General features: G+C 40.6%; 1 protein-coding gene across 4 annotated transcripts; it reads left to right on the top strand.

Annotated features, from left to right (window-relative positions):
- Nucleotides 1–46,810: 46,810 nt before the first annotated feature.
- Nucleotides 46,811–71,124, top strand: API5 (apoptosis inhibitor 5; the record flags this gene model as incomplete). 4 transcript variants are annotated; one of them, XM_084237064.1, is made up of 14 exons in its annotated part: nt 46,811–46,879; nt 51,760–51,921; nt 52,830–52,923; nt 53,405–53,470; nt 56,783–56,934; nt 58,154–58,360; nt 59,031–59,135; nt 60,213–60,302; nt 61,240–61,421; nt 62,721–62,814; nt 63,852–63,908; nt 66,829–66,905; nt 67,424–67,560; nt 71,042–71,124. In XM_084237064.1, 14 exons carry the CDS (start codon nt 46,811–46,813, stop codon nt 71,122–71,124), a joined length of 1,575 nt encoding a protein of 524 aa, XP_084093190.1. The 4 variants fall into 4 exon arrangements, with proteins under 4 accessions (XP_084093190.1, XP_084093191.1, XP_084093192.1 ...); XM_084237065.1 differs by having other exon boundaries at nt 71,047–71,069; XM_084237066.1 differs by lacking the exon at nt 51,760–51,921 and having other exon boundaries at nt 71,047–71,069.
- Between the last annotated feature and the right edge of the window lie 965 nt (nt 71,125–72,089).

Raw genomic sequence — 72,089 nt, 5'->3', positions numbered from 1 at the left:
TGCTTCATTTTTTTATGTGTGTGTGTTTTTTTAAGATTGCCATGTTATACAATGTGATTTTATTACACTTGAGAGTCATGTAGTTTCCCATCGGTACCCCAGATCCAAGTTTGGCTTTCTTCTCCCTATTACACTAGAGAGAGTCCCAATGTATTAGAAAAAACATATACTAAAATTAAAGACCACCACAGCAGTTTCTAGGAGCTGAGAGAGAGAGGAAACTGTGCAGTTAGTAAACAACATGCATAAAATTTCAGTTGAATAAGCTCTAGAAATATGCTGACTAACATGTACATAGAGTAAATTATAATGTATCAAATACTTAAAATTTCATGAGGATAGATTTCCTATTAAGTGCTCCTATCACCGTAAAACTGTTCAAAGGAAAATATCTATATGTGACACTTCTCTAGTGTTTCTCTCTAAATCTGGTCTTCCCATCCCGAGTGCTGTCTCTGGTGAGTCCTCCCATCCCTCGCACCTCTGGCCTACACTTCAGTTCTTCTACATAAAAATTATAAGATAACAGAATAAAAGAATTTTAAAAAGAATTCCACTGTATGGCCTATGGCAGGGGACTATGGGTGCTCTGGTGGTGGGAGAGGTAGGGTGATCACACCTAAGGGGGGAAATTCCATACTGTCAAAATATTAACAAGGATGGAAAACAGTGGCACTTCATTTTTTAAAAAAATAAATAAATTTATTAGTTTTGTGATGCTAAGTGATATCACTTAGTCTCTCAAAGCCTCCTCAGTCTTGTCATTGATTTGAAGATGAGAAACTATCTATAGGCTCCTAAGAAGGAAAATAGAAGAATCCCAATTACAGTGTAAAGAGAACTGACTCTGGAGTCAGGCTGATCTTGGTTCCCAGTTTGATTGGACATGGTGATTCTGTGCTCTTCTAAGTAATTTACTTAACTGCTATGAGCCTTATCTTCCTCATATATGAAATAAGGATGACCAATGAGGGGCTACAATGAGAATTATTTATTTATGTATTCATGTATCTCAAGTGCTGAAGCAATACCTGTCTCATTATTAGAGTTGATTAACTCAAGCCCCAAGATATATTTTTAAGGCTTTGCCATTTAATACTTCATTTTGGGTCCTATAGGAATCTGCTTCCAAAAAGAAGAAAAGATTTATATTCTGAATAGATCACAGTTTCATAAAACACAATGAAGCATGCAAGAGGCCCTTATCTAAAACCATAAATAAGCTACCACACATGAATGACACAGTCAACCCTCAATTATTCATCTAGGGAAGGAAAGCAGATGCAGATAGTTCACAAGAGTGAAAAATAAAAAAAAAAATCTCAGACTTGTCATGACCTTTGCATTGACTTCAGACATAGGGGATGTTCAGGGAAAGGGATTTTAATGTATTTCCCATAGGAAACCTGACTCAGGACAATCCTGCCCATGCATCTTACCTACATCTCCTCCTACACAAAACCTAAGCAGATCCTCAATAAGTCTGATTCAAAGAGAATGGTGTAAGCCAGGCTGCATTTACCCACAGCAGTAATAGTTTCATTCCTTGAATAAAATCTGCATGCATGATAAGTACAAATGAAGTGATACAGAAATGTCAACAGAGCAAGTTAAGTGAATCACCACAGATAAATCAAAATATATGGAATCAAGACACAGACAACGCAGATCTGGGTGTAATGTCCTCTGACAACAGTTCATATTAGAGGTATGAGGACAGAACCATACAACAGAGTTTATGTGAGTGTGGTCTCCAGCCAGAAGACTGTCTGCAGGAATGCAGCCTCATAAAACACTTGTGTAGGACAATGAATGGAAATTAAAACACAGAAGCTACTTTGCTCAGCTGCACAGACATGCTAAACTCTAGACCTTTCTTTTGAAATTCCTAATTTCAGTCTAGTGTTTTCCTCACATTTGCAAAGACAAGACTCTATCAGCTTAAAAAAAAAAAAAACACCCCAAGTGAAACACAGTCTCCTCCAGGCTGTGAAATACAGTTTGAAAAACATATCTCAGAAAGACATCCCCTGCTCATGGATTAGAAGAATAAACATTATTAAAATGGCCATCCTACCAAAAGCAATATACAGATTCAATGCTATTCCAATAAAAATTTCAGTGTCTTTCTTCAAAGAAATAGAACAATTATTGATGAAATTCATATGGAATCACCAAAAACCCCGAATAGCCAAAACTCTCCTGAAAAAAAAAAGAAGGGAATGGAGGCATCACACTCCCAGACTTCAAACTATACTACAAAGCCATAATCATCAAAACTGCATAGTTTTGGAACAAGAACAGACACACAGACCAATGGAATTAAATAGAAAATCCAGAAATAAACTCACAGATTTATGGTCAACTAATCTTTGACAAAGGAGCAAAGAATATGCATTGGAGCAAAGAAAGTTTGTTCAATAAATGGTGCTGGGAAAACTGGGTCACTACATGCAAAAGAATGAAGCTTGACTACTACCTCACACCATGCACAAAAACCAACTCAAAATGGATTAAAGAACTAGACATAAGACCTGAAACTATAAAATACATAGAAGGAAATATAGGCGAAACACTACGTGATATGCACATCAAAGATATCTTTACAGACACATCACCCAAAGCAGTGATAGTGAAGGCAAAGATAAACAGCTGGGACTACATCAAATTAAAGAGCTTCTGCACAGCAAAAGAGACAATAACAAAAACAAAGAGAAACCCCACCAACCGGGAGAACATTTTTGCACCCAACACTAATGATAAAGGACTGATCACAAAAATCTGCAAAGAGCTGATGAGACTCAACAACAACAAAGAAAATAATCCCGTCAAAAAATGGGCAGAAGAGCTAAAAAGAAACTTCTTTGAAGAGGAAATGCAAATGGCCAACAGGCATATGAAAAAATGTTCAACATCACTTGTAATCAGGGAAATGCAAATCAAAACTACCATGAGATACCATCTTACACCAGTAAGAATGGCACATATTAAAAAAACTAGCAACAACAAATGTTGGTGAGGATCTGGAGAAAAAGGAACTCTTCTGCACTGTTGGTGGGAGTGCAAACTGGTCCAACCACTATGGAGAGCTGTGTGGAGTTTTCTGGACCTACTAAACATAGAGCTTCCATATGATCCAGCAATTCCACTCCTAGGTATTTACCCAAAGGACACAGAAACATCAATTCCAAAGAGCACCTGCACCCCTATGTTTATAGCAGCACTGTTTACAATAGCTAAGCTTTGGAAACAGCCCAAATGCCCAAAAATAGATGACTGGATCAAGAAGATGTGGTACATATACACCATGGAATATTACTCAGCAATCAAAAAAGATAAACTCATGCCATTTGCAGCAACATGGATGGCGCTGGAGGTGATCATGCTCAGCAAAATAAGCCAGAAAGAAAAAGAAAAATACTGGATGGTCTCACTCATAGCAGGAATCTGGAAAACTTAAATAAGGGACCAGGAAAATGAATAACTATAAGAAAGTGAAAATCAAAATCAACAAAAAACTATGAACCAGAGACACTCTATTGGGAGTGGGGGTGGGGAGGGGAGGGATTGGGGTCAAAATAAGTGGGTTGCAATTGTATGGGGAATATAAAAATAAAATTTATTTAAAAAAAAAAAAAGAAAAACATATCTCAATTGTTCCCTTCCCTCGATCCATTCTCCTTGCAATGTGCTCCTTACAAGGTAGAATTTCTTTCCCTATCCCACCCATCAGGACTGACCAATGACTTGCTTTGATCAACAGAGTGCAGAAGAGACTATGTACAAGTTCCAGAGTCTAAGCCTTAATAAGGTTTGCAGCTGCTCTGCTCGCTCAGAGCCTTGCCCAGTGGCCACACGAACAACTCTGGGTAACCTGAGGTAGGGTGACAGTCCATACTGAGCAGAGATAAGTTTTCCCCATCCAATTTACCAGCCATAAGACTGGCCAACAATTGATGAAGACAAATGAGTCTGCCCAGCAGAGAACAGAAAAGCCATGTAGGAAGGTCCAGACCAAATTCCCGACCAACAGAACTGTAAGGTAAATAAGTGGTGGTTGTTTTATGTCACAATGTTTTGGGGTGATTTGCTCCCCGGCAAGAGCTGACTGATATGCCACCTCAGGAAGAGATGCTTGAAAAACAAATTCCAGTTTGCAACTTGGATGACCCTGAGTCTGGCAGGAGGATTTCTGGGTGAAGGGCTGACTTTTGAAATTAGAGTAAGCACCTTCTGAAGGTGGGTGAATAATACCAAGACATGGCAGTACTTCCGGAGCAAAGGGTATCATTTCACATCACAATACAGTGGCTGTCACAGGGGGCTAGATTCTTATGTTCTTTTTTATATTCATTAAATGGCTATGAGAACAACTAAGGTGCTTTTTCTAAGAGATCAATTACAAGTTCTCCAGCAAAGTGACTTATCCCAGTTCAATAATACTTCACATGCTTGTAGAACTTGCCCAGAGAAAGCCTGACTGCAGGCTTCTGGGGGGTCTCATGTCAACACACTTTTTCAGTTTGATGGTGCCAACCATCGGGAAATTCTGAGAGCCCAGAATGCCTTTGAGAACTGGGCTAAAATGACCACCTTTTTTTATTTCTACTTACAGCTTCATCTGTTGATTCCCTAAAGAGAACAAGATAATTCTGACAGCAGCAACACTTGCCAAAAGCATTTGTCAAAGCAATTTATTTCAGTCTTATAAATTATAATTTAAACAGAACCATCAGAAGTCAACATAAACCTTCAAAACTTTTATAGGCAGCAGACCACACAAAATTACATTTTATCTGTTCCTTTAAAAAGCAAATCTAGAACCATAGAGAATTCTGGGCTTTGGTAACAGGGGACATGGACAAAAACTAGACCAGGAGATACCTGCAAAGTAAGTACCCATTAGACACCTGAGAGGGAAGAGAGAGATTCATTTTATTTAGTAGTAATTTTAAAGGATTGGGGGTGAACAGAGTTTAGGAGAAAGTTTTGAATCTAGAGAATGCCCAAGAGGATCAGTTTAGGGAAGGCAAAGAGAAGTCAGGAATATGTAGAAGACGACACAATTCTTGGAGCAAAATCCAGTTCCGACAGAAGCTCTGAACTGGTCGTTTCTGCTTTAAAGATTCATTAGAGGAAAGAGAGAGAACTGAGCAGCTGAAGGGAAAGGTAACACTCTCACTCCATTAGTCCTGAAAAAGGGGGCCAGGTCCCTTTTCCCTCACCTGTGACAGTGCTGTTGTTTTGACAGAGTTGATGATAGAACTGTGCTCCCCTCTTTTTAGTCCTCATACTCCAGAGGCAATAGATTGACAAAAGCCTCTATTTCCAAAGGTACCTGCACTCTCATCCTGGCCTGCCAAGAAAGGAAGAGCTTGGGGCTAATGGCTCTTGGATAAAAGCAGTTTGATGGAAAGGACCGAAAAATGAGAGAGCTGTGTAGTCAATATCAGTCTCTCCGAGATACAAAGACAATGAGCAGTTGACCTTTTGGGTGACAGCCTCACAGCTTAGCTCTCATCTGAACATCAGGTCTCACCTGCTTTCTCGGAGTTAATGTATCATAAGAGCTCTCTGTTCAGGCAGACAGAATAAAAACAGTCATCTCTTCCTGACAGTCTTCTCTTTACCTTGTGCTCTTCCATCAGTGCTCTCCCTCCTGTTGCAGCTAATGCTCCAAAGAAAATGTGTAGGGCCTGGCTTTGTCCCTATTTCAGGTTACCAATAACTAATGTTATGACTGGACCCATGATTGCAGTTCTTATTAGGATTCCAAGATGCTCTTCAGCAATAACCATCAGGTTTGAAAAGATAAAGGTCTATTACTACACGACCTGTGTATTACACAGTCACCAAAGGAGATAGGAGAGAGACAGAGAATAGGGCTGGGTTCTGTTTTTATTGGGGTTGAAGAAAGGAGCCTAGAGTTTCAAAGACTTTATCTTTATTGGTGAAATTAAAACGTAAGATATAACGGTTGGGATGTAAAATGCAGAAAGAAAATGGAAAGCAGGGAGTGAGGGAGAGAAAAAAATGACAAGGGATGCCCCAATGGACAGTTATCTAAATCAACCAGAATCTGAAAAACACGTGTCTCCAAGACATGTGGCTGGCAAACTGTTTATTTAAATGAAGCCTCTTTGAACTGGATGCCTGGACTCCAAAGCTTAAGTCAGGCATTTGTACTGTGAAGAAGAAATGCCAACTATCAGGGTTAACACTGTGGGTCTGAATAGAAAAGTTTCCATTTTATGGAAATATCCACACAGAACCGCAAGGCAACACAATAAGCACCATGGTCACTTAATTCTGTTGGATGTCATAGCTCTGTGATTTGATCCCAGGAATAATCAGGCCAAGAGACAGAGGGCTGTTCCCCAGACAGGCTGTCATACTCCATCACAACTACGCCCACCTTGGCAGTGTTGGATTCAACCCAACAATGAGAAAACCAATCAGCCATCAGAAGTATTATCCACTTAAAACAAAGGACAGTTCGATGTTATAAGGATCATGTTTCTTTTTTCCCATTCAAAAGTCATACACTTCTCCACCCACAATTAAGCTGTAAGATGTTACCCAGTTAGAGTTCTAGTTTCCTTCTGCTCGCTACTTTCTGAAAATTTCTCCTAAAAGACTTGAGACTGTGCAACTACAAAGGGTACGCCTTCAAAACAGCCCAAGAGAGACGGATCTCGCTTGCAAGTTTTTCTGAATTCACCTCTAAAGTCTTGACCCTCTCTGGCTGCATCTAGAACTACATGAACATCATCCCTTCATGGTTCATTAACTTCTAGGAAACAGTGAAAGGTCTGGCAACTGTCTTTCACTTACTCTTTTCTTCCCTTAAAGGAAAGAAAGTGCTTTTAGGCTGAGCTCTAATGGAACCAGAATCTGTCTCCACTTTAATTACTTGAGTTAATACCCTTAACCCTCCAAAATCCAGCCACTGCCTGAGTTCTGGACTCAGCATTCCTAGTGAGGACTCAGCAACAGCAAGGGACAATGAGGGGTCCAGAGTTACTTCTTCCTGCACTATACAGTCCATGTCTCGGATTCCCCAAGTCTCAGGGTTAAATTTAAATGGCCAGTTTGTTGGGGTCTTTTGCTCACAGTGTATTTATTAGTTAGGGCCAGACCTAAAAGCTAAATGTTCTGGTGGACGTATCATGACAGAATCAGGAAAAAAAAAAGCAAATATTAACCTACATTTTGCGTCTTAGGCCTCATGGCAAGGGAAAACAATGAAACTAAGTGAGGTTCAATTTTACTTCCATAAAAGGAGCACTGGAGGATATGATCACCCAACCTATTTCAATTTAAAAGCTCCACTTTGGAGGATTTTCCTCCTTTATTTCTGCTTCATTAATAGTGGCACAGGGCCTCCCCGGTGGCATGGTGGGTTGAGCACAGTGCTATGAAGACCTCTCCTGCCCCGCCCGCTACTCCCCTCAGCAATGTCTTCAGTGTGCCTGCCTGTTCTGCACCCCACTCTGTCTCTGGTGAATCCTCTCACACTCCCGCACCTCTGGCCTGTACCCCAGCTATTGTATAAATAAAAAAAATAAATCTTAAAAAAAGTAGTGGCATAGCCCAGTTAAGAGAAAAAGACAACCCACTCCATGCCAAGAATATAATTCAATTTAACAAATCTATCCTCAATATTAGCTGATGCCATCTGTAAATAAACCAATGCCTTTTTCTCTTTAATTGCTGAAAGTCAACCTCAATCCTCCCAGGAGTGAGCTCCAACACAGTTTGTTTATAAAGCTGAACATGAAGTAAGCACTTAGAAATTGTTTTTCAGTTTTTGAATCTTGTATTAGGATAATTAACAACACTGAAACTTCACTGGTGTTAGCACTAAACATTCCTAAGGTGGAAAACATGAAACCTTTTAAATATTCACAGAAAACTTCCCAATCTACCTTTGACTTTCTCCACTGTGAAGTGGGTGGGAGAAGCTCAAATTAGACAATTTGCACAGTAGACTATGCATGCGCCTAGAGTTAATATTTGGGGGCAATACAGGGCCAGCGTAGAATAACTCTTAAAACCATTCAGCAGGAATTTGTATCATGTGTCGCAAAACGGGTGTTCTGGACCGGGTCATTTAGTGAGTGAGCTTAATTGATCATCTTACCTCTGCATCTCCAGGCCACCGCTTGTTTTGTGTATTCAGTGACTCTCACGGAGTCATAAAAGGAAAATATTGCTTGGTGACAAAAAAGCCAACTACTAGTGCTGATACTGGGAAAAGGTCTAGAAAGCAATGACTCTGTCAGAAAATATAACTTGTGGGTACATTAAAGAATGGGAATACATAGAGAAAGCTAGCTCGTATCAACTGTAAACCAGAAATTCAGGTCTGCTAGTAATGTGAACTTTAACTTAATTTCTATTTCAATCCCCTATTCCAACTAGTGGTAAAAACTTAATTTCTTAATATGTTGGATATGTTAGGTTAAATAAAAATATATTATTAAAATCGATTCCACCTGTCTCATTTTACATTTTTTTAATATGACTACTAGCAAACTTAAAATCACTAATGCATAGAAATACACATTGTATTTCTATTGGAGAGTGCCAGTCTATATTATTTGGGATATTTTGTTGCTGGAGAACTCAAAAATAATAAAAAACTGATGAATTATAAGATGCTTTAGTAAATGCCAAAGTTGTTTCTTATTCTTACATTGTTGTTTGTTTTTGTAAAGTTTTTTTTTAAGACAGCCAATTTGGGGTCGGCTTCTCACCTCTCTCATTTCACACACACACACACACACACACACATACACACACACACTCATCATCATCATCTTTTCTAGGCATCTTTTCACAGTGCTGAGCTATGTCTAGATTCCAGAAGACCTTCATGGTGCCAAGATTTGGCATCAAGAAAGCAACTAGCCTTTTGCTGCCTTACTCTTATGTGGGCCTGGTCTGTGAGCACCTGTTGTTCCATGTGTCTCTCAGTCTTTAATCCTATGACTCCTTAGTAGGCTATAGTTATTCAATGTCCCCTTCCAGCCTGGCTCTTTGTGTTATATTTATGCCATGGCCAACATCCCAGGAAATAATCCTACGAGATATAGACAGATTGTAAGACTACTTGCAGGTCAGCTATCTTCCGAACAAATAGTAGAAGTATTTGCTCCCATGACAGGCTGAGGTCTTGCTGTCTTTCTGGGTTCCACACAGAAAAGAGAAGTATGGGAAACTGCATAATTGGCCCAAATCTTCAAATCCTATACTCAGACCTTTTGCCATGTGAGTTTGCAGTTCCTCCTTCTAAAGGGACAGGTTATACTTCTCTAGTCCCTGATTTGGATTTGCCCACACACTTGACTGGGATAACTGCGTAATATGAAAAGGACAGTCCAATAATTCCTGGCAGAAGCTTTAAGAGATTTTGCATGTTTCCACTCACTCTCATACACCACTGTTATAGTTCTGAGAAGAATATATTCAGGCTAGACCACTAACCTGAGGAAGATGAGAAACATATGAGCAGAACCAAGCTTCTCTAGGGAGTCCAGGCAAAATCATCCAATCCCTAGCCCAGACACCTGGTCAGGAAAACCATCAAGCGAAGACCAGTCCATTTCAGCCAGGTCTCAGCCTACCCACCAATGTATGAGTTAAGTACATGCTCATTGTTTGGGATATTTTGTAATGCAGCAATGGTTCACCAATACGTCATCCAGTTCCTCTCTCCTGACAGAGATCCAACACTATCTATGGGCTATTTCTGCTCCAGAGCTCAGGAAAGGGTAGATAAAGTAGCGAGCCCAAAGAAAATCCCATTTTCTAAATTTCCTGTTTCCTCTCCAATTCTCTTCCTCACCTTACTCCAAAGGTCTTATCGAGGCTATGGTTGGAAGTTTTGGCCTCACTCATTTAGGCCCGAGACCAAGATTATTTACTTTAATAGGATTCTGTTGTGTCTGCCCATCACCAAGGTGGTAGGCCTGAAATGCCTTATCTGAGCGAATGGGGTGGGGAGAGAGGATCCATGGAAGGGGGAGAAGTGTAGGAATGGGAGATAAAGAGAGAAATCTTCAAAATAGTGTCCAATCATGTTTGTTTGCTATGGCAGAATTTGCCAATATGGGACTTTGATAATGACTTAGAACACTCATAGTGACAGCACGTACTGAACTTCTGGAAAGACGGTCTCTCTTTCCCATCAGGCAGATTTGGATGCTTCCCCACAACAAAGATTTCTCCCCAGGCAGAACAGGAGATATTGGACAGAACTTCACTCGAGAGATCCTCAGTCCAGAAATGTCTTTCCTGCTTGCCTGTGTGTGGAACATGACATTTCTTGATTAGACTTTCATCCTTTTGAATCTCCTTATATTTGTTTTCTTCAGAGTCTCAGGGTGATGACAATGTCTCAAGCATTGAGCAGGTATTAATTCCCACTTGAGGACTAGACAGAGCATTGTATGATGTTGGGACCCAATACTGGGTCTATGACTGACTGGGCCAGTCCATTTGGGGCCCCAGATTCCCAATCTATAAATGAAGTCTGGACTGATGCCCCTTATCATTCTAAAACACCATCAATCCTAAAATACTGTGAAGCTTAAGACAACTGATGTAACAATGCCTTTGAGGGGAAAAAAGGACAGATTGAAATGGGGTAGGAGATGGAGTGAATATTGGAGCAAGAGAAGGTGGAATTCAGGAAGAATTTTTAAAAAGAGGCCAGAAGACTCCACATGCAAGCTTGGTCTTTTTTCTGGTATCATCTCTCGTTGTTCCATCTCTCCCTGCTCTATCCCCTGTCTCCAGCTGCAAAAACAGGTGTGCAACCAAAAAACCCAGATGTAACTGTCTCCACATGCCACCTATTGCGATGGCAGCTCCAACTCCCCTGCCCCCACCCTTTCCCTGCACTCTGGGCTACTCTGTGCCCGCTGTGGCCGTAGATCATCTTTATAGGCTCAGGTACTAAAAACCAGGAAGTTATTAAAGCCCAGGTCTGGCAATTCCACTGAACTTGACAGATCATTAAGAAGATTCATTCTGAATACATTCAGATTAGCTCTGGCACCTTCCCCAGGCCTGAAAGATAGGAGCCCATCTCATTGGGCAGAGGAGAGCTAGCTTTTTCATATCAGCCCCTCTTTGCCTCTAAGACTACCAAGGATTCTTGTTGGGTTTCTTTGGAAAACAATTCCCAGAGCAAGCACTGGAATAATAAATCCTGGTAGCCATTTCTCATCATAGGGCACCTCTTCTGCAGAAGATAGTTTGGAGGAGTTGTATGTATTTGCCTGTGGCTTGCTTATTTTTTGCACATAATTGATACTAATTTGCTGTCACTTCTTTATCACTTCTCAAATTGATATTTTAATACTAGTTTTTGCACATAATTGATACTAATTTGCTTTCAGTTCTTTATCACCTCTCAAATTGATACTTGAATACTAGTTTTCCTTTGAGAGAGTGTGTCGTGATTTTATTTCTCATAGTCTATAAAGTATAAATGATCGTAAACCCTTTCATATCAAAGAATAGTCAGAAAGATAAGCAAAGCCAGTAGACTTTTAAAACTATTTATGCCAGAGGTATTCTGTATATAGTAGGAGACTCAATATTTTTTGAATAAATGAATTAATGAATGATGAATGAACCCTCAATCCAAATGGGATCTTAACTAGAAGTTTGTATCAATCAGTTGCTACTGCATTAAAGACAACTACAAATATATGGGTATCATTAATAAAGTGTTTATTATTAATATGTGCCTGGTTCTGCCTCCTGTTCCAGTCTGCCTGGGGCAGCAATAGCTACCTGGGCATATTCTTCTCATGGCTGAGTTTATAAATTCCCAGTGTTGTGAGTAGAACGAGCAAAGATTCTTTAAGGCAAAGGCTCAGAAATGGTACCTTGTCTCTTCTATTTGCATTCCACTGGCCAAAACAAAACTTATACAAGCCAAACATCAGTATGTGGGTACATCTAATCCCATGGAGGCAGAGGAGGGAAAGTAAGAAATACCTGCCTCCCCCTAAAAAAAAATCTACTCTCTCAGAGACTCCAAATATACAACAGGAACAACCATAGCTCCCCTGGTTGATGGTTGGGATGAACGAGACCAGAATCTTCTTTCACAACCAAATTCCTCTCCCCAAACTTCTGTGTGACTCCTGGGGCACTTGATCAGAAACCAGGACCCTACAACACAATTTTAAAACAAAATCAAGTGATTTTGCCTTTGGAAATATCAAAGTACTAGGTTCACAAGTGGGGAGGAAAGTCTAAGCTAGAGAATCTGATAAACAAAAGATGGGGTGAATATTTTCTCCCTAGCACCAAGAAGCAAACTTAGCACATTGTAGGTGCTCATTAATCAATGTTTGAAGAAATAAATAAATATCACAGTGAAGACACCACTCACCCTAACTGAACAGAGCAATGCATAAAATTTACAGCTGGGTCCACAATTTCAATTGAGCTTCAAACACCCTTAGTCCTTCACCCCAATGAGTCAACATAACAAAGCCTCTTAAAAGGCAGGTAGAGGGCCTCCCTGGTGGTACAGCGGTTGAGCGCTGGGTTGCAAAGCTGCCCACAGCCTCTACAGCACCGGTTCGATCCCCGGCCACCAGGAGAGGGTCCCACATGGCGCGCAGACCTCTCCTGCCGCCTGCTGCTCCCCTCAACAGTGTACTTCATCAGTCTGCCTGCTCTCCTCTCCCCTCTGGCTCTGGTGAGTTCCCTCACCCTCCTGAGCTTCTGACTGTACCCAGTGCTTGTATAAACAAATTTTAAAAAAAAAAATTTAAAAAAAAAAAGGCAGGTAGACTGAGTCTTGCCCAGCAACCATGACCTTAAGGCAAGGGCTTCACCCAGGTTTATTTAGGAAGAGCAGAGATGATTTGCAGGATCCTGAAATTACCTGAGAAATTACTAAAGAGAAGTTGAGGCACAGGTGATAGACACAAACATACCCTTTTATGTGTTTCATCCTTATGGAATAACTGACCCAGATCCAAAACCTTAGTCCAACTACTCAGTCATACCAGACTGCCTTTAGGGAAAAAGAGCCCCTAGTTTGGCTGACACATTTTCCAAACTATTTAGCAACTGCTCAGAAAAGTGTTTGTGCAAGCAAACCAAAGAGCCATAAACTTTATGACCAGCCCACTCTTCGTAGGGATGATCATTGATAGCAATGAGGCTGGCTACAATTATTACTATTGAGATGGTTTTTAGGTAACAGAAGCCACAACTGTAGAATTCCCCACCCTGTTGCACCCATGCAGCTTTAAAGTCTGGACTATTTCCCTGCCTCCAAATGGGGCCACTTATAGTTTATCATCTGCTGATAGGAAAAGTTATCTGCACAGCTGTGGATCCACATTAGTTATGCTCTGAGCAGGACAACACTGTAAATTATTTGCAATATGCTGGAACTCAACAAGGACTGAGTTTATAAATATGATATTAAACTCTTAAGAGGGAATTGCAGACCTTTTATAAAGCCATTAATTTTTAAAGTGGTTTAGAAGTCCAAATTAACAAGCAAGTGTGGGTGCCAGCTTCCAAAAACAGATGGTATTAGCATTTCTAAAAGGAACAAGATCCTAAAGCAAATGGCAAGATCAGAACTGGGTGCCTTTTGGAAATAAATTTCAAGGTCCTGAATAATAAGTAAAATTCAAAAGTCTGCTCCTGGAATCATCCCTGACTACCCCTGTCCATTGTCTGAAGTTCTGAACTGTTTTGCTTATTGCATTTTAAAACTTATCACACACAACTTTGCACCATCCACAGTATTTCACTCCTCATACTTTCCATAATTACATACTGAACTGCTAAATAGCTAAAACACTTTGGCTTGCTTTTAGGATTACATTACACAAAAAAGAAAAATTCTCCCTGCCCCCAACTAGTTGATCTCACAAATGTAACCACTGTTAACCATTTTTGCACAGTTCTTCAGATTGTTTGTGCCCAACTACTGACACACACACACACACACACACACACACACACATATCCCTTAACAGAAATTATACCATTCATACTATTTTACAACTTTTGTGTTTGTTTCCCCAATGTACACTGCTAATTCCTTGAAGAGAAGGGCTTTAGCTCAATAAATTGCTTATTCTGTGCTTATTAAATGTCTGCCTTGTGTTAATTGCTGCTGGATATAACAATGAATAAACCACCTTTGTAAACTATTGGTGGGAATATAGACAGGCCCATCCTCTCTACATTCTGGAAAACAGTATGCAGATTTCTTGAAATATTAAAAGTAGATCTACCATAGGATCCAGCAATTCCACTCCTAGGTATCTACCCAAAGGATATAAAAACAGTCATTCAAAGGGATATATGCACTCCACTTTTTCAGGACTATTTACAAAAGCCAGGCTATAGAGACAAACTAAGTGCTCAAAGACAGACAAGCAGATTAGGAAGAGGTGGTGTACATACACAATGGGGTACTACTCAGCTATATATATTTAATAAAAAGATAAACTCTTGCCATTTGCAACAACGTGGATGGAACTGGAGGGAATTCTGCTAAGCAAAATAATTCAGAAGAAGAAAGACAAATACTGGATGGTTTCACTTCTACATGGAATATAGAGTAACAAAACAAAGGGCCAGATAAAGCCAAACCAATAACAAACCCTACAAATCTAACTGCAGAATTGAGGCTACCAAAGATGGAGGGGCAGGAGGGAGAACAGAGTAGGAAGAAATCACAGTGGATTATGGTGGAGGCGCTGGGCATTTGGGTGATGGGTATGGTGTGGCAACAGTACCGAACAGAGGAGATACTATAACCTCTAAATCTTATACAACTTTGTAAGCCAATGTTACTTCAATAAAAAACAAAATAACAAAAAACAGTAATTAAAAAAAATGTGCATACCAATGTTCACTTCAATATTATTTAATGTAGCCAAAATATGGAAACTATCTGTTTCCACCAATGAATGAATGCATAAAGAAGTTGTGGTTTATTTGTACATGGAGTACCACCTGGCCATAAGAAAGAATGAAATCCTGCCACTTATGACACCATGGATGGGCAATCTGCTAAGTGAAAGAAGTCAAAGGCAGACCCCTACGTTCTCATTTATATGTGGAATCTAGAAAACAAACCAACAACAACAACAAAACTAAGCAAGCTGTAGATCAGAGAATAGACAGGTGGCTGCTGGAGGTGGGAGATAAGGGCTGGGCAAGATGGGTTATGGGAGTCAAAATTTGCAAACTTCCACTTAGAAGGGAAATGAGTCATGGGTGTGTAATGTATAAAAGGGTGACTATGGTTAATAACACTGTACTGCATATTTGAAAGTTGCTAAGGGAGCAGATCCTAAAAGTCCTTGTCACACCAAAAACGTATTTTCTCTATCTATCAGGATGGATGTTAACTAAATGTATTGTGGTGATCATCGCACAATGCATTGAAGTGTTACATTACACACCTGAAATTAAGATAATGTTATATGTCCATTAGACCACAATAAAAATTGAATAAAGCAAAAGCTTTAGATTGAAGGAATGTGCCCATCTGGCAAGGAAAAATTCATGAAAATTAATTATTATGAAAAAATATAATATGGCTGTAAACATATCATATGTGAAGTGCTGTAAAAAATCACCTACAGGGCCTCCCCTGGTGGCACAGGCAGTTGAGCGCCACACTGTGAAGCTGTCCACAGCCTCTGCAGCACCGGTTGGATTCCGGCCGGCCAGCGAGGGTCCCACATGGTGCAGCAGACCTCTCCTGTCTCACCCACTGCTCCCCTCAGCAGTGTATTTTGTCAGTCTACTTGTTCTATTCCCTGCTCTGTCTCTGGTGAATCCTCTCGCCTCCCCCCCACCCCCCGCGCATCTGGCCTGTACCCTGGTTCTTGTATAAATAAATAAATAAATCTTTTTTAAAAAAAAAAAATCACCTGCAGAGAGGGGACACACATATGTCTGACTCTCTCAGCCACCACAGAGATTCAGTTACTCCCTCTGAACACACTGACATGGAAATGTAATATACCACTACAGTCCTGAATCTCACTTTACCCCTGCAATGTCCATAGGATTCTGTTCTATAGAATCCTGTCCCATAGACTCTATTCTGCCCCATAGAATCACTGTCTAGGATTCTGCAAATGACTCTTTCAACAAGACAAACATCAATGAAATTACCTCCTGCACTTCCCTCCCACAAGCACCACCACCTTCCTTGAAGTACAATTTGGTCAAGTTCCTTCACGCCTCTAATATAATTAAGGTGAGAATAATCTTTCAGCTTCAAACATTAAGAGAAACTTATATATGCCTTCCTCAATTCTGGTGATTAAATGTAGTCACATATATGACAGGTTCCAACTTGAAGAGTGACTTTTCAGTCACTGTTAATGGTAATAGGTAAATAAACAGGACCCAGGGAATGTAATTAGCAACTTTATTTTACTTTGCAAACCAGTATCCCTTTAGAATGCTCTGGATACAATTTGAAGTAGATCCCAAGACATTCCTGCTCATTTCAGGGAATCTTAGGTTTAATTAAGCTGTAAACACGGTCTCCGCTCAGTAATTCTAGTCTCCTGTCCTGTGTAATATTCCAGACTCCAAACCCAGGTTAACAATAAATCTCCCCATCCTTGGCTGGAACCTGCTGTAAACTAGACTTTTTCAGTAAAAGGGGGGTTATATAGTCATTCATATGGAAGCTTGTATTTTTTTTCTTAGCTAATGGATCCACATCATGAATCTTTAGCCTTTGCTGAAGTGCTTTTGATTACGATTGCTGGGACTACATCACACTGAAGCGTTAAAATTCACAAGTCACAAGTCACGGATGGAGAGTCTGTCACTTGCTGTTCTTCCCTTCTAGCTGGAGTCTCTGAAAACATTAAGGGTTGGGGGTGACTGATTTTAGGAGGGATCAAACAGAGCTTCAGATTAAGAGGTGTATCATTATTGAAACTTAGAGGAGCCTGGTGACTGACGAGTAGGGTCATATTGCTCCTTCACTTTTAAAATCTTTAGAGAATTCCTAATCGGTAACCTTGAACAAGAACAACAAGCCTTGAGGGATCTGGCCTCTGCTGCCACACAGCCTCATGTCATTCACCTTTGCTTACTTCCTTTCCTTCTGCCTCACTGGCATCTTCCCTGTTTCTCTACTGTACCACATGTCCTTCTGGATTTTCTCTGCCCAAATAGCTTTCACTACATGCTCTGCCTATGTCCTTTGCAAAAGCTGCAATGTGAATTCTTCAATGAAATTTTCCTTACACCCCAGAGTAGGAGAGAGACTGGTTTTACAGTCTCTTAGGCTTCTTCAAGCTACCACAATTATAACTGAACACAGATTTCTTTAACATTGAATGCCAGACCAGCAGTTCCTCGAGGACAGGATCATTTCTGTGTGCTATATCCCAGCACCTAACACAGCACTGTGGGTGCCCATAAATACTGAATGGATGGGCCTTCCCTGTGGCGCAGAGGTTGAGTGCTGGGCTGCGAAGCTGCCCACAGTCTCTGCAGCGCCGGTTCGATCCCCGGCCACCTGTGAGGGTCCCACATGGCGCACAGACCTCTCCTGCCACGCTGCTGCTCCCCTCAGCAGTGTATTTCATCAGTCTGCCTGTTCTGTTCCCCTCTCTGGTTCTGGTGAATTCTCTCGCCCTCCCATGCTTCTGAATGTACCCAGTGTTTGTATAAATAAATAAATAATCTTAGAAAAAATAAATTCTGAATGGATAGGCATGTAAACAAATGAAAGAAGGAACAGTGTCAGGGAGAGAAAGAAGGGGAAGAGAGAGAGACACAGAAACAGAGGAGGCAGACAGAATCAGTTTGCCTCCCAATGGTGAGACTCGCATGCCAATGACATCCTGGGGACACACCCTCCACTCCCAAGCCCCAGGAGAGATGCACAGCACCTCCGCTCCAAGTCCGACCAGTAATTTCACACATTCGCCAGTTTGCTCCATTCTCTTAGGAGAGACAAGCCCTGAGGAATTGGAATCCACCTCACCACGCTCTCCCTTGTAATAGCCAACACGGTGAATTGAATCAGCAGCCTGGGCTCAGGGACAAATTGCATTTGGAAATTGTATTTATGTATCAAAAAACTAATTACTGCCAAGTTCCACCTCAGTAGTACTTGATGATTTCATTATTCGATCTAATTGCACTTCTATTCAGGATAAGAGTTTACTGTCTTTTAATTGATAATGGAAATTGAAGATACAAAAATGCGAATGGCTACGAGTCTCTTTCTTTAGCTGATTTCTGGCCCGTGGAAAACAAAATAGGCTTTTCCCTTTGCAGACTAAAATATAAATGTTTATTTTTGTCTTTAGCTGGTTTTGGTGGTCTTTGGGGGTCTGTTGGCTTCAAAAGATGAGACATGACAGTTTGTAGCCACCTTTAAAAATATACCTGGACAACATAAGCTTTTAAATGTAAGAAGCCCCCTTCACAGAACCACAAATGGCATGGCAACAAGTCTTCCCCATTTTTCCCATGATAGAAGAGGGCAGTGGGGGACAGAATTCTTCATAACCTCTTGGAGAGCAGGTTGATGTCACTCCCCACACTCAGGTTCCTCTGTCTCCAGCAAGAATGGGAGGAACTGCAGGCTATTTTCACACAGGGAAACTGAGGCAGGGTACTTTACCCACTTCCCAAGGAGTAGCAGGATCCCCAATCCCATTGGGTCCTACCATATTTCTATGAAGTAAAACACTGAATTTTTTCCTATTTACATTCTTTCTGACTTGTCTTTTTATTGAGTGTCAAAAAGGGCATCCAAATTAGCTGAACCAGAAGAAGATGGACTCCCAAAATCTACTAGGCTGGTCTCCTATTCAGCCTAGAACCACAAAGAAGGAACCCCATTTGTCTTAATACTAATGACTTTTGATTTAAAAAAAAAAATTATCAAAGCAAGACCCAAAGCAACATCACAGAGCTTTCTAGGGTCTTTTCATAATTGTGGCCTTTCTGCCATCAGAGCTCTCATCTCTTCCTCTCTCTGCTCCTCTGTCTCTTCTCTGTCTCTCTCATGTGTCCCTATTTTTTGTCTCTCTCCAATTCTCTTTGTGACTTGAAAGCAAAGCCCAGGGTTTGCCACCTGCTCAGGCTGGATACCTATCTACAGCCCCCCAAAGCCTCCACACATTGATGCTTTCTGACCCTGTTCACTCCCTTCTCCTAGGAAGTCTTCAAACTTCGGCTCCTCTCTTCCCTGGGTGCACCCCAATGCCGCAATGCCTTTGTGCCTCTTCTCAAGTTTCACAGCTCTCCAGTTTTTCACAAGGTCACTCTCTGCAGCCTTGATCAGCTCCTCCTGGTAGCCAGGATCCTGCTTTCTCCACTCCTGTTTCTCTACAATCACCCCAACATTTCCCTAATCCCACAAGATTGTCTATCCAATGCAAACTATCAGTCATAAGGTAGGATGAGAAAACATGTCTAGTGTTGGAATTCTACTTGTATTGAAATGAAAATGAATGCATCATGGCTCAAGATGCAACAGGTTGCATTGTTGTTCTAGAGTTAAACATATTTATCCCAGAAATGAGGAATCTGCCAGCCCATTTGGTGCTTCTGAGAAAGGTGAGAATGGTGTTTGAGAAAGATGTGCAGACTGGGAAAATCATTCAGTTGCAGGGCTTAGCAAGTGAGCGTAGTCTGGATTTCAGCCTTCAGTCACCTCTTAATCCAGGTGCTTCTGTGTGGTACACATCGTATACAGCTGCCCCAACAAAAAAACTGTATAATGGAAGAGAGACAAATCCAGCCTACAGACTACTTATTTCAAAGAATACTCAGTAGTCGTTTATATTGTATTTAAATTGTGAAAAACTGACAATTCCAGACTCAAGAGATCAGGATTATATTCATGACTACACCCTAAAAGGATACAGAAGTCTGAGAAAGTGACTTCTGTTCTTCGACCCCAACTTTCCCATGTGCAAATAAATGAACTTGAACTTGCTGATGCTCTGAAGATAGTTCTAGCTCTAGTGTTTAAGTTTCTAGAAGGCTCTGGAACAAAAGAGTGTGTAAGGTAGCACGGCGCACTGTGACAATACTTTTTAAAAATGATAGAGCAAAAAATATCCTAACAACCATGCAATGTCCATCAAAAAAGAGTCAACTACCTAACAGAGTACCTATGCACTGTAATAATTTGGAATAATTTAATGAACATGGTAAATCTATAGTTGATGATACAGAACAATGTCCAAGGTATAGTATTAAATGAAAATTTTTTTGAAGTTGTGGAAACAGATACTGAGTATGGTTCACACACATAAACAGATGCCCATTTTCATTTAAAATGATTTTAGATAATCCAAACAAATCCATTCATAGTTGCTAGTCCTAAAGGGTATGGAGCAAGGGATGAGGGAGCAGAGGGAATGTGGGAGTCTTTTATTTTTCGTCCCCTGAGACTGTTTAAATTTTATCATAAATATTGATTACTTTCAGGAATAAAAGGAAGGAAAATTTTCAATTAGATAGTCAATAGTTAAGATCACAATGTGCAGGATGTTTTGTTAGCTCATTAACCCATTTAGTTTGCCATTTCCTGATATTTGCTTATTCCAGAGTCTGCTACTGTGCTGGGAGCATTATTTGGGTCATCTTTAATACTTTGCATTTTCCTAAAATGCCCACACACACACATACACACCCCACCCACCCCCAGAAGTAGTTCAGACTCATCTTCCTCAGGACCTCCTGGTAGAAGAGTAGGTACCTCCCAGCACCCCAGTCAACCTTCTATATAAAATGGCTGGAGGTCCTTCCACAGTAACAGCTCTGTCTTCTAGAGATTAATTAAGAAGTCTGGTAGCAGGGTTGCTTACTAGCAGAAAGCCCAAACAGAAAAGTCTAACTTCTCTGACTTCACTGCGACCAGTAAAAGTCTCTATGAAAAGACTTAATAAAAGCAAAGAAAATTCATTTGAAAAGGTGAGGTTCACCAGTCAGCAGGACACTCCAAATTCTGCAGTTGGCACCTGTCAGAGGACACCATCCACTGTAATAATATCTGTTTCTGCTACAGATGAACTAAATTCCATTACTCAGCTCTTGGGGCCTCAGTTCACAATGCAGTGACCTACACCAATGCCTCCCAAGATATATCTACTTTTTAATCATCGCCTCCATTCTACTTCCCCCATCTCTTAGATGTGGGTGCCTAGTCTGACCGCTCTTGCTTTTAGGATAAGGAGAAATCAATCAGAGATGACCAAAACACTAGGAGTCTATAAAATACAACAAAATAATCACAGCTATTATAACTTTAAAAACCCACCAGAGCCTCCAAATCACTTGGGGAGAGCATTTTATATCTGGATGTAAATCACACCATCTGCTGTGCGCCCCTAACTTTTAAATCAGATCATTGCCAAATCTAAACATCAAAGTAAGAAGAAAAATAAGACCATTTTGAGCTTTATCATACCTCTGGGTCTCTTCATCTTACAGCAGCTCAGTTTTTCCTTCTAAGATTTGGGTCTTCCCTGAGGTTATTCATTCAATTGATTGAGGGTGTTTTTTTGTTGTTGTTAATGTATACATCACACACAGAGACACATACACAAACCAAGACTGGAAGGCGCTCTCCAAATACTGAAAAAAAATGAATTTGGATTGGCACATAAGAAGGAAAGGAGAGTTTTGGGAAAGCAACCAAACCAAAGAGAAAATTCTAAAAGGGTTGATAAAATAGAACAGAAGTAAAAGCCATGCTCACATGCAAATTGATGTAGCCTGCTCCACTTTCATGCAAGAGATATTAGTTACCTACTAGGAAGCAAAGCAAAGGGCACAGACTTTGAGAAAAGAATATAGCTGGCTCTCCCCCTCCAGCTCTATGGATTTGCACATCTCTCTGACCCTTTAATACTTTGAAGGATAGACTTTCCCAAGATGTTCTGAACAGACATTCCAAGACAGGTCCCCTTGGCATGTAGATTATTTTGAATTAAGGTCAATCACAGCCCTGTGGGCTGTAAGAGGAACTATGACCATTAACTAAACTACCTGGAAGACAAATTAGAGCTATCACCCAATTGAGGGTTATCTCCAAACAAAAACTTTTGTATGGGAGAAATCTATCTGTATGGCATGGCAAACATCTAGCTAGTTACATGAGATCTAATTGAAACCCCAGTCCTGTATCCCATTTCTTATCTCTGGATATAAACCCTGTTTTGTCCCATTTATTCCAGAATTTATAGCCATGTAGATTCTCCGTAGGTATGTAATTAAATTTGTTCTTTCTCTCATACTGATCCATTTGACGTTAATTTGATTGCTCGACCAGAGAAGGGCCCAGGAGGTAGAGGGAAATTTCCTCTCCATCCCTACAACTTCCTTTATAAGGTTGCTTTGAGAATTAGTAATGAAACATAAGCACAGAGCACATTCCCAGCCTATGAAGATACCAGGATATGTTATTCTCATATCTATCCCATGCAGAAGTGAGAGAAGAGATACCATATCACCTCTAGGAGAAACTTTCCTCCCAAATCCTTTCCTGTTTAGGGAAACACAAGTTACATCTAGATTGGGGATGTTAACATCTCATCTGCTTCCAGATCACAGGCACAGCTGAATCACACACACCAGGGAGGATCGAAGGCAAGCAAAGCTTCCTGAGGAAAACCAGGGCCAACTCTACAGTGCAAAACTGCATTACGCCAATTATTCCTGAACCAGGCTGAGGTGTCTGGGTACAGTGGATAATTAGAGGCTGCCCCAGTCTTTGCGCTGACATGACTGGTGCTATTTAATGTAATTACATTACAGTAAAATGATGAGTTTCCCCATAATTGGTAGTTACAGCATAATTGTGACTACACAGAATATTAACACCCTAATTGCCAGAGCCTTCCAAAAACATTAGCTGAGTAAATGTTTCCCTTCTCCCTGGGCAGCAAAATGAGAGAACTAGAACTTTCTAAGAGAGCCTGTCACATCTGCCCTTCTTTTTCTTTATCCACTGATCCCCTCAAACCCCTCAACAGATCCCACTTGTACCCCTGCAGGGACTGAATGCCATGCACTTTGCACCTGTCTTCTCAGTTAAAATCAGATCCACCAATCAGCAAATATTGATAGATGCATTTCACTCAGGTGTATGATAAAAAGCACTAAGCCTCACAGTATTGGTTCAAATCCTGGCAATTTCCACTTTATTTCCATGCTATTTCCCACATGACTTTGGCAAGTCACATAGCCTAGCTAAGTCTTATTTCCTCGCCTCTAAAATGGAGATGATATCACCTACGTCATGGTACTGATACAGCAGAGTTAGAGCACAGAGTAGCCACTTATAAGACATTGGCGAATTTGAGGGTAGCTTGCTAATTAAATTAATAGAATGTTATTGCCAGGATTATTTCCAGTTTTAATGGTTAAAAAAAAGGAGGGATTGGGGTCAAAATCAGGGGGTTGCAATTGTATGGGGAATATAAAAACTTAAAAAATTTTAAAAAAAAACAGATACTTTGAATTAAATCAATTGGTAGGTAAAGTACTTGAGGAAGCAGAACAGGCCTTCAGGAAGTGCTTAAGTCCCATAATAGTGTCATAGTCTAATGCACATATCACATACCCAGATGGGTACGTGACCTTAGGCAAGTGCTTGAACTATCTGTTACTATCTCCATCTACAAAGGAAGAATATTAGTTTTGCTAAATGCCTGGGGCTGTTATGAGGAGCAGGTAAGTTAAAATATGTAAAGCTAAAAGCGATGGCACATTAAGCGTGTACTGCTCAATGAGTGTTGGTATTACTATGAAAATTATTCTACTGACTTGCTGATCTAATTGTGCCTTTACTGATAAAGGGATAAAATAATCAGTAGAACCAGAAGCACACCTGCTTGCATGAGGAAAGCCACAAATAAAAACCTGGAGAAGGAAGGGAATGTTTATAGCCTCATAGCAACAATAACATATATATGATAAATGCAATATTGTAGGAGTCATTTATGAAAAGAAAAAAAAGAGTTTTCTCTAATCTCTAACCCCACCAATGATGTAAAAGTGTGAGTGTCACTTTAAGACATCTGGCTGCTCTCGGTTGGACTGATGGAAAGGCTTGTAAGGAACTAGGGTGGGGGAACAGGAGGAATGTTCATAAATGATGAACAAACTCATCAGTAAAGAATATGTTACTATTTTTAAATTCAAGGATTTAATTAATTAAATTGCAGCAGGGTATAAATTTATTTCCTCCCTTTTCAAATTTGTTCAATCCAGTGAAATGCTTTCAACATTTTTTGGCGTTATATTTTTGCCAACTTCTATTACCTTACATGTGGATAAGTGGCTAGAAATACTGAAAAACCAGAAATGTGCCTCTATTAAATAAGTGTGATCTCGGAATCTACATAGAGATGAACATCAAGATGAAAATGAATTCATTAAAGAAGACAGGGTTACTCCTTATAGTGGGATTACTATCATTCCATCTACCCACAACCTACTTTCTAGTAGAAATATCATACTCTGACCTCCCTCCCCACATATACATGGTACTACAGTTTATATAGGAGTAACCACATTCTGACAGATCCCAACCTTCAAACCAGTTTTGATTGGTCCTGGATTGGGCTCCAGATTCCTGAAGGGTCAATCAAAAGATCCCAGCCCCGTGGCCACAACTAATTGGCCCAGAGGTGGCCATCTGACTCCCCCCAGCCAATCAAATACTTTCTAAGTATTGAGACTATGAATCATGTGATTAAGTCCTCTCCAGTGGTAGGAGCTGAAAAACATAAAACTGCTAATAACAATTCCCCTCCATAGGAAATAAAGAAAAATAAGCAGTCCAGGAAGGAAAATAAGCAGACGACACCGTAAAAAGCAAAGAAAGGGCTAAGGATGTTGCAGCCCTGTTCCAGTTTACCCTGCATCCCAGATTCCAGTGATTTGGTTAGCCATGGCTAATAAATTCTCCTTTCTGGGTTGTCTCTTTCTTTTGCAACCAAAAGAACGCTGACGGATATGCCCCTAAATCCTGGAAAGAAGCAGAGTGGCATCTTTAAAAATTCTAAGTAGGTGTTCTCTGACCCCCTTCACCAAGTACCTTCTCAATTGCTTTCACAAAGGGAATGAGATGTAGGCTGTGTCATGTCTAGAATAAAGTAGAAAGCAGAAGAGTGTCAGGTTTGGACTGGAGACCTTTCTGAACATTCTTTAGCTAGTTATTTAGGCAAGACTTGAGCCTCTTTAAGTCAAAGTTTCCCCATTTATAAAATGAGAAGTCTGAATTCTGAGACTTCTAAGACACTTCCAATGCCCAAATTCTAGTTTTCCCTTTCGTTTCTCTCATTCTATTGCCTCTGTGCTACCAGTTTTCGCTGGCATTTGTCTAGCAGAAGTTGTTTTTTGAAACTTCTCTTTTCCATTCCCCTTTTGTTGGTCTGGAAGCTTGTGTTAGCATTTGAGCCACGAATTTTCTTCCGCTCATCCTTTCTTCAATTAAATCCAACACTTCTCAGAAATTGGCTGGAAGGCCACCGCTTGGATGGCAGAGAAAGAGGATTAACAAGAGAGGCTCATTGGCGTGATAAGACTAATGAAGAAACAGTGTGTGGTGATCACTTCTCTGGAGAAGAGTTTAACCTTGGGAAGGATTTCACAGAATCCAAAGCCAGTGTCTTCAGCCTGCTGGTAACTTCGAGAAAGGGTTGCAGAAATGAGTCTAGGGCTGCACTCACCAAGGGACAGAGCCTTAAATAAAGGCACTTGGAATCTGTTCAGGACAATCTTGGGGAGCAGATGTCACCAGGAGCTCCAGGCTGGGATGTGAGCCAAGGTTGAAGAAGTTGGGAAAACCCCAGTGACAGATCTGAGGAGCCAGCGGCCATGTCTGTTAGAAAAGTGAAACACTCCAACGTTGGCAGCCAGCTTGGCTGTATCTGAGAAGAGTTGGAAGGAAGATGAAAAAATGAAAAGCAGCATCTGCACAGCGATTGCAGCCTTGCCTGCGACGTCTGAAACCGCAGGGTGAATCACTGTAGTGCTCTTCCTCGAGTCTGCTAATGACAGGAGGGAGTTCTCATGAAGTTATTGCTCTACTGACTGAATTAATGATTTCCAGTTACGGGATCTGTAAACACACCACGCCAAGTGTTCACGAGTTCATCAAGGCAGCCGGTGATGGCTGTGATGGCTGTGCCACGGTTCACTGCTGGGGAGCAGGGGAAACCAGGGCTAAGCAAGCAGAGGGGGCAGGAGTGGCTGCAGCACTGGGTCTGTTAGTATTTCTGATGAGGGACACAGAGAGGAAAAAGGAGAAGTGTGCAAAGATGTTTTAAGGAAGGCACTGGAGGTCAGATACAGCCACCATGTCTCTCAGAGAGGGAAGATTTCTATTTTTTTCTGGATGTGTTTTTTAGAGCCATCAGAAGGGCGTGCATCCTCAAGGGTGAAAAGCTCACTTGTAGCCTGACGGGGTCCAGAGTGAAGATGACACACACAACAAGCCCGTCTCAGAGGTGACAGGCTGCATCCCATTTCCTGAGGCTGCGCTCCTGCCATCTGCATCTGAGTCAGGCAGGACCCAGCAGCGCAGCGGGCCGGGCGCAGCGGCTGCCAAATTGCACAGAGGAGCACTTAGGATGGTGGGAGGGAGCAGAGGGAGGAAGCGAACTAATAGCTTGCAAGCATGCCTTCTAAAAAGCGTGTTAACCAAACAAGCTGCCATCCCTTAATCCCTCCCACTCCTGCCTGAATGTACACTAATTGAAAATTAAGTTTTCAATTTGAAGTCATTTTCTAATTCTGTCTCATTCAGGAGCAGTTAGAGCCCCGTGCTTTGCTGATTCCCAACGTGCTTTTCAGGAGCTCCCTGAGGAAGCCGACAAAAGCCTGTCAACACGCTACTGACAGCAGCCGGCAGGCGGGTTTGTATGGAAGGGGAGCAGTCTTGGGAGCCAAAGAAAGAGAGGCGGGACCAGGCACAAGACTGCAGATCTTGACGGGAAGGGAAGAGGTTGCCCTGTGCCTTTCCCTAGCTCCTCCTCGCCGGCTTGAGTTTAGCTGTCATCTGGCAAAGGGCACCTCTCCCTCATCACTGGCCTGACCCAGTGTGTTAGGAAAATTCACCAATAAGATCAGAAGCACCCTGTGGGCAGGACCTCTTGTCTCCAAAGGTAACTGATGCCAGGGACCGGATATGCTTTGAAAAGAGCAAAATGCCACAATGAATAGTGAAAATCAGGTTTATCGGGGTCTCGCTTATTAAAAATTGAATGAAAATTGAAGTGTTTTTGCTTCCATTTAACAAAATTTAGGTCATTATTATTCCAGAACAAAGACTAAAACATGTATTAATCCTTTTGGCATAATTTTTCCACGATTGTCCGATGGCCCAATAGGGAATTCTTGACTTTATATTGAACTTTCACATCAAAAGCAAATGGAGAGTCATTTTTGAAAAATATTTGTTCTTCCTTAGTTTCCCCCAAAGGACTCTCTGACACATTTGCTATTCTAATCATTCTCTCTTGCAGAAGCTCAGGCATTCTCCTCTTTGTCTACTGCTTCAATTTTTAAGGGTTCTTCCCAGTCCCGTTTTGCCAAACAGCTTGCATGCAAATCAGACAGCCTCCCCACATCAGTTGCACTGACTTCACGGAAATTCTATACCCTGCACAGGATTTCCAGATTCACTTTGCAACGGACTTGCATGAATTTGCATTGCAGCCTATCCTATGTTTATCCTTCACAAATCGTCAAAACCCACCCACAAAGACAAGGGGATAGAGGCTGATCAAGTAAGGCTATCTGGGAACCACTTTAAGTGGTGAGTATATTAGTGGATATTTCCATTTACAAAGTCTTTCTATGCAATGATTTGCTAAGTCACTCAGGCATCTTCTGCCACAGGTTGCTAACAAGTGGTGATTTCAAACTAATCTTATTCTTCCAAAATACAGCACAGAAAAGCAGCAAAATTTAAAAAAATAATAATTAAAAGCCATAAAGGATATACTGTAAAGTCCCAATAGTTCCTAGAAGTTTCAAAAAATAATAATCTAGTTCTAATGAATGGTTGGGGTACTAGAAGGAGGAGGAAGAGGAGAAAGAAGGCTTTATTTGTAAGCTTGATTAATGAAGACTTCCCAAGGCATCATTATAGATAAACTATGATAAATGACACGACGAAGACACCCCTTTCTCAATGTCTATGACAAGCAAGACTCTCACATGCCTTGACTTAAATGTAGGTCTGAAAATGCAAATTTTATGATTAATTGGAATTGAGTGACATAAATGGAATACTAGAGAAACTGAAATCTTGAGGAGAGAAGGAAATGGGTGAATAATATGTGTGAATTTGCCTAGGGCTTGAGGACTAGGATGTGTGGGGGCTGGGGAGTAGAGCAGGAATACTGGTGCAGAAGCTTCAAGAAGCTTCATGTGGCAGGTAGAAGTAAAAGGACTTGAGGAGACTTTAAACATAGGCTAGAGAGGAAATGAAAATAAAGGTTCAAGGAGTTAAGATATCAATTCACCTTGCTGAGAAGGAACTAGGACACCAACTATTAAAAGTGCTATTCACAGGGAGAAAATCAGTGGTCTGTGGCCTGAGTGCTTATAGAAAATGTAGTTTCAATAAAAAACTTGAGAGGTGTGCTTGGTTCCCCTACCAGATGATGGTGGTTCAGAGTCAGACTCAATATTTCATGACCACAAGTAAATGACTTAACTACCTTGACCTTCTGCACCTCATTAATAAAACGAGGACGCCACTCTCCATTTCAAAGTGTAACTGGGAGGGGCCTCCCTGGTGGCACAAGGGGTTAAGTCTCAGCACTATGAAGCTATGGGCAGCCACTGCTGCAGGAGTTCAATCCCCAGCCAGGGAGTTAACAGCAGACCTCCTCTGTCTCACCCGCTGCTCCCCTCAGCAGTGTATTTCGTCAATCCACCCATTCAGCTCCCCACTCTATGTCTGGTGAACCCTCTCACCTCTCCCACATACACACACCTCTGGCCTACACCTCAGCTCTTGTATGCATAAATAAATCTTAAAAAAAATTTAAAAAAAAATGTAACTGGAGCTAGAGGGCTAGAACCAATACCCAGGTCATCATTATATATACTGTATACTGGCTGACATGCACTCATTCACTAAAGAGTAGCTATTATGCTGTGGATGGGGCTAAGATGTGCATGGTCTACCTGGGGACAGACAGGTGCAAGTGTGTGAGGCTGAGCCAACAACTGTTCCTAACCTTTGTTCCTGGTGCAAAACTGACTTTGATCTCTATGCAACGGACTGAGCCCCAAGTAATGGGCCGTGAACGTGAAGCGAGGAAGCCCTGTAGCAGTCCCGGGTGGAGACAATGCGAAGAGGTTGGCATTCACATCAGAGGTGGCCAGTGGCGATGACAGAGCACCTCCCCCTGGGTGTGTCCAGACAGTCTCAGCTCAGTGATCGGTCCATGTGCTTGGGGAAAAGTTTTGCCATTCTTAGCACCCCTAGATTAATGATAGGAAAAATAAAACGGAATTGCAGTGCCCAGTCATGGTAAAGGCAAGGAGATTGGGAGGTTAATTCCTGGCTCCTGGGAAATGATAACAACATTCATCTAAGAGTTTCATCCAGGGCACTGGTCTCCAATGGGGCCCCCTGGAAGCAAAGCCTAAAGCGGGGGACTCGAAGCCTGTTGACTAACTGGGCCTTGCTCTTAGGAGGGCCTGGAGGCCAGAAATTCCCCAACTGTTAGAAGCACTCAAGTCACCAGGTCATTAAAGTGCAGATTCGGATTCAACAGGTCTGGGATGAGGCCTGACATTCTGCATTTCTAAGAAGCGTCTGGGAAGGCTCAGGTTGTTGGTCCAGAATTCACTGGGACATGAAATTTACCAGGAAGACAGGGTTCACTCCTTAATCATAAGGACAGTGTTCCCTCTGGGGTTCAGGATCTAATGTATCCTTGCTCTGGGAACAAAACTGGAGGTCTTTTCGTTATTAATATAAATTTTTATCTGTGCTTGCTGTCTGGGGGATGAAGACCATTAAAAGAGGTTTAGAGAAGTCCCTGGGGGTGGAGAGGAAGGCCTGTTTGTACCCTAAGGGGTGCTCAGCGCTTCCCTTAGGAGCCCCCTCCGTCTGAATCTTTTCAACAACTCCCCAAGGCCCCCACCTACCACACAGCGCACACAGGCCTGAGGAGTCTTACATTCTGGATAAAAACAAATGATGGAGACTTATCGCCACCTGCTGGATTAGCAAAGAAAAGTCACCAATACAGTACAAGATTTCAGGAGTTCCTGCTCTTGAATCTGAGACGGGCCAGAAAGTGGAAGATGGACTTCTAGAAGTGCAAAAACCCTTGGAGACTAAGTTCCATCCCTGGTTAGTTCATCCCTGAACGTAAACCATCCAGACTTCATGTCTGGGGTCTCTTTGCCAGACCCCAGAAGAAAGGATATATCTCAGAGAGAGCTTAATAGACATACATATGCATACACGTATAATACATGTTGTGCATGCATAAGATATAATGTACATATATACAGTGATACATACATGTTATATATATGTGGTATATATAATATATACATAATATATGATGTCTGTGTGTGTCTATATTATTTGCATTATCTCACTGAATCCCCCACAACCCTAAGTCACAGAGCATTGTGATCATCACTTCTGCAGAGAAGGAACTGACGCTTACAAAAGTTGGGGTATTTATTTAAGGTCACCATGTGGGCGCCTCGATGTAAACCTGGGTCTCTTTGCCTCCACAGCCTGAACCTGTCCAGTGTTCTCTGGGCAGGCATGGAGCCAACCAACCCAACCCTTCCTGGTGGTGTGAGAAAGGGATAGGCTGAGTGGGGAGTCATGCTGGCCCTTCTAACTATTTACCTGTTCCTGCATCATCATCAAAACATATTCTCAACCTCAGCTTTTTGAAAGACTCCAAAATATGGGCTACTCTGTGCTGGTCAGCAAGCTACAGAGTGGCCAATTCTTCCTCCATCCTAGGCCTCCAGGGCTGCCGAAGCAAAATGCCAGAAACTGGGTAACTTAAAGCCACAGAAACGTGTTCTTGGTTCTGGCGGCTAGCAAGGAAAGCAACAGGTTGGCAGGGCTATGTTCCCTCTATAGGCTCTAGGGCAGGAGGCGTCCAGCTGTGTCTTGGCTCCTGGTGTGGCCAGCAACCTCGGGCATTCTCTGGCCTGTACATCCACATGGTCATCTTCCTGACTCAAGACTCACAGTCTTGAGTCTCTTCTTATGTGATAAGGACAGCAGTCACCATGGAGTAAAGGCCCACTCCTATAATCTCATCTTAACCAATTATATCGGCAATGAGTCTATATTCAAATAAGGTCATAGTCTAAGGTTCCAGGAAGAACATAGATGGAGGGGCACACGATTCAACCCAGTGCATCCACTCTGGTCTTCCTGAGAGTAGCCACTGAGGTCCTGCTAAGGGAGCATCACATTCCCTGCACCCCTTAATGAGAGTGGCACTGAGCGGCCAGGTGAAGCTAAGAGAGAAGTTGGGGGGGGGGGGGCGCTCACGTGCAGATATATGGAGAAGAAGGGTCTGCTTCCTTCTTGGCATTGAACTTACCCCTGGCACTTGGGACACTTAGAGGGGACACTTGAAAGAGACACATCGGGGAGGTGGGGAGGCTATGGCAATGACAGCCATTACCTTGATGTGGTAACTCCTTTGTCCCAGCTTTCTGAGACCTGCTTCAGAACCTCTTCCCTGTAGTTCCCTGACAGAAGGTACCTTAGAGTGTGGCAAGCTTTCAGGTCTCAGCAGCCTTGCTGTGGGCCAGCTGTGTTTGGTTGGACATTTATCCACGAGGGGATGGATAAGTGGGGTGTTAATATCCTTTCTTCTCTATATATACATGCTAATTCTATTAAAGCCCTTTCAAACTAAGAGTCTCCTTTGTCTTTGTGTGCATGGATGGCTGGACCCCTGTAGAGCTTGGCAGTTTGGGGTCCCACATGCCCCTTGGTCAAGCTCTAACAGTCCAACTACCTGGTTCAAATCCTGGTCCCACTTCTAACCAGCTGTAGGATTTTGGACTAGCTATCTAAGCTTCTTCAATTTCAGTTTCTTCACCTATAAAGTGGGTATGATGGTCATTATACCCGCTCTCATGGGGCTACTGTGAAGATTCAGAGACTTAACACATACAAGGTATCTGACAGAACCTGGCAATATGATGGCACTTCGAAAATCCAGCTTCCTGTGATCTGAATCTTAGCTTTGCTGCTGACCAGCTGTGTGGTTACTGGGTAAGTTACTCAACCCCCCGGGACATAGGGGGGGTCATCTGTAAATTAAGGGATAATGATGATAATCATTACACCTACTGGTGGGGAGTGGAGTAGCTGTGAGTGTTTAGATAGAGAGTGCTTGCTGCATGCCAAAAGCATGGTGCACAAATAAATGTTACCTAAAAACATCTCCCTCAGCCCTCTTTCAAAGAATTAAATGATATAACTCACTTAGACCCTGTATCTCAGAGTCTGCTCAATAACTGTTGTTGATGATGATTATGATGACGAAGAAGAAGAATTTAAGCTGGGCCTCTTGGCCCATGGGGATGAGGGGAGAGTGAGAGAGAGGAGGAACTGAAGCCAAAGACCAGTGAGATTCCATGGACAGCAAAATAGCAAGAGCCCATATTCTCAGCTCTCTGGCTTGATCTTCAAAGCAGAGATTATGAAGGTAACTTAATGTGCACCTTAAGTTACCTTAAGGTGGCCTCAGACTGTTAACTCCCCAAGGAAATATCTCTGCTCCCTCCCCTCCCACACAAGCCCAAGAGGCCTGCCATCTTCCTGCCTCCTGGTCCACCTCCTGGGATCTGTCTCCCTCAGAGTCTACTGTGTAATGAGTGCTAACAGTCTCTCCAGCACCTTCCTTCCTTGGGGTCCTTGCCCTCCCTCTTTAAGAATCTGATTTTTAATCACTGAAGGAAAAATAAAATACAATGAACTGGGGTGATGACCAGTGTTCTATGTTATCCCAGTTCCAGCCCCTGGCCTGTTGTTTCACACGCCCTCTCTTAGCTGACGCTGCAAAGCTCAGGGTCTCCTTTTTCTTTTCCTCTCCTTCCTGAAGACAACATTCACCAAACTTCCGGCTAGCTCGGACGCCAAGCCTCCCTACATGCATAGGCCTCAAGTGAGGCCTAGAAGACTCAAGTAAATAATCTACATTCAGCCTTTTGCAGCATGTTTATTCAGCACTTTTCCAGAACACATGAAATGCCAGTCTCTGAGGGCAGCTACCGAAATCTTAGTGGTCTAATGAGGCCATCACAAACCACCTGTGGTTATTTCAATTTAAAATAATTAAAGCCAAATAAAATTTAAAATGTAGTTGCTCCATCTCAAGACATTTCAAGTTCTCTGAAGCAACATTCAACTCTCGGCTACACTTTTGAACAGGGCAGATACAGAGCATTTCCTTCACTGCAAAAAGTTTTATTGAGAGATGCCAATGTTGAAGGAGAAAGACGCACTGAGCATGGCCACAAATAAATGCAATAAATATAGCTTCTCTTAGCATCAATCTTAAGGGACCTCTGACCCACTTCGGTAAAGTTGTGGCCATCCTAAATCTCCTCCTGGGCCTCCTTCATCGTGGGGACTGAGAAGGGGGAACCATTTCTTTTTCTTTCTTTTTTTGAAGAGATCTAGTAGGCACTATTAAAAGATTTATGGATTGGCGAGTGTAACCCAACCAACCCAGAGCGGGTAGATTCTTTACCAGTTCTAGCAGCCATGTTGTCTTCATGCTCTCCGCTCTTCGTGGCCGCCATACTCCGTCGCGCTCCGCCACTCTCCACGGCACTCCTCCATCCTCTGCACCGCACCACCACCCTGCACTCCACTGTGCCACCCTTATAAGCCCTGGCCTTGGCCCAGGTGAATCCCATCTACATAGGCCCACACCCTACTCCAGGTGCCCGCCATTAGGCATGCGTTCAGGACCGCAAGGATCTATTATTATGTCTAATGGTAGGAGGGCAGAAAAACCTGATACTTTTTTACCTTACCCTACAGCAAGCATTCCATCTAGACACAGCAAGGGTTCACACAAAATAGACGGTGCTATAGACAGAGGAGGTTATTTCCAGCCAAGTGGCCTTTCCCAGGGGAGGGTAGGGGGTTTATCATGCAGATGGCCTCACTGTGCTCATCAGAAAACCCCAGGTTGATCAGTTTAGGATTAGATTTTTGGGGGAGATAGAAACTACAATAGGTAGCATGAAGGACTGCATTAGGGGCCTGGTTTTTTCCACGTTTAACAATTCCTTTCTCTTGATAGTACACTCAGCCTGAGAATTTTGATCAAAACTTAAGGCCTCAGCATCTCTCTCAGCTTCTCACAGTTTTCACTGATCTCCTGGGTAATGTTCACAGGCCACTGAGATCATGACTTTGGGTTCACACTCCTTAAGTCAGCCTTCCCTGAAGCTCTAGCGTCAGGGAGATCTTGTATTGGGCGGTCAGGAGCTGCAAGTATGCATTTATGGCTTTTGTGAGAACAAGGTGCCAAGGGATCATTAAAACTATAAAGAGATCCCAATGTTTGGGAATTAGGCTTCAGCAACAGGGTCCCCAGAACTCATACCAATTAAAGACACAATGAAGGAGTCACCTTTTTTAAACCAAATAGCTCACGCTGATCTTATATAACTAAGTTTCAAGTTCTCCAAAAGAGTAACTCCAGGTAAGGCACATACATGGTGTAGGTTATAACACAGACACCTCCTTGCTCAGCTAAAGACAGTGAAAGTTTAGAACAACTTTGACCTGAGTCTTAGGATTTTTGTTGGGCCACTCTTACTTTAACAGGAAATTCTGCAATATCTTTAGAGTCAGGGTGCAGTTACAGTCACCAAGCCTGTAAAATCGAAGGGTCTGCAGCTTACACAGGTGATTTTCTGTTTGCTCTTGCTTTGGAGGCCATTTTTCAGTGCCCCTCCCCTGGATGCAATGGTGATCACTGTGATTTTGCAGTGAGGAGGCAAAAGCTGAGAGAAGTTACTCTAGAGGGAGATTGATTTCACACAGAGCCAGCAAATGATGCAGCAGCTGGAATCTGAGTCAGGATTTGACTCAGCGCCTGGGCTGCCTCCCAGCAGGGTATGCTCACTGGGAAGAGAGCTTTTCCATGGGGCAGAAAGTGCTGAGAGGAATCGGGAGTGTGGTTCCTGAATCCTAGAGCACCACGGACCCCAAGTAGACCCATACTCTCATTTGTGTACATCCTGGAAGATGAGTCGACTTGAGAGTCACGGCCTAGGAGATCTGGGTTCTTGTCTGGGGGTCACTACGTACTTGCTGTACCTGAACAATTATTGAGGCATTTAGCCTTTCCATTCCTGAGTTTTCTCATTTTAGGGTAAGTGGAAAATGACCAGGCTTTTCCATCCCCCCTCCCCCACGCCATTAGCATTACTGATGGATCCCTGTGATGCTACATGCACGCGTGATGGTGGACACCTGGAGTAGGGTGTGGGCATGCATAGGTGGGCACACCTGGGCTGAGACTGGGCTTATAAGGGCAGCGTCATGGGGATGCCAGCAGAAAGAGAAGAAGAACCAGCAGAGAAGCAGAGCCCACGAGAGAACACCAGAGGAACCCAGAAAGAGTGAAGATTCACCAGGGACAGGGAGACCTGCCAGCCACCTCTTCCTCCCACACCCCCCGACCCCTCTGCTTTGTACAAGGTGTAATAAAAGCCTGAAAAGTCATCGAAGGGTCCAGGACTCTCCCTTACCTGTCTTCCTGGATCCTAGAGATCCTGCACTGTGCCTTCCTCCCGCTACAATCGTTTTGAACATGAGGGAGAATAGTAGTACTTATTTCATAGGGACTTAGGAATTTTTTAATTGGGGTATAGTTGACAGCCTTGTAGGTTACTTAGAATGTACATCATGATGATTTGATAGACGTGTACCTTGTGAAAGGATTTTCCCCACACTGAGTCAATTAACACATCCATCACCTCACTACATTTGGGGTGCAGGAAGGGAGAGGGAGCATGATGGATTTAAATGAAGCAAACTTCAGGAAGCACTTAGCCTACCGTCTGGCAGGTGGTCAGCACTCAGGGGCCATCCTTCTGCAACCACTGCCTCAGCCAACACCAGCTTTGTTACTCCGGTAAGTGACTTACCCTCCCTTGTCAGTTCAGGCTAACAATGCCTACCTTAAAGAGTTCTGGTAAGGATTAAATGAGATAATTTATGTAAAGCGCTTAGCACGTAGTAACTTCTCAAGAACTATTAGCGATTAGGACTGTTAATACAGTGCACAGCGAGGACGATGCCAGCCAGCCAGGTAGCAGCGAACAGGAGCCTCTGGCGTGGAGGGCGAGCGCCACCTAGTGGACCTCAGCTGAAAGCCCAGCGCCGCGAACAGCTCAAAGGTACCCTGACTTTTTAGCACCAATAGTGCCACCCCAGGCTCTCTCGGCATCCGCTTCCCATGTCCTCCAAGTCCCGTCCGAGTTCCACAGGCTGATGCTGGAGTATGGAGCAGGCAGGAGGAGGCAAGCAAAACAAAGCGGTTATTTTCTAAAGGCTTCTTGGCGAACCCTAGCAAAAAGTTCATAGCCCATAAACTGCTGTTTGGACCCGTCTGGAAAACCCTTGGTGCGCCCAGGATTTAACTGAGTTCAGAAACCTTATGCTTCACCTCAGCAGCCTTTTATTCCCACCATGCAATGGTCATTCTCATCTTTCCTCCTGTCCAGTTTTTTATTTCTGCAAAGCAGCGTGGCGCCTAGGAAAAGCATCCCATAGGCCCAGGTGCACACCCCAACTCTGCCCTCAACTAGCCCAGAACTTGGGGAAAGTCATTTAATCTCAGGAACAGTCCAGTCCACCACTGTGAAATGGGTCTGTCCTGCAAGGCGGGAAGCAGGCCGGCTCCGAGGTGAGACAGGGCTCGGATCTGGTCCTCAGCGCCCACTTGACTCTACGGACCTTCCAGAGCAACAAGTATACCTGGTTCTTACCAGCTTCTCTTACCAGTTGGCAAAAAACAAGATAACTAGGACAATTGTAAAAATACTTAACATATCAACCTCACTTTCTTTCCCTTTAAATTGAGATTAATTACTACTGTGCTACATATTTCCAAAATTTTTTGGGGGTAAATCAATGAGAGATGTAGGTAAGAACACTTGAGAAAATATGAATATTCTATAAGAATCTAAGGAATTAGGTAACTGTGAATTGACAGTTATAATAGCACAATTTATAGTTTATTAGTCTGTGCCAGCCACGGTGATAATCACATTGCATGGATTGTGTCATTCAATCATCACAAAAATCATAAAGGTAAATACTGTTATTACCACCATTTTACAATTGAGGCAGCTCAGCTTTGGAGTGGTGATTTGCCCAAGGTCATGTCATTATTAAGCGGCTTCACCCCCAGACACAAAGCCATCTAGCCTGAAATAATAACAGGGTGGGGTTCTCAGGTTCCTTGATGATTAACCCTTCCTTATGCAATAAGGTTTCTGAAGATCATTAGAGTTCTAGGAATTCTACTAGAAATTCCAGGAAAACAAGCTTCTCGGCAGTATGTGGATTGGTGGGTCAGAAGTCACGACTTGATGGGCACAGCTGAGTCTCTAATGCTAGGATGAGACTATCAGACTAGGAGGCTTTGTCTTCCTCTCTTCCATTGCCCCTTCTGAAGCATGACTTCATCCTAGTCAGACTTCATGGAGTCTTGGGGTCTGGGGACAGAAGGAGGGCATCTCCCCCATTCATTTGAAAGTTAGGAGCTGGCACCTTCCACTCTCAGTGACAAGTTCTTCCAGGAGCATTGCCTTTGACCCTCCTAGAATCTTCAAGGGAAGCTGAAGACACAGGTTGATGATTTCTCATTTCCCTAGGACCAGGCCTGAAAAAGAGGGTGTTCCACCCCAGGGGGTCAAAGGCATGACATCTGTAGTGCCAGCAAGGCACAGGGCAGGTTTTCTATGGACCCAAGCAGACGGGTAAAGGAGTCCTGGAGCCCTCAGTGGCTTTTTCAGTCTTTTAATGATCTTTCTGCACCATTTGTAGTGAGGCAACCAGGTGCAGGGCAGGCAGTGGAGCCAGGGGGGCAGAAGGCTGGCAGGTCTCCTAGCCCCCAGCAAATCTTTGCTCTCTGGGCTCTCTGGCATTCTCTCAAGGTCTCTACTGCACTCTGCCGCAAGGACCTCTGCTGCTACGCACCTCTGTTCTCTGCTGCTGCCCCTAAATGCCAGTTTCTCAGTTCAACTGTGCCCACTTACGCACGCCCACACCCTGGTGAATGAGGAGCCTGATCTGAGTAACAGCATTGGCCCAGTGATTTGTCCAAGATCCACTTGGTGATATATTTTTCACAAAAGCAAAACTTGTATTGATTCTCTTGCAGTGAAGACACGTTGAATTTAAGTTGGCCACAGAAATAGGTCCTCCTTCTACAGCACTCTCCAAATGACTGGGTTCTGAAACTGGAGACCTAACCCTTCCTCAGAACTCCAGTGTTTAGCCCCAGAAGCTGCTTACAGGGCCACAACAGTGGCCCCTCTGGAGCTCAGGCTGCAAGCAGGCAAAGGTCAGTGATGATAGTGGTGGCGGTGGTTCAGGGTTGCAGGGATGAACATGGGGTCCCACTGGGCCAGCTCCAACACTGTGGCTCCTTGCAGCTGCAGGTAGTAGGAAAGGGAACGCTGAGGTTTGGCACAGGTTAGTAACTTGCTCAGTCACAGGAGTACAAATTTGACTGGTCCCCTCTGTCAGGTTTTCAATCCTGTGCTGTTCACCACTACTGGCGCTCTGTCTCTCTCTCTCTCTCTCTCTCCCAGCTACCATCTTGGGTAACATCTATGGCTGCTACTTGAATGAGATTAACATTGTAATCAGCAGAGGATGGTACATTGCCCCATCATGTGGGTGGGCCTCAGCTAATCGGTTAAAGGCCTGAAATGAACAAAAAGACCAATCTTCTCACAGTAAGAAAAACGTCTCCAGCAGACTGCCCTCTGACTGGAAGCACACCAGTGGCTCTCCAGGATCTTGTCCTTCCTGGCCCACACTTTAGATTTGGACTTGGCAGCCTCCATAATCACACAAGCCAATTTCTTATAATAAATCTCTGTATGTAGACACAGTGTATTGGTTCTGTTTCTCTGAAGAACTCTAATGCAAACCCTTTGTAGTCTTAGGGAAAGGATGTCAGCTCCAGCTGTCATCTTCTCAGCCTCAGGATGGAAAGGAGTGATTGTCCTTTGATTAGTAAGAAGAAAAAACTCTTTTATAGACTATCACTTTGTAACCATTGAGTAAGGAACATGGCCAGAACTAGGGCTACTGGACTCACCAGCATCTTTCGTACAGATGGTAGCCCCCAAATATGTCCATTTCCTTCAAAAGTGATCCCAAGAACATGTAAGAGAGGCCTTATTTGGAAAAAGGGATCTTTGTAGATATAATTAAGGATTTTATCTTAAGATGTAATCCTGGATCATCCTGGATTATCTGAGCAGCCCTAAATCAGCTAATAAGCTTCTTATTAGCAACAACTAGAGAGGCTGATAGACAAAGGGAAGGCACTCAAGATGGGACAGAGATCAGAATGACATGACCACAGGCCCAGGAATGCCAACAGCCACCTGACACTGGAAGAGGCAGGGGACAAAATGTCTCCTGAGGCTTCCGGAGGGACCGTGGTCCTGCTGACAACTTGATTTCAGACTTCTGGCCTCCAAGGAGAGGATAAATTTCTATTGTGTTACATCACCAAGTTTGTGGTAATTTGTTATGAGAGTAATAGAAAATAATATATATACCCCATTTCTAGTATTTGGGATACAATCAGAGAGAGCAAATTAACCTCCAAAGAGCAATTTGCAATGACTGAGTTTTATTCATTCTCGAAATGTAAATGAATAAGATCTTAAAACAGAAGAGAGTCAACACCGACTGGGCACTTACTATGAGCCAGGCACTGTCCTAGGCACTGCCCTCTGTTATTTCAAACCCTCGCAACTCTTCTAAAGTAGGTTCCATAATAAGTATGTGACACTTTTAGCAAGGCCCAAATTGGATTCAAAGGTTGTGTGTGCCTTGAAAAGTTACTGCAAGGCTCCAGAAGGGACTTAACACATTTACAAAATAAACACATGTAACCAAGAGGATAATTTGGTGTAGTAGTGTGGGGAAGTAGCCATCAGAACTTAGGGATGAATCCCTAAATTTATACTCAGCAGCCTGTGATCCTAGTCAGGTACTTAACCTTTCTGAACCTTTTTTTCTTCATCCATTAAATGGGGATAATGCTGGTACCTGCCTTCCCTAAGACTGTTGTAAGGTCAAACTTCTAAGACAAAGCCTGGCTGAATATCCAGGCCTGCAAGTTCTTTGCCACAAGTTATTTTTCCCACAAACATGTTCATAGTGTAACTGATGGGAAATTTTGTCATACAAGATAAAATAACTCGGAGACAGTTTGGTTTCGAGATTGGTTTTAACTGATGCAGCACTCCCATTTTTATATCATAAAAATATGGCAGTAAAGGTTCTGAATAGACATTTCACCATGGAAGATACACAGGTGGGCAATAGTCACTAGAAAAGGTGCTCAACATCACTTATCATTAAGGAAATGCAAATCAAAACCACAGTGAGGTCTCACCACACACCTGTAAGAACAGCTATTATCAAAATGTCAAGAATAATAAATACTGGCAAGGATGTGGGGAAAAAGGAACCCCCACACACTGTTGGCAGAAATGTAAACTGGTGCAGTTTCTAGGGAAAACAATATGGAGGTTCTCCCAAAAATTAAAAATAGAACTATTAGGGGGAAAGGATGTCCTGAGCTAATTCTATATAGGCTTCGTGGATGCCACCCCCACTCCATCAAGACACTGGGAACTACAAATCCCAGGATCCCCAAAGGGAAGTTGTGAGGACCTAAGGGCAGGGTTAAGCAGCCATTTTCTCTGTTTGTAAATAAAAACCAGCCATGTTAGTGGGGTCGGGCACACTTGGCTCGTGTTCTTGGCCAGGGAGTTTTGGTCTCCGTGGGTCACTTAGGATTCCAGGTTGGCAGAATGGGTAGGACGCATTTAAGAACTTATCTCCCTCTTTTCTTCCTGAGTTGTATATTTCCTCATTCCCCTGTCCTTGTAAATAAACCTTTGTTAACCTTTGTTAACCTTTTGTGTGTGCCTGCAGTGTAAGTCCCTTTTAAGCATGTGGGTGAGGACCCACAGTCAGGCAACCTGTTTTAGAGCAGGGTTGCCCTGTAACAGAACTTCATATGATCCACAATCCCACTGCTGGGTATTTACCCGAAGAACATAAAAATATTAAGTCGAAAAGACGTATGATTCCTTATGTTCATTGCAGCACTATTTACAATAGCCAAGCTATGGAAACACCCATGTGTCCAATGATGGAGGAAGAAGATGAGATAGATAGATAGATAGATAGATAGATAGATAGATAGATAGATAGATAGATAGATAGACAGACAGACATAGATATATACACAATGTAATACTACTCACCATTTAAAAAGTTGAAATCTTGCCATTTGCAACAGCATGGATAGACTTCGAGGGGATGATGCTAAGTGAAATAAGTCAAAAGGAGAAAGACAAATACTATATGATTTGTGGAATATAAACAAAAACAACCTTTAGACTCTGAGAACAGAATGGTGGTAACTAGAGGCGAAGGAAAAAGCAGGGAATGGGTAGAAAAGGACCAGTTGTTTGGTAACAACATTTGGTGTCAGACATAGTAAGAAAATGTAATCTTGGAACCTATACATTGTTGTAAACTGTTACCCTAAGCACACACACACACACACACACACACACGTGTATGGCAACAGAATTCACCAGAGGTGTGAACTAAGAGTGTAATGCCAGATTGCATATTATACTAGAAAATGCTATCAATTTGCAAACGCTTCAGTGAACACAGCCATCCCTCTCCCCTGTCAAAACCAAAAGTTCACTAAACTATGACAAATATTTAAAAAGGCAGCTAGTAATACACAACCGTCTTCGAGAACATTAATTATCAATTCCAACAACTTGTCCTTTATGCCGTTCTTTATTGCATTATTTATCCTTCAATATTAAAGTCGAAGACAGAAGACAAAAGAAGGAGCAAGTTTCTCCCCCAGACAAATAGTTTCATGATTCCTGGTGAGTATAAGTTTCTTGAAAATGGTGAAAAAGATTTTTTTGGCTCTTTAGTTAGCAGAGAACATGAATTTTGGTATTTAGCACAGAATCGGGCTTAGATGGCTCGATGAGGTATAAGGACTGAGCATATGATGAAACATGGAAATGTCTTCCAGATATGCACTAGCTGTTACACAAGGTGCAGATAATGATAAGAGATAGCAGCATCCCTGTCTGTCAAGCAAAGTATAGGCAGCTTTCACCATACAGAGCAAAGCTCAGTTACAAATAGGCATCTTGGTGTTTGCAAACTGACACCTCTCCTAATGAAGGAAGAAACGTTAGCTCAAAGAGAGAGTTATTTCATTATGTCTTTTTAAATGAATGTTCCTCTTTTATTTTTCATAATTTTATTCTTTTTTATGGCAAAATTGCCTTATGGCCAATTAGTTTAGCAACTGAAGGCTTGCAGCAAGAATTGATGGTGAATGTACCTAGAACGGCCTGGCAGACAGCAGCCACCCCGTGCGGTTCAGCTATTACTGTAACACACATGCTATTAAGCACACATTAAACACCCAATGGATATTTGCTATTATTATCATCATTAGTTCAATTAAGACCCAGCTAGACCTTAACCTATTTCTCTTGTTTCTAGAGAGTCATGATCTTTTTTCTGCTGGAATTAAAAGGGCCTCCTTGGAAGAAATTGGATGAAAATAAAAGCTCTCAGAATGTAGGCTAGCAAAGGGATCCAAAACACCAGGCCTCTCAAGTAATGGCAGGGGAGGGGGCGGTTCTTTAAATCTTTCACATATATTTAATAGACTTAAACTAGATAAACAAAATAAGTTGCTTCAAAGACAGTCCCAGCACACAAAATGTCACCATTTACTAGGACAGAAGTCACTCATTGGTAGATGGGGGAGCATAGTGGTGGAGGTAAGAAGTAAGAAAGAATTATTTTCTAAAATAACATAATAACGGGGCCTTCCTGGTGGCACAGGGGTTAAAGTCTCAGCACTACCAGGCTACAGCCAGCCATTGCAGCATGAGTTCGGATCCCCAGCCAGGGAGGTGACTCATAAGGAGCAGCAGACCTCTCCTGTCTCGACCACTGCTCCCCTCAGCAGTGTGTTTCAGTAGAGCCGCCTGTTCTGTTCCCTGCTCTATCTCTGGTGAATCTTCTCACCCCTGGCACCTCTGGCCTACACCCCAGTTCTTGCATGCATAAAATAAATAAATAAAATCTTTTTTTAAAAAAACACCATAATAACAATAAAAACAAAATAAGAAATTTCTACCACAAAGAAATGGGTAGCAGCTCTTACCATCTATAATAAATGCTGTCAGGAAACTGTGAATTTGTTTACTATTCCTTAGTTCATCCCTTCATTTATTTAGCATTTATTGGACATTGATAAGTTGTTCCTGTTTTATTATCTAGCGATGCTATATACAAACTTCAGTACAGACTAGAGAGATCTGAGTGGTGTAGAAGAACAATAAAAAGGGAGAAATATTCGCTGCAGATTTCTAGGGAAAGTGCTAAATCAGAGACTCTCCCGATCTGTCTAGGCTAATTCCAAGAACATTTCCCAAGCCTGAGTGTTGCTGCCAGCACACACTGCATCAGTAGTTAGTTAAAATTAAATTGGAAGGGGGCCACCAGAGGAGGGTCCCACCTGGCGCGCAGACCTTGCCCGCTGCTCCCCTCAGCAGTGTACCTCAGTCCCTCTGCCTGCTCTGCTCCCCGCTCTGGCTCTGGTGAATTCTCTCACCCTCTCGCGCCTGTGACTGTATCCAGTGCCTAAATAAATAAATCTTTTTTTAAAAAAATTAAATTGGAAGGAATTTGTGTGATTGGCTAGATTTTAGAACAGAGAAACACTTATGGAGTCTTTTTCCTCTTTTTAGTTTTATGTTAAAATTTTTAATATATAAAATTATATAGACATATAAATATGTACCACATGTATGTATTTATATACTCTTACTGTAATGGATTAAAAGATGAAGGCAAAGCAATGCTCCCTGAACACATATGGCCTCGTCCTGCCCGGGTTCCTTCTCTCTAGTTTTAAACACATACTGAACACTACACTGAATACAGGACTCCCCCAGCCTTATCCACTGGGGTACAGTCCAAGACCCCCAATGGATGCCTGAAACCATGAACAGCACTGAAACCTACAAATTTTATTCTTTTCATCTATACATGTCTACCTATGAAAAAGGTAAATTTATAAAGCAAGGCATAGTAAGAGACTGAAAATAACTAGTAATAAAATAGAACGATTAAAACGATATAACATCACTTCCTTATGTCATTGATAAGGAAACAAAATCCCTTCCCACATTGGACATTTTTGTTAAACAGCATTTCACTGAAAGTGGCAGTTTCCAAGAACCGATCCTAAGCAAGGACTTACTATATCATAAACACAGTTCCGTGAATGTAGTGACTCTGCCTCAAAACAGCTTACACTGTACTCACCCTTCCAGTGATGATGTGAGTGGGCACAGTTGGAGGTGCGACGTAAAAGGAGCACAAATTTCTTTCCCCTTCTTCACAAATTCAGAATGGAGATTCATCCTTATCATAGATTTTAGCAACCACAGCATATGATTTTTTCCCCCCCAGGTTCAGACTGTCATCTTTTCCCTTTAAAGAAGTACTTTATAGCTTCTCTTTGGCATATTCGCACAGCAACATCACCACTCATGCACTTTGGGCCATTATTCAATTTCTAGAAGGCGACTTGAACGCAACAGTGTGATACCACCGCAGACGATCTGATAAGAGCTGGCTACCAAGTGACTAAGGAGTAGACTATGTGACAGTGTCCTCGCCTGGCATGAATCACAGCCAGAACCCCCCAGCGTAAGAGCCGGTAATCACGCTGAGCAGAAGGGTGTGCAATTTAAAAACGATCCATTATTTCTTTCTGGAATTTTCCTCTTACTATTTGCAGACCACAGTTGACCTCGAAGGTAACTGTAGCCACAGAAAGCCAAACTGCAGATAAGCGAAGACTACCTAACTTGGGGGGTGCGGCCAAAACACTTTCATATTGTCTTCCATTCTCTTTAAAACGGATTCAGGTAGAATAATCTCATTCTGGCCCTAGAGAAAAATTTGGGCAGACACATAAATTTTTTGCTCACTCTGACTTAAGAGATAGTCCTCAATGCAGAAATGAAAATGTCCAGTCCTACAAGAGAACCCAAACTCCAAACTTGATGGACAGTCAGCTCTCTGCTGCTGCTGGGGCCTGCTCTCCACCTGGCCCTCCTGCTTCTCACCCCCACTCGGCCGGGGAGGCGGGTTCTGAGCCCCCCTAGGAAGATGCCCAGAGAGGGCCTTGTGAGAAAAGACACTGTGCGCAGGAAAGGTCTGGAATGAGCCACACAACACGAGTTCTCTGACCTGGTAGAGGCCTGGGGGAGGCTGGGACTCCCAAAGGACTCATCGATATCCACAATCAGCTACTTGAACAACAAGCAGCTTTCATTTGTAAACAAAATCGAAGAGCCAGCTGACTTAATGTACTCCTGGAAGGAGCTATAGGAACTTCCTATGCTCTCCCCACAAGAAATCTCTGCAGTGCCATCACCCCACTTCCACCCGAAAGGGAAATCTCGGGAAATGTAAAGCTTGCTGGGTTGTGCAGTTGCCTGTTTTTTGCATGAGGGGTACTCTCTTTTAAACTTCATCTAAATGAAATTATGAATAATGTTCACAGGTGCTAATATGCTGCTCTCAATCACCAACAGTTACTGCTACCATTGATGATGGAGGGGGCGGGGTGGCGGGGGTGCTTTGTCACTCTGCCCTGACTCCGTAGAGCAGGAGTCAGAATGGATCCGTAATCGCTTGTTTATGTGGCCCTGTTTGCTACAAGCAAATCACGTCTACCCTCTTGCTCCAGAAAAATCTGGGAAGGAAAGTAGGTCCCCACATGGTCACCACCATGATGCTGCCACTTGTTACCCAGCACCAGTCCTGTGAGTCCCCAACTGCAGGGACCATATTCCGGGATCCTAAGAACGACCTCAGGCAGCCTCTGCAGCACGAGTTCAATCCCCCGCCAGGAAGCTGACCCACACGGCGCAGCAGACCTCTCCTGTCTCACCCACTGCTCCCCTCAGCAGTGTATTTCAGTCAGTCTGCCTGTTCTGCTCCCCACTCTGTCTCTGGTGAATCCTCTCACCCCCCACACACACCTCTAGCCTGTACCCCAGTTCTTGCATGCGTAAATAAACAAATCTTTAAAAAAAAAAAGTGCTCATTTAATGGCCCTTGCCATTAAATTAAATAGGCGCGCTTGTTGCACCTCCAACCGCCAGGGGGCGCTAAACCCTAAAGGGCCCATTGGCGGTCAGCGAAGGCCGCTCCCGACGCGCCCGCGCTTACGTAGACGCTGGGGGCGGAGCCGTCCTGTGCGCGGTGACTGGCGGCGACACTGGCGGCAGCTGGAAGCGTAATAGTGCGGGTCGCGGGCTTGGAGAACTTCAGCGGCGGCGGTGGCGCGGGCGGCGGCGGGGACAGCTGGAGCGGGCCTTGGGCTTGGGGCTCGCCATGCCGACCGTGGAGGAACTTTACCGCAACTACGGCATCCTGGCCGACGCCACGGAGCAAGTGGGCCAGGTCAGCGCCCCAGCGGCCTGCAGGGCCCGGCGCTCCGCGGCCTCGGGGCAGCGCTGCCCGGCGGGGAGAGGCTGCGGCTGCCGCTCCCGCCCGCGGGCCGCGGGGGCCGCCGCCGCGTCCCCGGGGAGAGCGCGGCCCTGGAGCCGGGCTCCTCTGCCGCCCTTTCGTCAGCCTTTCTCCCCGCGGCGTCTCCGGCTCAGCCCCTGCAGACTGGCTTGCTTTCCCCGCGCGCTCCCCTTTCGGGGGCGCTCACGCCGGCCAGGGCTGTGGTAAAGGGGTGCAGGGGGGGGTGCTCCTCAACAGGCCAGGGATGGTCTTTCAAGGCATTTATTTTTTTTAATTAACTTGGGAAGAGTGTCTCAGGAGACGGACGCTGGGGAAAGCCAGGAGAGGGATCGATCGGGCGCTTTGGTGCAGACTTTGGGGGGCCCCTGGTTTCGTTGATTTGGTACATTTTTGAGCGCCTGTCGCGCTGTGGCGGGCGCTGGAGCTGCAGGGCCGGGAGGGGGGGCGGTACTTTCTCGGAAGGTCCCGTTGAGGAGGAAGGTCAGTGATAACTAGGGAGGTGAGGCAGGGCTGCTGGCTTCCATTGAAAATGGAGCAGGACCGGGTATTGAGGGGAAGTGGGAGAGAACAACGGTGAATAGTGTTGCCTGGCGAGAGCCGGACTCGGCAGGGTTTGCTCCAGAGTCGCAGTTTGGTTGTGGTTGAGTTGTGCATGCAGACCATGGCTGCTTGGGGAGTTTTCAGGTCCTCGAGGACGTTGACCTGGAGGTGTTGTTGGGTGACTGTGTGAATGTTTCCTGGGAACAAGAGCCAGGGCCTCCCGAGGTCGTCTTGTTCACTGTTTTAGAAGTCCCGTTATCTTTTACAAGTGCTGCAAACTGCATGTGGTTCTCTTTACTCATCCCTTGGAGTAGGAGGGAGGCTGTCCTGTAAGGCAGCAACACAAAGGTGTGGCAGAGCCCTTCCCGGCCCGTCTTGCAGTGTGTTGTTCAGGTAGAACCTTTCTGAGCGGAACAAAAAAGTGTGCGTTGTGGGAGCCTTATTTTAGTTTTATCTAGAACTGAAACTAGGCCTGTTTCAAGTATCAGATGATTTTCCTTCCCTACGTTTTCCCTTTTGGGTAGGGAATGTTGACATCATTGAATGTGTTGAAGATCTGTTGTAAATGTACACAGGGTTTGTCTTAGGTTGAATGTGAAGGAGACATTTTCTACGCCTGAAAACAAGGTGGAATAAACTTTGGCCGGTTAAAGTTAGGTTTTGTTGGTGTTCCTAGAAGGAACTAGTAATGAAAATGCCTTCCTTCATTGTCATTTTTCAGTGACTGAGTTTGGGAAGACTGGAACAAATTGTTCTACCTAAAAATGATTTTATTGCACAATGAGGGCGTATTGGGCTAGTGCTTCTCAGTCAGTTTGTAAATGATGCTCTCCCAGAGAGGAATGTCAGGGATCTTCTAGGGAAATGCTGAAATCATGTATGTAGTGTTGTGCATACTGTCACCCTTCTTTTTTTTCTGGAGTACTAAAAAGTTGACAATCATTTCTTTAGTGTATGTTAGAGCAAACAAAAGCCAAACTGGACTTTATATACCATGAATAATTGAGAGTAGCTTGCATTTTTCCCCTTACGTCCGTCATCTTTAATTATAAGTAGCAGATTAGGTTGATAGTTCTCCCCCAAGAGATCAAAAATGTCTTTCAAGGTAAAAATCTGCTATTAATTTAGAAAGAGTGACTTAGGAGACAGAAGTTGGTGAAAACCAGGGGAGGGGTTTCATGCAGACTTCATGCACATGATTTCATTGATTCAGTACATTTTTTGAGTGCCTATCACACTTCAAAGTTACTGTCCTGGGCACTGGAGGTGCAAGATGGAAAAACAGGTGCTCTCCCCAAATGTACCTTTAGTGAGGAAGACCAGTGATAAATAAAATAGGGTGGAAGTTGTTGCTTACTAGAGACAACTGACTGCTAGAATTTTGGTGCAATTCCCTGTGCTTGATGGATTAGGGCTACTTTCATGGCACTGTAACAGAGCTATCAAGCAACTATGCATAAGACATAAAGATCCCTTTGTAATGAAGTATAGGGGTTTGCTCACCTGGAGCAGTGAATTCTGGGGGAACTGAAGGTGGGCTATGCTTACTATGATACTTACTAATTTGTTTATTATTATCTCAGACAGTAATTAAAAGATTACAATTAACAAAACTTGTAGTATTAGGGGCTTCCCTGGTGGAGCAGGGTTTAAAGACAGCTCCATCAAGCTATCGCCAGCCACTGCAGCAAGAGTTTGATCCCAGGCGGGGGAGCTGACCCACATGACGCAGCAGACCTCTCCTGCCTCACCCACTGTTCCCCTCAGCAGCATATTCCAGTAGATCTGCCTGTTCTGCTCCCCACTCTCTGGTGAATCCTCTCACTTCCCCCAGCCCCCGCATCTCTGGCTTACACCCCAGTTCTTGCATGCATAAATAAATAAATCTTTAAAAAAAACTTATAGGCCTCCCTCGTGGCACAAAGGGTTAAGCACAGCATTGTGAAGCTATCCGAAGCCACTGCAGCATGAGTTCTATCCCCAGCTGGCCAGGGACGTAACCACATGGCGCAGCAGACCTCTCCTGTCTACCCGCTGCTCCCCTCAGCAGTGTATTTCAGTCAGTCTGCCTGTTCTGTTCCCCACTCTGTCTCCGGTGAATCCTCTCACTCCCCTCATCTCTGGCCTGTACCCCAGTTCTTGTATGCATAAATAAATAAATCTTTAATAAAAAAAAAAAAAAGAAAACTTGCATTAGGCACAGATCTTGATTTTACAGCCCCTGAAACAATGTTCAGGTCCTGGATCTGTGTGTAGCTGTAGACAAATTATTTCACCTCTCTGACTTAGCCTTGATTTTCTCATTTGAAAAACAGGGATTGGGATAATAACACCTACCTCACGGAATTACTGTGAGGCATACACACACGGTAGATTCAGTCCCTGGTAGGCTTTCAATAAGTATTGCAAATGATTCCTTTTGATTCTACTCCAGATTTTTTTTTCTTGGCAGAAGGATGACTTATTGCAAGTAGAGATTCTTTGTTTAATTGCAGACAATGTAAGGAGTTTCTTCAAAAGAATTTATAAGTAAAATTTTTAAGTTTGAGTTAAAGGAAACTACATTATGATACCCTGCAAAAGTTAAAAAACAAAAAAGTATGAAGTCTGTCTAGAAGCTATGAGGCAAACCACAGGAATGTAAAGCGGTAGAAAAGTCAGCCATGATTTTTCAAATCTTTGCACTAAAAAATATATCCTTTTGAAGTATTAGGTCCAAAGGTTGATTTTTATGTCTATTTCATAAGGAGCTCACCTTATTCCCAGAAACTTTTGTTACATGGGAGTTGGTATTGTGTTTATGATATTAAAAGGGGGTATTAAGGGGTATTACTAATCAGTGATGGAATTTGTTTCAGTCTAACTTGAAGTAATCTGGTAATTGTGTGGAGTAACTTAAAGTCTGTACCTTTAAAAGATCTGTTTGTGACCCTAGGCTGGGCGTGGTGGCCTGTGCCTGTAATCCCAGTAATTTGGGAGGCAGAGGCAGGAGGTTCACTTGAGCTTGGGAGGTCTGGGCTGTAGTGCACTATGCCCATGTGGTGTCCTTCCTTGTAGGCTGTGGTGACCTCCCTGGGGTGGGAGACCGCCAACCAAGGCTGCCTGAGCACAGGGGCGAACCAGCCAGCCCAGGTCTGTCCTGGAGCTCTGGAAGCTCCCCAAGGTGATCCCCAGTGTGATCAAGTTTTGTAATACAGGGAACAGTTTCTGATTATTAAAAAAAAAAAAAAAGTCCTTAATTGAGGTCCCACTATGCTTTTATAATTTTATATCCTGCTTTACTTTTTTCACTTAACATGGAAAAAAACTACTGTGAAATTGAATTTTTAGTAATTCTACAGTTCATTGGGTATTATTAGTCATTCCCCTCTTTGTGGCATGAAATAAGCTCAAATCTAAAGTACTTAGAGCAGTCCCTCATGCAGAATAAACACTACTCAGTACTTAAGTTTGGTATCTTTGTTACAGTGGTTAAAGTGTTCCAGTAGTTAAAAATGTTATCCATATGTCCACACAGCCTTGATACTTATTACTGTTGTTCACCAGCTCAGTCACTGACATTTAATAAAAGGATTGGTTTTGAGGCACATGTGTAAAGGGGCATTGGGAACTTGTTGACCCTTTCACATTATGAGTGTGAGGGAAAGCAGTTCTGAATTTTTATTAAAAAGGAAACAAATGAGTTTTAAGTGTACTGATCTATAATAAAAGTTAAATATGTGACATTAGATTCTGTCTTCATTAAAAATTGGCTGGCCTTACACAGTGAATTATTTTCATATCCTAAAATGTGAGGCATAATAAAGCTTAAATTAATTGCCTGATTACAAGAATGTATTTTCCCTGCCTTCAAGGTGTTTATTAGAAGCAGGTAAATATATTTAAATAGATGTTACACAATTCTTTGAGAATTCTGTATTATTCGTTAGTTTGTTAAGCATGATAGAGTCACAAGTTAGGGTCAGTAATCACTAGAATAAAGAAACGATGGTGATTCAACAAACTTATTTGCTTTTCCACCTAAAATTGAGCCATTCTTCTCTCTGCCATAATTCACAAATGACTAAGGTGTGGAGAAGGAGCCCAGGCTGTGGAAAGGTCAGTGTCCAACTGGAGCAATAAAACTCCAAAACTAAGCCCTAGTTCTTAGCCTATGTAAAATTTTACTAATGTTAAACAGACCATACAAGTTTGTTTAGTTCCCATCCTTCAATATTGTGTTTTTTTCTGTTTTATTTATTTATTTATTTATTTGTTTATTTATTTATTTTTAGCATAAGGATGCCTATCAAGTGATATTGGATGGCGTGAAAGGTGGTACAAAGGAAAAAAGATTAGCAGCTCAGTTTATTCCAAAATTCTTCAAGCATTTTCCAGAATTGGCTGATTCTGCAATCAATGCACAGTTAGACCTCTGTGAGGATGAAGACGTGTCCGTAAGTTTATGACTGATGCTTTCAACAAGCTTTCAGATGTTTCTCTTACCATTTCCAGTGTGCAACTCATGTAATTGAAATACCGATCATGTTATCCACTGTTAAAAATAGGTTGTCTCTGACATCTTTTTCAAAGATTCTTATATGGTATGCATGAAATTAGACTAAATGTTTGTTTTCAATCATTTATACTTGCTCAGATATTTAAAATATGAATAATATTTAATAGTTTCATCACCCCTATATATTTTGCAGAGCAGAAAAATAATTGGTCTATGTAATATTTGCATGTGATTACTAAAGTAGGAAGAAATCATTTTTCCTTGGAACAGAATGAACTAGTAGAATTTTCAACATCAGCTCTATCTTTTCAAATAAAATTATGAATTGCCAACATTCCATGAAGAATTTGCTAGCTATGACTATAGTACATTTTGTTAAACTTAATAAGGCAATACCACATATTCAAAATGAAGTACATAAATTATATTCACACATAATGTATAGAGTAGTCATACTGAACATTCCAGAGTATATAGTTATTAATAGGAAATTGCAACTGTAACCATCCTTAACTTCTGTTCTGTGAGAGAAGGTAGTAAAGATCCCAGCAGTTGTATATGATCAGTTTATGAACCATTGTTTATAATGTCAAGACTGTCCATTCCCATCAGATAATTGTGCTTAACAATTCTTACCACCATGTTTTGTTTATTTTGTGAAGCTTGTTCTTAAATTGGAGCAAATTATTCCTAAAACTGCTAGAAATCTTATGTTTTATATTTTTCTGACTCATACTCCCATAATTATGATTTTTTTTGTAGTTCTAGTTTTCTTTGAAGATTAGGTTTGTTGTTTTTATTGATGATAATGTTTTGGTTAATTCTTTTCTTTGAAATCATATCCAGATTCGACGGCAAGCAATTAAAGAGCTGCCTCAATTTGCCACTGGAGAAAATCTTCCCCGGGTGGCTGATATACTAACTCAGCTTTTGCAAACAGGTATGGAATTTTATATTATCCTTTTATCTAATGTTTCAGAGTTAGTTACTGTTCCAGCTTTTTTTCTTTCCTGAAGGTGCTACCTCTGGTAGAAATTAAAATTCTTCTCATTCAGTAGTTTGAAGTTTAATGACTTGTGACTAGTTCTTGGGGTGATTTTATTTTTAACGCTATTTATAAAACTACAGTGACTGGATTCTTTTGGGAATTTTGATGCATCATAAGCCCCCCGACCCTGTTTTGTATAGTTTTTTAAGTGTGCCATCTTAACATAAAAACATTCCAGGTATGCTAGTTCGGGTTCTCAACCCTGAATAATTAGGAAGATATATTTTCTTAGTACTTGAGAGAAATGCTTAGTTATAGCTCCCCTCAGTGTAATCTCTGAGAAACAATATTGAATCTTAAGTTTGAAGAAGAAATAGATGATTTTTTCATCTGTTTTATGCTTTGTACCACTTTTTTTTTTTTTTTAATCTAGATGACTCTGCAGAATTTAATTTAGTCAACAATGCCCTGTTAAGTATATTTAAGATGGATGCAAAAGGTAAGTCCCCTTCTTCTGAACTGTGTTTGGTATCTTTTAAACAGTTGAGAAGCTTGGTGTTATTCATTAAGAATAAAGTCGGGGATTCGTCCAAGGGTCAATTTCATAAAATTCTAAGTGTTCTAAAAACCATTCAGCTCCAAATGTTTGTGATTCAAAAATACAGCAGAAATATTGCAAAAATGGACCACAGTCTTCCATTAGAAATCTGGAAAGACTCCCTTTGCCACATTTAAAAAAAAAAAAAAAAAACCCTCCCAAAATACCTGTGTTTATACATTACTATTAAATGATAGAAAAGTTATACACAGCTGATTTTATTTTTTTTTATAATAAATTTTATTGTTATATTCCCCATACAATTGCAGCCCCCCCATTCTGACCCCAATCCCTCCCCTCCCGCCCCTGCCCCCCTAAAAGTGTCTCTGGTTCATAGTTTTTTGTTGATTTTGATTTTCACTTTCTTATAGTTATTCATTTTCCTGGTCCCTTATTTAAGTTTTCTAGATTCCTGCTATGAGTGAGACCATCCGGTATTTTTCTTTTTCTTTTTGGCTTATTTCACTGAGCATGATCCCTTCCAGTGCCATCCATGTTGCTGCAAATTGCATGTGTTTATCTTTTTTGAATGCTGAGTAATATTCCATGGTGTATATGTACCACATCTTCTTGATCCAGTCATCTATTTTTGGGCATTTGGGCAAAGCTTAGCTATTGTAAACAGTGCTGCTATAAACATAGGGGTGTAGGTGTTCTTTGGAATTGATGTTTCTGTGTCCTTTGGGTAAATACCTAGGAGTGGAATTGCTGGATCATATGGAAGCTCTATGTTTAGTAGGTCCAGAAATCTCCACACAGCTTTCCACAGTGGTTGGACCAGTTTGCACTCCCACCAACAGTGCAGAAGAGTTCCTTTTTCTCCACACCCTCGCCAGCATTTGTTGTTGCTAGTTTTTTTAATATGTGCCATTCTCACTGGTGTAAGATGGTATCTCATGGTAGTTTTGATTTGCATTTCCCTGATGGCAAGTGATGTTGAACATTTTTTCATATGCCTGTTGGCCATTTGCATTTCCTCTTCAGAGAAGTTTCTTTTTAGCTCTTCTGCCCATTTTTTGACGGGATTATTTTCTTTGTTGTTGTTGAGTCTCATCAGCTCTTTGCAGATTTTTGTGATCAGTCCTTTATCATTAGTGTTGGGTGCAAAAATGTTCTCCCAGTTGGTGGGGTTTCTCTTTGTTTTTGTTATTGTCTCTTTTGCTGTGCAGAAGCTCTTTAATTTGATGTAGTCCCAGCTGTTGATCTTTGCCTTCACTATCACTGCTTTGGGTGATGTGTTTGTAAAGATGTCTTTGATGTGCAAATCACGTAGTGTTTCGCCTATATTTCCTTCTATATATTTTATGGTTTCAGGTCTTATGTCTAGTTCTTTAATCCATTTTGAGTTGATTTTTGTGTATGGTGTGAGGTAGTGGTCAAGCTTCATTCTTTTGCATGTAGCGACCCAGTTTTCCCAGCACCATTTATTGAACAAACTTTCTTTGCTCCAATGCATAGTCTTTGCTCCTTTGTCAAAGATTAGTTGACCATAAATCTGTGGGTTTATTTCTGGATTTTCTATTTGATTCCATTGGTCTGTATGTCTGTTCTTGGTCCAATACCATGCAGTTTTGATGATTATGGCTTTGTAGTATAGTTTGAAGTCTGGGAGTGTGATGCCTCTATTCCCTTCTCTTTTTTTCAGGAGAGCTTTGGCTATTCGGGGTTTTTTGTGATTCCATATGAATTTCATCAATAATTGTTCTATTTCTTTGAAGAATGACATTGAAATTTTGATTGGAATAGCATTGAATCTGTATATTGCTTTTGGAAGGATGGCCATTTTAATAATGTTTATTCTCCCAATCCATGAGCAGGGGATGTTTTTCCATTTCTTTGTGTCTTCTTCTATTTCTTTTAACAGTGTTTTATAGTTTTCTTTGTATAGGTCCTTTACCTCTTTTGTTAGATTTATTCCCAAATATTTGATTTTTTTTGTTTCAATAACGAAAGGGATGGTTTTTTTGATTTCTTCTTCTTCAGATTTATTGTTTGTGTATAGGAAGGCTACTGACTTTTGCGTGTTGATTTTGTATCCTGCCACTTTACTGAACTGATTGATGAGTTGAATTAGCTTTTCTGTGGAGTTTTTGGGGTTCTCTATGTATAATATCATATCGTCTGCAAATAGTGATAGTTTGACTTCTTCTTTTCCTATTTGGATTCCTTGGATGTCTTTCTCTTGTCTTATTGCCCTGGCTAGGACTTCCAGTATTATATTGAAAAGCAGTGGTGAGAGTGGACATCCTTGTCTTGTTCCAGATCTTAATGGAATTGCTTTCAGCTTTTCACCATTGAGAATGATACTGGCTGTTGGCTTGTCATAGATGGCCTTTATGATGTTGAGGTATGTTCCTTGTATCCCAAGAATTTCAAGGGCTTTTATGATGAATGGGTGTTGCACTTTGTCGAAAGCTTTCTCAGCATCTATTGATATTATCATATGGTTTTTATATTTCTTTTTGTTGATGTGTTGGATAACGTTGATTGATTTTCGGATGTTAAACCATCCTTGTGCCCCTGGAATGAATCCTACTTGGTCGTGGTGGATTATCTTATGGATACATTGTTGGATTCTGATGGCTAAAATTTTATTGAGGATTTTTGCATCAGTGTACATTAGGGAGATTGGCCTGTAGTTTTCCTTTTTTGTGTTGTCCTTGTTCGGTTTTGGTATTAGTGTAATGTTGGCTTCATAGAACGTGTTTGGTATTGTCCCTTCCTTCTCAATTTTTTGGAAGAGTTTGTGAAGGATAGGCACTAATTCGTCTCTGAATGTTTGGTAGAATTCATTTGTAAATCCATCAGGTCCTGGGCTTTTGTTTTTGGGGAGGTTTTTGATTACCATTTCAATTTCGCTAATTGTAATTGGTCTGTTTAGGTGTTCTATTTCTTCTTTATCTAGCTTTGGGTGATTGTAGAGTTGTAGGAATTTGTCCATCTCCTCTAGATTGTTAAACTTGTTTCCATATAACTGTTCATAGTAGTTACTGATTATTCTTTTGATTTCTGCTGATACACAGCTGATTTTGAATCCATAGACAAAGGATATGCTCAGTCTTACAATTGAGACTTTTGAATTTTTTAAACTAATGACTATCAAGGATGTTTAGTAATTCACTTGGAAAGGAACGCTATAAATTGAGTTAAATTAAAAAACTTTAGTATAGTATGGAATTGACTTGCTACACACAACTCTCTTTTCTTTTGCAGGTACTTTAGGTGGTTTGTTCAGTCAAATACTTCAAGGAGAGGACATTGTGAGAGAACGAGCAATCAAATTCCTTTCTACAAAGCTTAAGACTTTACCAGATGAAGTCTTAACAAAGGAAGTAGAAGAACTTATACTAACTGAATCCAAAAAGGTGAGCTTTGGTCATCGTTTAGAAATTCTTTAAAGCAAAAGACAGTTGAAATTGACAGTATTCCTCAGTGCTTCTGTACAATATGATTATAACCAATAAGAACTACCATAGAACCTAAAGCTTTTCTTACATAGTATTTTGTACTTTGGTCACTTGTAATGATGAATCATAATGTTCATTTAAGGGTATACCACGTTTAAACTTTGTGACATTAGCCTTAGGGATTTATGCATTCTTCAAAATTCTCTACAAGTTACCTTCTTTAGAAAAGTTTTCCTAATTCCCAGCACTCCCTAATTATACGTATTTTCCAGTAGTATTCTAGACTGTTTCATAATGAAAATGAAGATCACATTGAAATGACCTATATTTTTGATCCTAACCCATGACACACTGTAAGCTCAAAAGGCCATGCTTATTGGTCTATGCACCAAGCATCTAATTCCGTTATGGATGCTAAAACAGTCAAGGTATGTCACAATTAAATTTGCACTCATGAAGTCCCAAAGTTTGAGAAAAAATTTACTTTCTTCATATTTTTAGTTAAAATCAAAATTTTCTTAATAGCACCGCTCACTTGCTTTCTGATAAGATTTCAGAGAGAGAAAAAGGAGCAAAACTCTGGCTAGGAATATCAGCATGTCTTCCTATGTCTCAGCTAGTAGTCTGGTGGAATATGTCATGATTACTTGTTCCTTTGATCACTGAACAGAAAGACTTAGATTCATGAATAGGGAACTCTTAATAAGACTTGCATGGTCTCCTACTTTGTATACAGTTCCTTATTAATATGATTGAAACTGCTTTTACTTAAAGAAAACTGAAGCTAATTTAACAGTTCACTGTGGGATTTGCCTTTTTTTTTTACTCCACTGTGACCCCCAGCCATCTTTTTTGATTTTTTTTTCCCTTAGTCACTCTCCCATGTAATTTTAATGCCATGGACATAGTACATATCTGTCTATGTCCTGTGTGTTTAACTGTGCTTTTCATGTAAAAGTAAAATTTTCCAGGAACCAGATTTTGCCTTCAGTAGCATGGCATTGAGAATGCATAGTTTACTACTTAGCTAAATTAACAAACGAAGATGTCCTTTCATCAGAATTTTAGAATCAGTAAACTGACTTTAGAAGCTGAAATAAATTTGCTACACTGTTTCAATATTGATCTTTCTCTCTTATTTAAGTAATAAAGATACTATTCTGAAATGTCTTTCCAGGTCCTAGAAGATGTGACTGGTGAAGAATTTGTCCTGTTTATGAAAATATTATCTGGGTTAAAAAGCTTACAGACAGTGAGTGGAAGACAGCAACTAGTAGAGTTGGTGGCTGAACAGGCTGACCTGGAACAAACCTTCAATCCCTCGGATCCTGACTGTGTGGACAGGCTCCTACAGTGCACCCGGCAGGCAGTACCACTTTTCTCTGTGAGCTCTGTTTTATATAGCTATTTTGTGACCCTATAGTATTTCATAGCTATAGATACTTGTGCAGTCTTCTCAAACCTTTGCATAAAAGTTAGTGAGTATTTACTTTTTGGAGGCCTGAGTAAGCTAGTTGTTGAGAGCCCAAGAGTCAAGAAATCTCTTTAAAGTCTTGCTTAGAGATTTAAGTTTTTTTGAATTTTGCTTTGCTTTGTAGTTTGAGTTTCTAAAACACTTGGTTTAGTAATTTACATTTTAAAAAAAATATTTCTAACAGATTATTTTCTAGTAAATAAACCTTTAATCTCTGGCTTTGTGCTAACTCTGACCACGAGCTTCTGAGGTGTGTATAGCATAATTTGAAAAACACCATTTAAAGTATCCTTATTGAGGAATGTATAGCATGAGTTTCAACACTAAAATTTCCCCCAAATTTTGACATGAGGCTCAAGGAAGAGTTCAAAGATAAAAGGATGTCCCAATGCTCCAGATTATTTTGCAATGAAGTATTATGTATTGTCTACCAGGGTTGCCTTTGGGTTATGCACCATACTGTATTTGTAGCCACATTACTTAATGCTGTGGCACTCAGTTAGCATTTGTTGAATGACAAATTGTATTCGAGATACCACTTTTTCTTTTTGATGACTCACTGTTCTTTGAACTTTTACAGAAAAATGTGCATTCCACAAAGTTTGTGACTTATTTCTGCGAGCACGTTCTCCCTAACCTCAGTTCCTTGACTACCCCAGTGGAGGGTCTTGATATACAGTTGGAGGTAAGAGAATAATGTCTGCATTGAGCATTGAAAAGGCATTCCCATATTTTAACATAAGTGTAAGTCACTAACTTAGACTGCTTTCTAATCAAGAAAGAGGTCTGTTGATGGCTAGCTAGTAATCTACCCAGGATTGATTACCTAGGAATGCCTTATGGATTCAGTGAGTTGGCTGCAGTAGGAAAGCATTGCCTATAGTTTTCACCATAGTCCATCTTACTTTTGTAATCTTGTTATTTTAAATAAGGTGTTTAATTCATGACAGTTCCTATCTCTCCATAACTAATAGAATCAGATTTAAACAGGATTAACACAAAAAGTTCTTTATCTCTTCTCCAGTAGAATTGATTACTCTCTCCTTTGTATTTCAACTGTAATGTACATACACATTTTTTCCACAGTATGTGCAATACATTTATTTATCTACCTATATTTAATATGATTCTTCTTAGTATCCCCAGAATCTAGTGCAGAGCCTAATTCTGAAAGGCACTTAATGATTGTTAAATAGAACTGAAATATGAAATGTAAATTCCTTTTCCCACACAGGTCATAAGGATAGAGGAATCTCACTATACACTGACTTTGTGGTTTACTGCCCCCATGTCTTCGGTTTGGCTTATGAAAATGGTAGTAAAGCAGAGATGAAATTCAAGAATAGTGACAATCACCCATACTTAGAGTTAGAATACATCTACTAAATTAAATAGCAGTGAGATCATATTTACTATTAGTAAATAATTCTTTATTATTAAGCATTCTTCCTCAATATCACCTCATAGTACACTATTAATCTGTAGCAGAAAGTCTCATGTATTTTTTTTTCTTTATTTCTTCTCACAGATATATTCACTCATGAGATCTGGGTCTCAAGTCACATAATCTCTCTAACCTTCAGTTTCCTTACCAGTGAAAGATGGGGCTACATCTCTATTTTTTTCCCCAGTTCAAACAATTCTGTAAAATCATAGTTGAAAAATAAGCAGTCTAAACTAGTTATGTGAAATAGAGCTTATTTTATAGCCTTGACTATTGGAAAAAATTAATACTATAATAACAGTGAATTTTTTATTTTAGGTATTGAAACTGTTGGCAGAGATGAGCTCATTTTGTGGTGACATGGAAAAATTAGAAACAAATTTAAGGAAACTGTTTGATAAGTTATTGGTAAGAACTTTTTTCTTGTATGGCATAGTCAGTATGTCTCCCCAAAGTCTAATAGGTAGTATTAATTTCTAGATTATGAAAGACAATAAATCTAGCAAGTGTTATCAGCCTCTCAGGCCATAATGTTGTTTACTTTTATTTTTTTAAACTATTTTAATCTTTGGCTTTTCTTCTGTTGATGCTTTGCATAAAATATAATACAGGATTTGTAATAATAATATTTCTGCTATTCCTTTATCCAACTATGTTTTACATTTGCTCTAGGACATCCAAGTTGCGGTCCAAGGCCAAGTAGCAGTAACAACCAGGAAATAGTCTTTTAAGATGTAATTGTAGAAAAAATAGGCCATCTGACAAAACCATTAGCACCAGGTGATTTTCTTGCTGAATGTGAGCAGTTAAATAACAGACACAGTGTTTAAGCACTAGGCCCATAGCATCAGTTGGATCATCCAACATTTGGTGCTCTCCCAATCCTTAATACCTAGGGGTGTTAACACTGATAGTGAATGCCATTTACAGTATTTTGACTGTAACAAAAGCTAATACTTAAGACAGTACAGATGGCTGTTCAGAGAGGGTTTTTGGAATTAGCATAATATAATGTTTCAGAGCATCAACTTCTGATGTCAAACCTAGATTGGATCTTGTCTTCCATTCAGCAACATTTTCACCATTTTCTCTTTCCTTCACTTCATAAATATCTAACAAATATTGGCTACTTTCACTCTCATTGTTATTAGTAATGGAACATATAACAGGTTAATATGGAGCGTTGGTAGGCTAGATCATTGATCGAATAGGTAAAAGGGATAGTTTACCTAGGTAGTTTTAATGCTTCCTGTCTTAAAAACATGCCCTATAATTTACTTGAGTATATGTTTATAATTAGAGTACTTAGAGCAGATTACAAACACCTCTACATTTCGTCTCTTAGGAATACATGCCTCTCCCTCCAGAAGAAGCAGAAAACGGGGAGAATGCTGGTAACGAAGAACCCAAGCTACAGTTCAGTTATGTGGAATGTTTATTATATAGCTTTCACCAGTTGGGCCGAAAACTTCCAGATTTCTTAACAGCTAAATTGAATGCAGAGAAGCTCAAGGATTTCAAAATCAGGTGAAGTGTGATTGAAGTGGCCCAGTCTTTGGCAAAGGTGGAAGCTATCCCTGGGCTTTGTTTTCCTTTTACCAGAGCTTATTCCTCACCCTGCCTTGCCCCAGTGGAACAGAATAGAAGATCCATAAAACAGGAATTAGTATAAATACATAACAGCTATGGTACAACCAATCCATGAGGTCAAAAATGAGCTTTTTAAAAAATAGACTCTGACTCTCCCCTAACTGTGGTCTTGGGGTAGGTTCCTTAATCTCTAACCCCTCACATTTTCCTCAACTGTTAAATTTAGTTGTAAGAGCACCTGCCTCATAGAGTTATGAGAGTAAATGACACAGTAAATGTACCGTTTTGAGCACAATGCCTGGCACACCAAGACTGTTCAAAACTCTGTAGCTGCAGTTGTTGCTTACGTAGTGACATGGGAGGAGCATCAGTAGGGAAATCAATAAGATGTGTTCATGAAGACACTTTATATCAAATCATTCCATTAACAAATTCACATCTTAAATTTGGAAATGCTTGGCCATTATATCATTTATAACTTTATTCTTTAGTAAAACAAAGATTTAATGCTTGGTGAAACATTTGGTTAGAAGCAGACAACTTCAGAAATTACTCTGAAAATAAAAAGCCAGAAACACCTTGTTAAGCAGGGTTCTTCAGAGTCAGCAGGATGGAGTGATGATACCCTCTTTCTTCACACATACCTGGAACAAACTTGAAAAGGGATCATTCAGGACCCTTTGAGACTTAGATGAGTTTATAATAAATTCTCAAATCTGCAATTTTGTTTTACTTTTAACTGGATCCTGAGGTGCCAACAGGTCAAACACTGTCTCTTGTTAAGATAAACATACAGAGATTAAAATATGGGTCTGAAGTCATTTGACCTTAACTTAGCCCCAAAGAAGAGTAAAACCCAGGCACTCTGATTCTGTGTTTCACTTTGATTTAGACACATGCCATGTGGGTTAACATAAGGAAAGTTCCTTATGGAATTTAGCATCTATGACAGTGCTAAATTCCCTCTTGCCATATTCAGTGTGGATTTATTCCCATTTCTAAGAAAGGAAAACTGCTTTTAGTTTACTTTTCTGTCTACCTTCTCATGATCAAACATTGGTGATTTTCTTTAAATCCTCGAAATTACTCTATTGGTAAAGGTCATTTTGGCATAATAGAATATTATGTATTGAGTACTAAAAATATTATTTACTAAGTATACTCTAATATTCAAATAGAATTTGAAAACAATGAAGTGATGTGATTTGATAATTAACAAATATTTTCTTCATTTAGACTGCAGTACTTTGCACGAGGCCTGCAGGTTTATATCAGACAACTTCGCTTGGCTCTCCAAGGCAAAACAGGCGAGGCCTTAAAAACAGAAGAGGTAAGAAAAATGGGTCACATCTAGTAGTAATCACCCCATTTATTACAGATCATACTGAATTCATACTTTGAAATATGACATTCAATTTTACTTGAAGTCTATTGAAAATATGTTAGAAGGTCATCTTCAAATTTTCTTACTTGCTAACTTAGATTTGTCATTGTTAAAATATCTTGTATATTTCCAATTTGGGGGAATGATGTTCATTACTAATCTTAGACACATACAATCTTTAACTAGGGTCTCAGCAGCACATTTTGTTTAAATAATTGATGGTTGTGATTTTTTTTTTTTTTTAAAAGATTTATTTATGCATACAAGAGCTGGGGTATAGATGAGAGGTGCAGGGGGTGAAAGGACTCACCAGATACAGAGTAGGGAGCAAAACAGGCAGACTGACTGAAATACACTGCTAAGGGGAGCAGCAGAGTGAGACAGGAGTGGTCTGCTGCATCATGTGGGTTCGCTCCCTGGCCGGGAATCGAACTTGTGTTGCAGTGGCTGCCGATAGCTTCACAGTGCCAAAACTTGGTTGTGATATTTTTAATTTCACCTTTTTGAAAACTAATTAATTTACATTAAAAGAAGATTTAACTGTCAATTCTTTGTCAAACTACATGTGTGTTTGTGTTGGAATATTTGGTTTTCTCTGGTCTCACCCTTTTTGTGCAATCTTCATCCTGATCATAAAGAAATACATTTGATTTCTTATGATTTTATCCTTCAGTAGACTGTTTCTTTTAATACAACTCCTTTGTACATATGACCTGCCCCTTACTTACTATCCAGGTAAATTGTAGGTAACACTTCAATGTTCTAGCCTGTCAAGGGAATATAAATATTGTTTTCTTTCTTTGTCATCTCTACCCTAATTTAGAGAGAAATAAAATAAGCATTATCTGTGTGATAATGTGAAACAAGAAATTCTATAAATAGAAATGGTTCTGAAATAGAAGTGTAATTACTCTAGTTCTATATGGGAAGGGAGTGTGCATTACAAATTTATTGAAAAACAAAATTTTGTTTTCCTTTTGTAGAACAAAATTAAAGTTGTTGCATTGAAAATAACAAACAATATCAATGTTTTAATCAAGGTAAGTCTCTTTTTTCTTACCCAATTCTCCTAGCTACCTCTTTGAAAATATAACAAATTTTTCATGTTTGCTCAGGTTTGTGATAGTATTCTTTAAGAGAAGATGGCATTACATTACAGATGGCTGGCCTTTTAAAACTTTGTGCTTTTTATACTAATTTCTGTAGCTGCTACAAAATCGTACATTGTATTGATTATAATTTGTGTATCTATTATAAAATCATGCATTTTTTTAATTTAAATGTTATTGAAGAAGATACCATGAAAGGAAGTATGGTAATTTTATATAAAACATAGCTGATATATTTAGACTGAGAAATTCTACTGATTTAAGTTCCAATAGTCTTAAAATGCTAGTGGGGCATTTTGAATGACCAATAAAACCCTCCTTTGCTTACAGTAAGAAAGGTTAGTCCCATGTGGCACTTGAAAAGTTTTTTAGTGGTCTTTTCTGTTAACTTGTTCATGTAATAAATTGAGAGCTTTCTGTGTTACAGGCTAAGGTGCCCCTTACCATAAAGACATTAAGTACCCTTCAGTTCTCTTTACCTTTCCAAGTATCTACTAGCCTAAACAAAAAATAACCTGAGAGAGCAAAGGAAAAATCCCAATGAAGTAACCACCAATTATTACGATAATTTAACAGTTTTATAGCCAGATGAACAAAAGAAATATTTGAAACACCTGGAGCACAAGCCTGAGAGTAACAAAATTGGGATATGATGTGACTTAAAACTAATATGGTAAAAAAAAAAAATCCCATGGAACAATTATTATTTATCTGAAAAAGGGAAGCTTTTCCAAAAAGAACAACAATGGGTCACTGAGGGCTGAGTATTATATTCCCAAGTGGAAAGTAAAAAGAGATTTTAAAAAACAGAAGGGGTGAGAATACGCTCATCTCCTAAGAAAATTTTTGTTAATAGCCTACAATTTATTTCAAAATTAAATGTAAGCAGTAATTTCAGAATGAATTCATATATTAGTAAAATGTGAGATTATTTGAACTGATGACCTAAGTCTACGTTGACAATATACTGTGGTATTTTTATTTTTATATTCCCCATACAATTTATACTGTGGTATTTAGAACTTTTTGAACATAGCAGATAAAATACTGTGACCCAGTATATGGAGATGAAAAAGTTTCCTGTTCAGGAAACCATAATGATTTAAAGATGACTGTAGTAGAAAAATGTATAAGGGAGAGTTATGAATACGGTTAGCAACCAGTGTATAGAATCCTGAAATATTTTTTTTTTAAAGATTTATTTATGCATATAAGAACAGGCCAGAGGTGTGGGATGTGAGAGGATTCACCAGAGACAGGAACAAAACAGGCGGATCAACTGAAATACACTGCTAAGGGAAGCAGCAGGAGAGACAGGAGTCTGTGGTGCCATATGGGTCACCTTTCTGGGGTGGCATCAAACTCCTGCTGCAGTGACTGCAGATTGCCCCATAGTGCTGCCTCTTAACCTGTTGAGCCAACAGGGAGACCCAGAATCCTGAAATATTTTTAAACGGAATAGAAGTGTGTGACATGGTCAGTTCTTTGTTTTAGGGAATCCACAAGGAAGAAAGAAAACTGGTGTGCTTTGGTTCATCCTTGCCATTTCGTCACAGTCGTTAGTTCTTTAAGCAGATTCATCTAACTGCAAAATTTAGTTTTACTTTAAGTTTAATAAATCAACAAACCATACTCCAATTTCCCATTGTCACCTGAGATGTAAGGCCTTCCCCTTAGCTGTTCTTGTCCCTTTTCTTAGTTAATAACATTTACTTTATCATTCCAAGTGGAAGCCTTAAGAGCATTTGATCCAAAAACTTTATATTGACTTAATTCCCTGCATTGATCTGGTACAATGACCTAAGTTTTATATAGTAAGAAGTGACTATTACTAGTATATTCATTTTTGCTATTGGAAAAAATAGTTACTTTCATAAAAAATCAGAGTGAAGGTGGTAAGAAATGTTAGGTAAAATGCTAACAATAAATATATTTAGGAATCCATAGTTTTGAGAATATTGTGAGGTTGAATTATTTCAATTCTTGATTATTTTAAGATTTAAATTCAGCTAACATTTGCGTTACCACATTGATAATTTGGTATTTAAATCTTGTTGGTGTTTCCCTTATTGACAATGTATAGATATTTGAGGGGAAGAAAAACAGAATTAGCCAGGCCTTTAGTTGTATTGTAATTTTGAAGCACTTAAAAATGTGAAATCAAATGCACATTGTACTGTTGTATTTTCTGCAAATGACTTCAGTGATTGCTTCCATGCAGAAGAAAATACTTGTTTGTTGACTTTATTTAAAATTGATAGTGATGGGCCTCCCCTGGTGGTCAGGCAGTTGAGTGGCGCTCTGTGAAGCTTTCTGCAGCCTCTACAGGGCTGGTTCTATCCTCACCGGCCCCCGCCGGCCGGCGAGGGTCCCACATGGCGCAGCAGACCTCTCCTGTCACGCCTGCTGCTCCCCTCAGCAGTGCATTTTGTCAGTCTGCCTGTTCTGTTCCCCACTCTGTCTCTGGTGAATCCTCTCACCCTCCTGCGCATCTGGCCTATACCCCGGTTCTTGTATAAATAAATAAATAAATCTTTAAAAATAAAATAAAAATTGATACTGATTCTTTGTCCCAAGACTTTGAAAACACTTACCTGTAGGTTAAGTGTAATGTGCATGAAATGACACTAATGAGGTAAGAGATGTAATTTGTAAACAAAATTGTCCCAGTTTACTTTTCTCTTGTAGCTGTTTTAGGTCTTTATTTTGTTACCAGCTCAAGGACAAGAAGAATAAATCAAAGCTTCCTCTTAAAATTTATTTTTAAGATATGTCTCTCTTTCCTATACTCACCATCACTCCCTCCACCACCATTATACAATAGCAGTCTTGTCTGATTTTCTCTCCTCAGGATCTCTTCCACATTCCCCCTTCTTATAAGAGCACAGTAACATTATCCTGGAAACCTGTACAGAAGGTTGAAATCGGGTAAGAAATATATTCCAGAGATACAGGTGTTTTAATATTTTCAATTTGTAAACATGAAAATCTGAATTACCTACAAATACTCAAAATATTCTGCAAAATGATATTGTTAAATGATTTTTTAAAGGATGTTAAAAGATCACTATTAGAAGCATTACTTAAAAATACAAAATCTGATACCAGTATTTATCAAATAAACTGGTAGAATAAACCCTGAAATTCTAAGGTTTGTTGTACTCATGGGGCATAACTACACTTTCCTGAGATGTTTTACAAATTTGCCTATAGCTTCATACTTAAGGTCATTTTAAAGCCCTTTTTGTAATTTTAAATCCTTGTAAATACTTTTCACAAAGTCAGTATAACATAGCACTATAAATCTGATGACATCAGAACTTTATTTTCTCTTTTCTGATGTGACTATCATCTTTAGCATGTCTCTCATAACTGATTTGCTAAATTGTGTATGTGTTGATAACCTCTGATATAATACAATGTTATTGCTGTTCTTACTTTTACAGGCAAAAGAGAACCAATGAAGATACAACTTCAGGTTCACCACCCAAGAAATCTCCAGCAGGACCAAAAAGGGATGCCAGGCAGATTTATAATCCTCCAAGTGGGAAATATAGCAGCAATTTGGGCAACTTTAATTATGGTGAGCGTTTCCGTTTGGGTATAAGTATTGTGAGAAATTATGTTATACTTGATTTTAGCAATTACTAGCATTTTACAGCTAATATGCTAGTTCTTTCAGGTGATTTTTCTGAGTTACCTTGTGGGACTAGAGCTATTGGGTAAACAGCTTAGCCCCCTGCTTTCTGACTGACCTTTGTGACCTCACTAAACTGAGCATGCAACACAAGAACTTAAAAAAGAAAAATGTGCCTCTTATATTCAGAGAAGCCAATAGGACAGAGGAAGGAAGGAAGGCATGAGCCATTTCCTGGTTTTCCTAACTTCCAAAGTAAGGAAGTTGGCATGAGCCATTTCCTGGTTTTCCCTGTGCCAACATCAAGGCAAGACATTCTGTTCATTCTCCCTCACGGATAGATCGAGCTTCTGGCAGATGATCCTTCTTGGTCCTTGTCAGCCTACTGCTTGTACTCATCATCTGCGCTACCTCAAAACAAGTTATAAAAGCAGAGTCCGGTAGTGAAGCAATATTTGGCATGGAATGTGTACATTGTAGTCTTCCCAGTTGCCCAAAGTAGTCTTCCTATCACCTTTCACCATTAATGCCAAGAGAGCCATCATTTCTCTCAGGAATTTGAATCATTGGCTTATATCTTCATAGGTCCTTTTAAGGAGGAATGACAAAAATATAACTGATTCTTGCTTAAGTCCAAGTGTAATGATACTAGCAACTAAACATGTTTGTGATTGGTTTTGATTACCAGTCAGAATTAATTCTGCAGTAATTAGTTCACAAAGGGTATATTCTGAAGCTAATTGTTTCTAAGATAATTGTGACATTAAATAAATTTCTCCTACAGTCACTTAATTCCTGTACTACCCAAGCAAACAAGTTATAAAAAGGCAATTTAGATTTTGAAATGAACCTTTCTACTCTGTTGGACTCTTCGAGGCAACTTCAATGTGGGCAAGATCACTGAACTCTTAGTTATGTAAAATTTGTAAGTGTGCATCTTAATAGCAGGCTACACGTAAAGAGCCTCTTAGCTTTTTAACATACCTCAAATATTTGTGAAAAGATTTTGTGACTTCATTGTGCAAAATATTGCCCACTGTCACTTTAAAGTGGTGCCTATCATAAACACGCAAACGATCATCTCAGATACTATCTTCATTTGACATAAATAAAAACAGTCAAAAGCTATGGCAGCGATAAAGAATTGTCTTCCTTTTTGCTTGGGTAAGTCACTTACTCTGTTTCCATGAATATCCTGCCATGTGAAATTCATTGCCTGTTTGATAATGAGAAGCAGATGATAAAATGCTTGTGGGAAAGAAATGTGAAAAAATGCAGAGCTTGGATTGTAAGTGATTTTTTAAAAATTCTCAACATGCAAAAAAAAAAAAAAAAAAGACAAAAAACCAGGAGTCACAGCTCCAGTTGTTCTGTAGTCATCAAAGTAACAGAAGAGCCTGTGAATTTTTTGTGTCTGGTATTCATATTGGTTTTAATATCTATAGGAGTCATCGTATAATTGGGGTGTTTGTCATAAAAGTGAATTAAAAGTGAACTAAACTAGGATTCCTCCCTTTGGAAAGTAGGAATGAAATTTCTGCTGGTATTTTACATTTGGGAGTTGAATGTTAACAGGTTGTAGATAGTCTCAGTAAAATCTGAAGTTTTCTTGGCTTTTACCCATTCTGGAACTATACATGAGAATTGGTGGGTCTGTCTACCTCAGATTTTTTTTTCATCTTTGTTGTGTCCTTCCTGGGGAAATGACCATGGGTCAGGAAGAAAAAAAGACATTTATTTTTTTCTGGTATATCAGTGCTGCTTCAAATTGGAAGAAATGTTTTGTTACTCACATTTGGCAAAATCATCATTTTATTCCATCACTTCCAAATCAAAAAGAAATAGTCAATATAGAAGCATAAGCACATCAAAGGAATACCTTCATAGAATGTGTTTCATATGTTCTTTAGGTATAGTTGAGCAGCTGAGGGTAACTCAGTTTGTCATATTAAAAATTGAAAGGAGAGGTTTTAGTAATTGTTAGTTTATAGCTAATGATATCTATATTACTTGTTAAGTGTTGATGACATTGAATTACCTGACAATTGAAAGTTTTTATTATGACTACATTAGAGGGAAATGTGCAGGCATCTGCATAGATGAAGTGTCAAACAGTTGGATAAGGAGTTACAAGTTACATCAAGGTGACTGTACTCCTTGATTGCACGAATGGTCACTGCACTTATCATTGGTAGCATCTTGCTCTCAGACCACTTGATTTTCTGAATGTGTTCACTAGAGTAGTAAACAAGTAGTAAACATTTTAAGTGGTTTGCATACTAATCAGCTTAGAAAATGTATCATGACATGAGAATTAACTTTGAATCAAATCCCATTCTGTCACTCAGATAAAATGAACTACACTGGGGATTAGTATTCTGAGAGTTGAATTGCTTTTCCTTCCTTCTGGAGCGGGAAAAAAAATCAAACTCAAATAACTGTATTTCTAGCTATAATGGCAAACATTGGATTACATGGATTACAATATTGACTTGACAGTAATTTTTCATGGCTCCAGCACTGTGGTTCAAAATGGTTTTTTCTGCTGATGACAACATTACTGGAATGAGAAAGTTTGAAGTTCACTGAAGAGAGTTAATCTCTGGAATTAGAATCTGTTTTGAGACTTTTAATTCATTTATATATAATGAAAAGTGCAGCCTTGCTGATAACTTCAGGTCTTTCCTGGGAAGAGTCCCTTGAGGAATATTTCCCTGAAGCTATGAGAAGGACTGACCAATGAATCAGACTCATTCTGCCATATGACATAAGTGACTTGTGAAAGATACACTTGATTTACTCAGTAACTCAAACACTGTATGTATACATTTCACCTTTTTAGCAGCACTCAGCAGCTCCTGAAGCTGATAAAGCAATGGAAAGCTGTTGGCATTTATATCTACCTTATGCAAATGCAGGTGCTTGAAATACTGTGACCGAAACAAATTGCCTTTTCATTGCATTTGAAAAGAACATTTTTCAGTCTAGCTTAATTTTTCAAAATTGACCACTGATAGCTTAAGATATTTTGCATTAGGTGGCACTAACTTTTGAAGCCCAGTGGCTTTTTTAATTCTATATTAAGTATAGAAATTTTTATAGTTTCATTAATTAGCTTTGGTAGTGATGGATACAAAAAAAATGGACTAGGAAAAAAGGTAATCCTAACATTGTCACCTTGAAAAATCCCTGTTGACAATATACACTTAAATGAGTGCCTACTATAATTGTGCAGTATGTGCTTTGGTATATATATTGCCCTGGTTTTATGTACAGATTGAATTTGTAGCCAGACTAGCAGAATACCAATCCTGCTTTTAGGGAGCCTACACTATATACTCAGAGCTGCGAGTTATATTCCTTTTATATTTTTTGTTGTATCATAAAGTCCTGAGCAAGACCTAAACCCTTGTTCGATTTTTCGTAGAGCAGAGAGGAGCCTTCAGGGGAAGTAGAGGTGGCCGAGGTTGGGGAGCACGAGGAAATCGTAGTCGAGGAAGACTCTACTGAATCTCATCACATTCTTCAGCATTGTCATGAGCTTACTATACTTAAATTCTACTACTCATTGGATTGCCGGGGATGACCCTTTAAAAGGACTGCTGCCTTCAGCTAAAAACTTAATGTTCTTTATACCTTTGTATGTATGATCTACTTTTGTAACAAACCATGGTTGTGTCCAAGGTAAAAATCACAGCGATATCAGCGATATTTTTGGATGCTTTGTCTGCAAACTTGACTTGTTTTTGCAGTATCATTATTCAGACTTCATATTGTGAATCCTTTACTTTTAAACATCTTGATAATTTGTTACTGAGAACAATTCAAGTCTAAAATGTAATGAAATTCAGTCCATTTCTGATGACTGGTAAAGATCATCAGTTTTGAAAGGTTACTAATTTTCCTCTCCCCTATTTGTCTTATTTTTTTTTACCGAATATATGGAGAAGAGTGATGGTCAATCTTAACAATTTTTGTTTGTTTTTTAATAAAGCTGCTAGGCAGTGGTGCAGCGTTCCTACCTAGTGTCATGAAAGTGAAATACTTAGCAACTTTCTTAAAATACAGAAATGACATTTCATTTTTAGGAGGTAAGTTGCTTTGCACTGCTTACTTAACTCTTCTCCATATGTTGTTATAGACTTTTGAATATTGGATCTTACTATTCAAATAGAAATGTGTATGTATAGTATACATACATACATAAGCTTGTGTGTGTGTGTATGTATATATATGCATGCTGTGAAACTTGACTACACGACATAAATCATTTTTTTAAATTCCAGGAACGGGTAGTCTTTGACACGGTGATTATCCTATTGAGGTTGAATCCATTCTTAACTTGTTAGGTAGGTTTTCCTCCCAGTAGTGAGGAATTTTGAGTCAGTTGCACTTACATGATTATTGTTATTTAAAACTTAAACAAAGGCTGCATTTTCAAAGCTAAATTTGTAGAACCCTGTTGGAGAAATACA

This window comes from Talpa europaea (assembly GCF_964194135.1).
Source record: "Talpa europaea genome assembly, chromosome: 1".
Taxonomy (NCBI): Eukaryota; Metazoa; Chordata; class Mammalia; order Eulipotyphla; family Talpidae; genus Talpa; species Talpa europaea.
The sequence above is the reverse complement of the archived record's forward strand: the minus strand, read 5'-3'. Positions and strand labels throughout refer to the sequence as shown.